Source organism: Chionomys nivalis, chromosome 10, assembly GCF_950005125.1.
Source record: "Chionomys nivalis chromosome 10, mChiNiv1.1, whole genome shotgun sequence".
NCBI lineage: Eukaryota > Metazoa > Chordata > Mammalia > Rodentia > Cricetidae > Chionomys > Chionomys nivalis.
In genome coordinates this window covers 57,108,165-57,180,253 of record NC_080095.1, presented here as the reverse complement: position 1 = coordinate 57,180,253, position 72,089 = coordinate 57,108,165, and positions in this window count along the sequence as shown.

The following is a 72,089-nucleotide window of genomic DNA, read 5'->3' as shown; positions in this document are numbered from 1 at the left end:
ATGCCCTTACATAAAAGTTTTGTCCAACTGTTTTGTGGGTATTTCAGTTCCTATCTTCTGGGTATTAGCTAATCAGAAATCCACAATCTCTCCCCCAAACAGCTGCATGATACAGAGAACTATTAGTAATGCCTTGTGGTGTCTGCTTTTCCAGTGCCAATCAACCTTGAATAATGGCCATTTTCCAGTCTTTTTCATAGCTTATGACATTTCATTGTGACCTTAGATTGTATTTCCCTAATTGGTAGTGGTCTAATGATCAGACACAGATTTTTTTTTTTAGTTGGTGGGCAATTTGCTTATTTTTATTATTGATTGACCTTTGCATATTTTCCTTTATCAGACCAAACCTTTTTCATTTATATCAGATTGTTTCTCTTTACTTGTTGATTGATAACATTTATCTTTTATCATGTACATCAAGCAAATATGTTCTCCCAAATCCTGGATTTTAATATTTTAACTATTCTATTCATGAAAACAAATTTTATCATTATTCATAATTTCTAGATGATTTTATTTTATATTTGTGTGGCTATTGTTATTACCTTGTGTACATGTTAATGCACATCAAGATGCACACGTGGAAGGCAGTAGACATATTCCAGGAGTTGTTTCTCTCCTTCCAACTCGGTTTATCAGGCTTACACAGTAAATGCTCTTATGTATTGAACTATCTCACTGACAAACAGTGACTTTTCTGTCAGTGGATGGGATAATTCAATTCTAATTCAATTTTATACAAACCAGAAATTGCAGACTATATAATTTAATTCTCTTAAAATGATTAGAAATTATATCATGGCATTACCTTTCCCCAAGCCATTCAACTTCTTTGAACGACTGTCTGCATTGTACGTCCTTTTAAAATTATTATTATTTATTATGTATACAATATTCTGTCTGTGTGTATGTCTGTAGGCCAGAAGAGGACACCAGATCTCATTACAGATGGTTGTGAGCCACCATTTGGATGCTGGGAATTGAACTCAGGACCTTTGGAAGAGCAGGCAATGCTCTTAACTGCTGAGCCATCTCTCCAGCCCCTGCATTGTACGTATTTTACAGACTTTTTGTCTAGCTCTTTCTCCTAATGCAGTCTCAAAATCTCTTCTGTCTATAGTTGAAATATTTAACTATAAATCTTCTGAGTCTCCACTTCTCAAGTACTGAGATTATAGGTTAGCATCGATATCCCCAATCGAAAGATCAAGCCCAAACTTATGCTTTCAATACAGATGCTGTTATCCTTGGATTGTTTCTAGTATTTATACATTTGCTTCATTTTAATTTTATATTTGTATTTGAGTGTCTCTGCAAGTGTTAGGTGCCCATGAGTGAAGCCAGAAGAGGGTGTGGATGCTATAAGTAATTGTAAGCCATCTTACCAAGTGCTGGGGTTCCTTGGCAAGAGCACCAGGGGCTCTTCACTGCGGAGACATCTCCCCAGTCCCAATGTACTTATTTTCCATCTTCCTCTGGTTTTGCAGTCCTATTTCATTTATTTCCCCATGCTTTGAATAAATAAAATATCTCTTTAGAATTTTATTTGATTTTTATTTACATTTGAAAGCCCTTACAGAGCTGTACCCTGTAGTGCAGTAACCTCGAGCCCACATATACCTGTTTAAATCTGAATAAGCAATTTAATTCCATATAAAATCAGTGCTTAGTCTTTTATAGCTGTCAACAAGGCAATTGAATTTTAAATTTAGGGGAAACCATAAAACTGTGATGAAGATGGATTCAAAGGCAATGGAACATAGAAGAAGAAAAAACTAGAAGCAAGATTATCTAATACAGGTTTTTAACATTATCATTAAGCAGGGTAACGTGGTGAGAATCTGAACCATAGACATCAATGAGTAGAGATTTCCAAGACATTTGAGGAACAGGAATAATAGAATTCACTAAAAAGTGTGAGGGGAGAACTTATGAAAGAAAATGAAAAGGTTAAAGACTGTATTTGGCTCAAATTGAGTGTTCTAATATTACCGTTTAACAAGTCTCTGAGATGTCGGGAAATGAGACAAAGGCAAATTGGGAAGTAAGAAAATGAAATTAATTTTGAACATCTGTCTGGTCACGGTTTTGGGGTACCCCCAATAAGGAAGCAAAAAATAGTGATTTCTTTTCATTTTCTACAGATATTAGCACAATACAAAAACCTCACCAAAATTCTAAAGAGCTTAGTTTAGAAATATCTGGCATCTTCATCATAGTGGAAAAGAGCATATGTGAGGGGAAACACAGTTCTTGGATGGAGGTAGTGGTTTGGAGAATGCCTGTGACATAAAAGCAGAGTGAGTGGATGGTGGTAAGGTGAGGGGAGGCTTAGCAGAGGATGGGGTAATATAGGGGGACAAAAGAAAGACAAAAAGTGGGGCAGGTGGGTCAGCAAAGACGAATGACTGAAAAATGCTACAAGGAAACTTACTGTTCTCTATGCTAATTTTAAGCTAATAAAATAAAATACCCATAGCAGAAACAAATTAACTGCCCAGGCATAATGACATGGCACCTCACAGACATAGCCTTTTTACTTGCAGATGTGTTTCCACACTGTCTAGTGATGAGTCCACTGCGTTTTTCACTTGTGATTAGTTTTTCTATCTTGGGCAGTCTTTTGCTTGCCCTAACTCCCTAACGCATTCAGGAAAAGGACACTCATGTTAACCTGTCAAATTCAATTAGCTGTTGCAAGCTGTCCGTGCTGGCATTTGCTGTGATCAATTGAGAAAACCAGCATAACATCATTCTTTAAAATGCTTTGTATATAGTGCAAAGTCTAATGAGGTCTGCCCAATCCCAACTACATAGAGGTCTGAGATGAGATGTGAGATGGGCCATAGAAGCCATTGATAAACAAACTATATGCTGTCCAAAATCTCACTACCAAGTTTTCCCTAAAGAATCCTGGGTGGGAAACATTGATAGTAGTATGTGCAAGCAGGTAATTGGTAGTCTTTTTTTGCTAACTTCCCTCAATACGTGTTTCTGATTTTGTCTGTTACCTTCTTCCCACCTATTTTTCTTTTGTTTTGTTTTTGTATTTTCAAGACAGGGTTTCTCTGTAGCTTTGAAACCTGTCCTGAAACTAGCTCTTGTAGATGAGACTGCCTTCAACCTCAGTGAGATCCACCTATTTCTGCCTCCTGAGTGCTGGGATTAAAGGAGTGTGCCACCACTGCCCAGCTTTATTCCCACGTATTTTTAACGACTATTATTCAACCTTCTGTCATACAGTTACTTGAACAGTTTTATGCCATATAACAATCCAATAAAGTAATAAAAATAATACATTCTTTCACAAATGAGAAACAATATTGTTAATTTTTCTTGCTCACAATTTAAAAGTGTGGAAACAGACTATAGCATCATTTATTAGAGCCTAATGCTTTTCCCACTCAAGTATTCATCTGTACAAATTTTGCTGCTGTTGCAGGATTCCTTAGCCTTCTTTCCTTGGGACTATAAATGATCCTTGTTAACAGTCTAAAATTTAAACTAATCACCACTAGATGGTAGCCTTGCCAGGCATCATTGATTCACATAACCCGTTCCCAGGGCTGTAGTGATGAGACATACAGATGAGACTCACAACAATATCAAGCACAGAGAAGTGAGTAATACCAGCAATTTGTGTGGAAATTAATAAATATTAATAACTTACTGCATACCTGTTATGATAGCACTCTAAAATTTAGTTTAGTAGTCAGCAATATAAAAAGCTTTTCAGTTTTTGCATTTTTAATGAACTTTAATATTTTTGGTGCTTAGTTGATTACACAGCAACATGTGCAATTTTATATATCATAAAATTGCTTTAGACTGATTTATAATTTCATATAAATCAGTTTATCAGATGTAAACTGTTAACCTAACTCAACTTCATGCTCAAATCTTAATTTTTTACTTCAACATTTTCATATCAATTTGTTTTAAGATCTTGTTTTTAATTTTTATTTTTTAATTGTGTGTGTTTGCAAGAGGGTGTTGTGTTTATGAGTAGAAGCCAGGAATTTGGATCTCTGAAGCTGAAGATATAGTGTAGGTGGTTGTAAATCAACTGATATGAGTGCTGGGAACTTAACTGGGGTATTTTTCAAGACTACTACACACTCTTTTGCATTTTTCCTTTATAAAAAACAGATATTTTTTACACAATATTTTCTGATTACAGTTTCCCTTTGAAATCCTCGAAATCATCCCTACCTCATCTCCCAACTGAATTCATACCCTTTCTCTTTCTCCTTAAACAACAAACAGGAGAACAACACTGTAGCAGGACTGAGCCAGCAACCTACACCAGAGAAGGCCTGAGGCAATGAACTCCACAGGAGCAAGACTAGACTAGAAAACTAGGCCAGAGCAGGCCTGAGGCAGCAAACTCTGTAGGAGCAGGACTGAGACAGTGACCTAGGCCAGAACAGGCCTGCAGCAATGAACTCCACAGGAAAAAGACTGGGCCAGAGACCCAGGCCAGAATGAACCTGAGGCAGCAAACTTCACAGGGGCAGGACTGAGACAGTGGCCTAAGCCAGAGCAGGCCTGAGATAGTGAACTCCACAAAAGCAGGACTATCCAGCAACTTAAGCAGGAGTGGGCCTGGAATAGTAAGTCTTACAGGAAGGACACCATTGTACAGCAAGAGTTTTGTAGCTGTAATGGTGTTTATAGGTCTCTTTTGGTAGTGTGTAAGGTAGTTTCCTGTATGAAAGATGATAGTGCACAGCAGTAAAGTCTTTAGATAGGCGCCAGCTCAACTTCTCCTTGCTTGAAGACTTTTGTAGCTGCTGTTTTAAATAATAGGACCTAGCTATCAGTTTGTGTAGAACAGCCTATAGGCAAAAATATCAGTTGTTTGGGAATCTCCATGGGATCACACTGGCTAACAATTCACTTAGCTCTAACCCAATCCTTATAATGAAAGTTTCATTTGGTGACAAGAGATGGCTAGTTGGTATTTTGGCTCTCCCGTTACTTGACCATCTCATTTAGACTGCTTTCATAAATGTTTATATTATCAAAGCTTCTACTGAATTAGGTTCTCATACTACACTTCAACTGGCTATTAGTTTTAGGTGTCTGTCCCCATATTTCCTACCTCATTACCCTCTTCCCTTTACCTTTACATTTGATCCTTTCATGCAGTAGCTACCCCCTGTCTATCCATAAATATCTATTTTATTTCCCTTTCCTAGAAAGACATATATTTCCTCTCCAAGTTTCTTATTCTACACTTAACATCTGTGGTTCTATGAATTGTAGCTTGGGTATCATTAATAGCTAATATCCACAATAATGGAATACATACTATACTTGTCTTCCTGGATTTGGTTTATCTCATTCAGAATGAGTTTTTTCCTAGTTCCACCCATATACCTTGGAATTTCATAGTTAAATTTTTTAACAGATGACAATCCCATTGTCTAAATGTATCACTTTTTTCATTATGTATTCTTCTGCTTAGGAATATATAGATTGTCCTATTTCTTACTATTATGAATAAAGCAGCAATAAATATGGTTGAGCAAGTGTCTCTGTGATAACAATGAAAAAACCTTTGGGAATATGTCCAAGAGTGGTATAGCTAGATCTTGAGGTAGATAGATTCCACTCTCTGTGAGAAAATACCATATAGGTTTTCATAGTGACTATATAATTTTGCAGTTCCACCAGCAATGGATGAGTATTCACTTCCCTGCATCCTCACCAGCATGAGCTGTCACATGTTTTCTTGATGGGTGTAAGATGACATATCAAAGTAGTTTTGAATTTTATTTCCATAATGACTAAGGATGTTAAACATTTTAAGTGTAAAGTGTTTTTGACCATTTGAGTTTCATCTTTGCAGAATTTTGTTTACATCTGTTCTTTATTTCTTAATTTGGTTGTATTTTTTTAACACACACACATACACACACACAAACAATGGATATTAGTACTCTTTTGAATGTGTAGTTGATAAAAATCCTTCATCATTCAGAAAGCTGCTTCGTTGTCAGAATGACTTTCTTTGCCATGAAGAATGTCTTAGTTTCATGAGGTCCTATTTATTAATTAGTAATCTTAGTGCCTCCACTAATGATGTTTTGTTCAAAAAATTTTCTCCTGTGTTGATATGTTCAGGGCTATTTTCCACTTTCTCTTCTATCAGATTTCATGTGTCTGATGTTGAGGTTCATTTGGTGTTGAGTTTTGTACAGGATGATAAGTAGGCATCTATTTAGATTATTATACATATAGACATTCAGTTTGACCAACACCATTTATTGAAGATGTTTCTTTTATTGAGCATTTCTGACTTCTTTATAAAAAAATACAGTGTCCACATGTATTTAGATTTATGTCTAAGGTAACATGTTTGTTTTTTGCCAACATAATATATAACTATATCTCTGTTGCACATTTGAGATTGGAGAGGATGATACCTCCAGTACTGCTTTTGAAAATATAGGAGTGCCCTAGCCATCCTGATGTTTGTTTTGTTTGTTTTGTTCATGTTACCATATGAAGCTGAAAACTGGCCTTCTCAGTTCTGTGAAGAATTTTGTTGGAATATATATGCTGACTACACTGCATCTGTAGTTTGTATTTGGTAGGATGGTCATTTGTACTATATTACTCATACTGAACTATGAATATGGGAAATATTTCCATCTTCAAGTTCCTAAATCTTTCACTTGCTTGATTAGAGATACTCCATGATATTTTATATTTCCTGAGGCGATTCTGAAAGGTGGTGTTTCCCTGATTTTTTTCTTAGACTGTTTGCCATTTGTATATGGAAGGACTACTGATTTTGTGTGTTAATTTTGTATCCCGCTAATTGCTGAAATGTTTGTAAGCTGTAGGGATTTCTTTGTGGAATTGCCAAGTATACTTATGCTTATTATCATATCATCTGCTTTGACTTCTTCCTTTCTATTTGTATCTCCATCATCTGTTTCAGCTGTCTTATTGCTGAAATAGACAACAATCACTATATTAAATATGTATGGAGAGAGTGAATAGCCTTGTCTTGTTCCTGACTTTAGTGCAATTGCTTTTCATTTTTGTCCATTTAATTTGATGTTAGCTATTGGCTTTCTGTAAACTGCCATTTTTTTTTTCATTGAAGTGTGTTCTTTACATTTTTCGTTACTCTGGAAATTTCATCAGGAAGGGCGTTTAATTTTGTCAAAGACTTTTTCTGTAGCTAATGAAATAATGATGTCCTTTTAGCTTTCAGGTAGTTTATATGGTAGATTATATTTATTGATTTACAGATGTTGAACCATTCTTGCATTTGGGGGATGAAGCCTACTTTATTATGGTGGATGATCTTTTTGATGTATTCTTGGACTAATTTTGTAAGTATTTTTTCGAGAAATTTTGCATCTATGTTCATAGTTGAAGCTGGTCTGTAATTCTCTTTGTTTGTTGTGTGTTTATTTGATTTGGGTTTAAGGGTTACTGTGGCCTCATAAAATGAATTGGGCAATGTTCTTGTTTTCATTTTGTGGAGTAATTTGAAGAATGTTGGCATTAACTTCTTTGAAAGTCTGGTAGAATTCTGCACTAAGACCATCTGGCCCTGAGTAGTTTTTACTTCAGACACTTAATTATTGCTTCCATTTCACGAGGGATTGTAGATCTGTTTTAATTGCTTGCCTGATCTTGATTTAACTTTTGTAGGTTGAATGTATAGTGAAAATTATGCCTTTCTTTTAGATTTATCAATTTAATTAAATATAAGGTTTAAAAGTATATCTCTATGAATCTCAGGATTTCTTGGTGTCTTTTGTTGTTATATCCTACTTTTCCTGTCTAAATTTGTTAATTTCTTTGCAATGTTGAGTTTTAATCCATGGTGATCAGATAGGATGCAGGGTATTATTTTAATTTTCTTTTATCTGTTGAGACTTGCTTTGTGTCTGAGTGTTTGACCAATTTTGGAGACCGTACCATTGTTCTGAAAAGAATGTATATTCTTTTGTGTTTGAAAGAAATGTGCTTTAAATCTGATAGGTCCATTCGTCTACAATTTCTGTTAGCTCTGGCATTTCTCTGTTTATTTTTTGTTTGGGTGACCTATCTATTGACCAGAGTTGGGTATTGAAGTCTCCCACTACCAGTATATGTGAGGACCAATATGTGTGATTTAAACTATAGTAGTGTTTCTTTTATTTACTTGGGTGCACCTATATTTGATGCATAGATGTTAATAATTGCAATGTCTTCTTGGTGGACTTTTTACTTTTATAAGTATGAATTGTCCTTGCCTATCTCTTTTGATTAGTTTACTTTGAAATTTATTTTGTCAGATATTAAAATGGTTCACCAGTTTGCATGTTAGCTTCATTTTTTTGGAATATTTGATGCATAGATGTTAATAATTGCAATGTTGTCTTGGCGGATTTTTTACTTTTATGAGTATGAATTGTCCTTGGCTATCACTTCTGATTAGTTTACTTTGAAATCTATTTTGTCAGATATTAAAATGGCTTCACCAGTTTTCATGTTAGGTCCATTTTCTTGGAATATTGTTTTCTACCCTTTCATCCTTAGGTGATGTCTATTTTTTGATGTTAAAGTATGTTTCTTGGATGCAGAAGAAAGATGGATTTTGGTTTTCGTCCCTTCTCTTATTCTGTGTTTTTTATATGGGAAATTGATACCATTTATGTTTCCAGTTATTAATGATAGTGTTTATTACTGTTATTTTATTCTAATATAGGCTCTGTTGTGTGTGTGTGCTTCCTCTGTTGATTTGTAGATCTAGAATCATTTATTCCTTGTGTTTTCTTAGATGTAGTTAACCATTTTAGGTTGAGGTTTTTCTAGTGCCTTCTATAGGACTGGATTGGTAGATAGTTGTTGCTTAAGTATTTTTTTTAAATCATAGAACACCATTCTTTCTCCATCTATTGTGATAGAAAATTTTTGGGAGTATAATAATTGAAGCTGGCATCTTTGGTTGCTTAAAGTCTGTGCAGCATCTGTCTAGGTCTTTCTGTCTTTTAGATTCATGATTGAAAAGTCATTAATAAATCTGTCTTCATACGTTAATTGATCTTTTTTCCTTGCAGCTTTTAATATTCTGTGTTCCGTACATTTGTGTTGTGGTTATTATGTGCCAATGGAAATTTCTTTTCTCATACAGTATTTTTGGTGTTCTGTATGCTTCTTATTCCTTGGTAGGCATCATCTCTAGGCTAAGGAAATTTTCTTCTATGACTTTGTTGAAAATATTTTCTGTCCTTTTGACCTGTGTTTCTTTCCTTCCACTATTCCTCTCCTTCTTAGATTTTTATCTTCTCAGGATGTCCATAATTTTTTTGATATTTTGTGTCTGAATTTTTTAGGTATAACATGCTCTTTGACTGAAGTATTGATTTCTTCTATCGTGTTTTCAATGCCACCCCTTGTATTGTGTTGGAGAGACTTGCCTCAACTTTCTCATTTGCATTCCTAAATTTTTATTTCCAGAATTACCTTGTTTTGGGTTTTCTTTATTGATTTATTTCCACTTTCAAATTTTGAATTGTGTTATTTATTTGCTTTCACTGTTTTTTTAACTTATTCACATATTCTTTAAATACCACTATTATATTCATGATGCAATTTAAAGTTCCTGTCTTTTGCTTCAAATGTGTTACAATTCTCAGAATCTACTGTAGTAGGGTGCAGGGTTCTCGTGGAGATATAGTGTTTTGAAAGTTACTGATTATACTTTTGCTCTGGTGTCTAGACATGATTATTATTCCAGGTGTTGAGATATGGTCTTGTTTTGTTGGCTAGGGAATTTTTCCTTGATTTCTGTTGCCCTATCTGGTCCTTAGAATGATGTGGTGGCTGTGTGTTGCCCGGTAGAAAATTGCTGATAGGTGTGGCCAATTGGACTTCCAGGTAAAATGTCTTTCTAGGTATTAGGAGTTGGCCTTAGGAATTGGGATGCCCTGTGGAAGGGCACTTATTGGGTCCACATGAGGGAGAAAAGCAGGGTATTCACAAGTATCTGATTAGTCTACGTGGAACTGAAGAAGAGAGTGAGGAGAGACCACAACAAATGGTCTGTCAAAGTGCCATCCCCAGTCTGCACTCTATGCGCTAGAACCCAGTTCGCGAGCTTCGGGCAAGGGGCTGGAGGTTGAGAATACACACGCAGAGACAGACCAACACACAGACCTTCCAACACTGGTACCAAAAAGCCCTTCTTTACTGGCACCATGGAGGTCAAAAGGTGAAAATCCCATCCTCTGATCCTCTAGGCTAGGTACAGCTTCTAGTAACTTCAATTAAAAGGCTCTAGACAGGGAAGAGCAGCTGAAGGCCAGGACTCAATTAGCCCCAACATCAAAGAGCTGGGAATGAGACTGGAGGACTGGATTTGGAGGAATGGAAGGAGATGTGAAGATCTGGAGTTAATCTACCTGTTTTTCTGGTCATAAAGATTTGTTGATTTCCAGGGACTGTCTGGTGTGTTTCAGACTGGGAAAAAGCAGTAATTGAGGGTAAGGGAAATTTGGGACAGAAGATCTTTCTTATCTCCTGGAGATGAGGGAAGACAGGAAGGGGCCAGAGTAGGTGGTTTGCTATAGAGAAAGGGGTGCAAATTGGAAAAATGGATTTAGAGGAGTAGAGAGAAGTCTTTTGCTAACCTATCTGTTTCCTTGAAGAGTGTCTTTTGAAAACTAAAATTTTTTTAGGTCATTTTTCTTAGTCTTATTGAGAGTCATTTGGTTTACTAATTGTTATAAACATATATTTATATAATTGTTTTTATTGTTTTATAGCAGGAAAATGTTATTTTAGTTAGAAAAAGTTTTTACTCCATTATTCCTTTCTTCCATAAATTGTTATAATTTAAAATTATAAAATATTACAAGTTTTACTATATTATACACACATATATGTATAGCCCTTCAATATTTTTATTTATTTTTTGCAATTTTCTTACATATGTAATGGAGAGTTTTAATTCTATCAACCTTCTACTATCTCCTTCTGGCTTCTCCAGAATCCCAAAATTTCCCTCTTTACAGCATGTCTATTTCTATTTTTTTAGGCTTCAATAAGATTATTAAAAAATGAGAAAACTTCACAAATTTAAATTTAATAAAAAAATGAAAGCATTTGTTTTCCTAATATGCTTGTGCTTTCCTTTATGTAACTCTAGAGTCTATAAGGTTCTTGATATGAAAAATTTCATTAGATATTTAGCTTTCATGGTTTCCCCCCAAACATATAATCAGATATCTAAACTCCAATCAATAAAGAGCACATTTTCTCTGGTAAATTTAAAAGTCACATTTACTGAATACTAAGTTCACTTTGATTCTTTTCCATGTCTTGCTGATCCTATAGATTTATGCTAGCAAATTTAAATACATAGCTCTGCAATTTTTAAAATTTGGAAAATAATAAAACTTCTGAAATACAGAAAGTACATCAGGAAAATTTATGACTTTGTGTTTTTAGCTATTTAAATAATTTTTAAATTAAGTTAAAATTGTAAACATTGTTTAGTGTCTACTAACCTTTGTATTTCCTAGTGAGACAAGCTGAAACATTTTTATATATTTACAAGAGTTGACAGATCCCAGACAATAATTTGAAACTTAATTTCACTTAAAAATAAATATAAATAACTCCAAAGAAAACAAAGCCTTATGGGATACAGAATTATAAAACTTATTAAGCTACTACTTTTAAATTGTACTGATTGTTATTCTAAATAAGAAAATGTCATTCTGTGATGAATTGAACAAGTGGCAATGAAGTAAAATTAAAGAGTACTATAGGTTAAAATAAATGGAAAATTCAAAAGAAATAAAAATTGATTTAAACAAGAACCTCATTCACTGTCAAATATTAATTTATAGATACCATATGTAGAAGAATAATATGGCAATTAATAACATTCATCAAGCAAAGTACCTTTCATAGGCTTTAGAAAGAATAATGACTATACAGACTATACTCAGGAACTCTGGATTTGGAAGCTTTATTTATTTTTTGTTTGTTTGATATCTTGGGGGAGGGTTTGGTTATTTGTTTTGGTTTTTTGTTTTTAACCTGAATATAAAATACTTATCAAATTGTGTAAAATGCTTTAAATTTGAACATTTTCAGAAATAAAATGAGCTACGGGAGAGTTTGAAGTGAAGAATTCAAGGGACATAAAATTTAAACTTTAGGATGAGAAGTTGTTGCTTGATCACACTTCAAGATATAATTCAATGCATTATTTCTAGGAAAGTATTTTATAATCTTGTGATAAAATCTAAATATTCAATTTAGTCTCCATTGTAAATATATCTAACTGTAAATACTGTGTGGCTTGAGGTTCATGGAATCCCTTCATTTTTGGTGATAAACACCAAGAAATCCCTAAGCGGCGGTTTATTGGTTGCAGAAGTGGTCTTTTTTACTTTTAATTTTCTATGATTCATGAGTCTATTTAATCAATTTTTTTCTAGGTAGTAAGTCAGAGAGGAAAAACAGCTAGTTAGGTGGCAAAACAGATATCTCAAGCGTGTATAGAAATAAGGCCATATATGAATAAAAACTTCATCTTTCAACAAACAAAAGAGAAATTTAATAGTAAAATACATAGTATTGGGATTTCCATGATTCTTATATGTCTTTCTAATGGTTGGTTTTGACTTGGTGCAGGGCTTCATGGGAGTACTGTAGTTGAATGTGTTTTCTTACAGGTAGGGAGCAATATAAAGTCAGTAAGTCAGACACTGCAGGGGCATCAATCGTTCTTGATATTTCAGTCAACACCTGCCCCCAATTATGATCAAGCTCACCATGAGATACCTTATCAGTTTTAACATTCCATTCATTTATCTCAAATACACATAATCCATCCAATTTTAATATAGCTTGTCTTACCTTGTTGTCAGGTATTTTGCTAGAGAGTGGAGAATGATGAAAAGTCTATGGGCTTCACATCTGAGCTAAAATTGAGACCACAGTTTTAGAGTGCAAACACAATTAGCTTGCTGGTATATGTATACAGAAATTTTAATTAGTTACCTTAATGTTTCAATGTCAAAGAAAATGAGATTGGAGATTTGAGCCACGAGAATTCTATCTGCCTGTTCTAAATCCGGTGATTTCTTTATTTTCAATTAATAATTCTATCAAAAGTGACCTCAGATGACTTATAATTTATTTTCCATAATCATTCTTTAGATGATCATTATTTTCATGTCAAAACAAAAATTATAATTAGCGATTAGCTAGTGTGATAATTTTCTTAAATATACATCAGATGTTACAAGGCTTTTAGGAAATATGACTGTTTCTATGAAGAACAAGATAAGTTTGCTGGCTTAGTCACAATTAATATGTCAGTCAAAGCATATAGGTTAATCATGGCTAATATCTTAACTAGTAATGGAGAGAAAATACATTTATATATACATCTCATATCAAACACACAAACACAACAATAAGCAGTCGTAAGTGTTTTCTAATTCAACTTCCAGATTCATGCCCAATTCTTAGGTTTTCAAATGATTTGGGATTTTAGAGAACAATCGTATAATAAATATCATTTATAAGTTCTTTATTTCTTCACAGCATTCACTGAAAACATTTTTAAAAGAATAAGCTTAGGATAGGGACTTATGGGCTGTAGAAAGCCATTTCATCTTGCTGATCCTGTAGAATACAGGCTGAACAGAATCACTGCTTACAGCCCATTTTTCTTTGTGTATGCTTTTACCAGTTAAAAATTTTATAGAAAAACAGGACCACTCTTGACAAGGTCAGTTGTAGTTGCATTTTAGAAAATTAGGAACATTTTTTTTAAATGAGACTAGATCAATATAAAAATGCTGTGGTGAGGATATAAAGTAGGAGAAGAAAGTAAATTTTGGAATCAGTCTGTCTTACAATGCATTAACAATACATACTTATGAAGCCAGAATGATAGTAATTACTTTGAGGGGGAAATAACCTCTATTTCTGGAGGTGAAACTCATTATGGATTTACATATTAGTATAGTCTAAGCTCCAAAAATCTGCATTTTCACAGCTCAGTATTTAAATGCACTTGAGTTTATGAATCCTTCACTTATTGTATGGTCATAATTATACTTAAATGGGAGGTAATTAGAGCACCAGGGTCAGTTCTGGGTCAGCTGAGAACTGTGCAAATGAAGGTAACTGTTGAGGGTTAGGTGTTAGTCTGCTTACTTTCTCCCACTCGGGAGGGAGTGTTGTTGGTTTACAGTCAGCAGAATTGTGTAATCATAATCCGCTCCTCATATCTTTCTAATGTCTGAAATATGACTTAAAAGTATCCAGGCTATTTTCTTAGAAAGCAATTTCTACCAGCAAGAAAATAGTATGAAACCAAACATTAGCTTTTTGGTTGTTTGCCTCATCATTAGCGAAAAGTCCCCCTAGAGACTGTGAGTCTGCTCCAGTAGAGACATAGCAGATTGCGTTGTCTATTACTGATTAATTAACTATAATTCTTGGATTACATAATCAAAGTAGCAAAATAATATGCAAGCAAAAGAGGAAAAATAATGCTCTCCAATGATATTCAAGTTTTCTTTGTTTGACGACTTACAGTTTACAAAGCAGAAAGTTTCTATATGATCTTTTCATGCCACCTTAGTTTTGAGTCATCCCACTTGATCCCCTTTCCCCAGTTCCCTGTTTCCCATCCCTGCTTACACGTTTCTGCCCCAGCATTCCCTCCCTCTGCTGTTATGTCATACATCTTGTGCAGCAGGCGTTTTGGGACTGCCACACAAAGTTGGGTGGTTAGAGAAGGAAAGTAGATTTTTCAGGGGTTGGGTAAGCAGAATGAACATGATCAAAATGCTTTGTATATGATTCTCAATAAATATGAGAATAAAAGATGACATTAACAAAAATGTTTTAAATGGGATTTTAAATAATAACTTTTATGGATGCCAGCAATAATAAGATACGATAAAAGAAGATCCAGCATAATCCCTATATAAGATATAAAATACCAGAAAAGTATATAAGGCTGGAATATAGATAATAAGATTTCATTGATATAAGAGTCTCGAGTCAATGAAGAGACCAATTGTGTTTGTGAAGGAGAATGCCTAAATGGCTGAAGATTTTGTCCGGCCAATATTTACTTTACTGATATTGTTATAATCTCAAATGTCATTTTTTCTTATTCAAAATCTCAGGTAATCCTAAAAATTGTTGACAATATATAGTCTATAATATAAATGGAAAAATGAAATTGCTTTACTACATCTTTTTTAACTTTTATTGATTCTTTGCAGATTTCACATTAAGCAACCCAATCCTGTTCATCTCTCCACTCCTTCCCTGCATCCACCGTCTGCCCTTGCAATCTCCCCTCAAAATACGACAAAATTTAAAAGAAAAACCAAAAAAGCAGAGTAAGCAAATAAAACAAAACAAACGACAGAAAAAAAAATTAAAAACTGAAAACAAAAAACCAAACCAAACCAAAACAAACAAATGAACAAACAAAACAAAACAGCAAAACAAAACAAACAAAACAAGAAAAAGAGAACGTGGTCCTGGAAGCTGTTGTATGGCCTGCTGAGTCACACAGTAATGTCCTTCGGTCCTTTCATGTTCACTCGCAAGTGATCATTGCCATGAGTCATTGGTGCTGGCCACTCACTCAACTCAGCATGGCCCAACCCTTAGACACCAAAATGGTCAGAGGTTGCAGTCCAAACCTGGGGCATCTATGTGGCCCCTGGTTGCATCATGGGCCACCAGACAACAGCATAGAACCCGGTTATGGTAGGACCATAGACCCAGACATAGTCCTTGGCATCTGCCTGCCCTGGATGTCACCATGACCCCAGGTGGCAGTGCAGATGACTCAGATCAGCCTGTCCTCAGGGCAGCATGGCCCTCTGACACCAACCTGGCTCCAAGTGGCAGCCCAAACCACAGACTTCTGCATGGCCCTCAGTGGTGACAGGAGCCACAGATATCACCTCATGTCCCCTCAGCTGCTTCAGGGCCTTGGACCAAGACTGGTCCTTGTCAATAGCCCAGGCCCGGCAATGACCTTGGACTCAGGTGTGGCTAGCATATCATTCAAATTAGCCTGTTTCTCATCACCCTCACCTCAACGGATCGGCCTCTTTCCCCAGCCCATATTCTACTCCACCTCTCTCTTCCATCTACCAACCCTGCACCTGTTCACCATAATAGTGTCTGACTGCCTGGCACCGAGTCCTTGAGATGTGCCCCTGAACCCCCACTCCCAGCCATGCCACGATTGCCACGTTGCAGCCTGGGGTTAGAGTCCCCAGGAGGCTCCTGGTAGAGTCCTGCACCCTCCTCTCCAAGCCACATGGCATGGTGTGGAGCTGTTGCAGTTGCTGCTGGGACTCTAGTCCCAGACCAGCTCCTAACTGAGTCCTGCTCCCACCAGTCACAGGCATGGCTGGAGCTGTGGTGTCACAGGTCCCGGATTAGAGTTCGCTTTACTATATATTGAAATGTGTGTTTATTCGTTATCACGGTCAAAAGAGATCCGAACAAGTAGAAGAATAAGCAGGCAGAATAAACCAGTCAAGAGGGACAAATGCAGATACTATTATCTTTTCATTGTAGGCAGAGAGTCAGAGCTGACTTTCTCAAGTCTGAATGGGGAAGTCAGCACAAAATTGTGCATAGAAATTGCCTGTCTCAAAAAAAAAAAAAAAAAAAAGAAATGGAATAATGGGTACACTGTAAAGTTTCAGAAGAGTAAGAGTAAAATGTCAGTTGATCTCCCAAGCAGCTCAGCTTCCAGGAGGAGTTGTGGTAGTCACTCTAGGTTACCTGGTAGTCTACCTTATAGGTAAGGACTATGCCGATCCTGGAGATGCAGTTTATGATCCTCAAGGCTGCTTCCATTTGTATTTAAAGTAAACTCACTGTCATTACGCTTACTATACCAGTCATGAGAGATTCTGCTCTGACCCTAACATTCCTAAGAACAACCTACCTGATCACAGATCAGGGTTTAGACAATGGCCGGAGGAAAGACGAACCTTGGAGGACAACACACTCCAGCCCTTCTGGAAATTAGTGTTCTGAAAGGCAGTGCATCGGCCTTCGACTAGTGAGGTCTGACTTAGCCACTGGAAAGATGTGAATCTGCATTTTATACTTGATAGTCTATAAATGTCATTATTCAATGGTGAAATTATAGTACAGTAAGAAAATGGATTATTTCATAAGAAATCAAACTGATTGGTTTTCTCATGCCTTTTATATAAATTGCTTCATCTCTGAATAAGAATTGCTCTTCTGGGAACATGAAGTTATGAACATCGATCCAATTACTGCTCGTTTAATGTTCCTTCTAACCAAAATATTTAGTGCAATTTAAATTGTTGTAAGACTCAGTCTTTTAAAATCAACCATAGAATCACAAAAGTAATATAATTTTATTTGTGTAATTTTGTGGCTTAGTTTTTGATTATTACATTAAAAGTCATACATATTTTTATATAATGTGACAATATTCATGAAATGATCAAAATGAATTTTGGGGTAGCAAACTTGAAGTTTGGGTAGCCTCATTTCCTATCAGATACAATCATCTTTAAAGTATGTAACCATATTTGTTTGATTATATCTCAGTTTACTAGGCTTTGCCATGGTTAATATCTGCAAAGGACACATAAATTTCTCTAAAGTTGTGAAAATAAATCCATGTTCACCAGCAAGTCTAACCTGCCCAAGCAATAGTATTGCCTCATGGCATAAGACTCCTCTTCAAGCTCATGTGTTTGCTCAGTATAACTGAGTAGAACTTTTGACAGGCAATATTACATGAGCTGAATACAAATTAGAAATGGAGATACTAGACTTATCAAACTTGTTAGTCAATATTGTAAGGCATAAATCTGGGTTTTCTATAATAAAGGGCAGGGCTACGTGGTGTGAAGCATAGGTCAAGCGTCAACCCTTTCTATGAAGCATTCCAAGACAGCATCCAAATGTGGCCCTTATTTCTGTAGACACATATGTGCCTGTTTAATACACAGATGCTTAAGTTATAATCATTTGTCATTTCAATAAGATTGACTATTTTTGTGAAAAAAGTGATCATATTTCCCTTTGCATCCTCCTCATCTAAATGCTCAAAAAGAAAAACAGAACACAGGACACAACGGAGATTACAAGCGATAAAACTTACATATATTTTCTGCAAGTTGTGGGATAAAAGTTAGAGTACAAAGAGCCACATCATACAGAAATGTGTGTGTCAGAGTACTGCTGGTGTCTCCTGCACTGTTCCATGTAAATGAAAATCACATAATCAGCCAGCTTGCATCAAGCATCCAAAAAAAAAATACTACCTAATTCATGGGAAAGACAGTAGTGTGGTATTTGTAGCTTGTGGGAAGAAAAGGAATATGCTAATTAATTGTAGCTTTGACTAGATGAATGACATACTCTAATCTTTGTAAGTGATTGTTCCAAAATAATCATTAGGCTATAGAGTCCTAAAGTATCTGTCCAATACTAATTGTGAACACATCTGCACTCAGTGAGCTGCCTATGAATTATTAAAAGGCGAGGCCAGGGGAAATGGTTTAGTTAGCAAATTAATCTATAATGCATAAAATATGAAGCATCTGAAAACACAACCTTTCGGCTAAAGCTTTAGGTCACCAAATTCCATATTTTGATCTTTGTGACATTCAAATAACTGTTAAAAATTCAGTCAATGCTGAAGCTGTTTATACTTATCTCGTGCCAGACATCTAGTTTGACATTTTGGACTGAATTGCCAGAATTGATCCTTTGTCTTAACATCAAGAAGATACACTGATATAATTCACACACGCACACACACACACACACACACACATTTAAATCATAGCATTCTTTTCTGTTGTGTAACTTTGAAGCAAATTCAAGTAACTCAGAATATAACTGTCTTCAAGCAAAAGATGATTTCCTTAGGTTCCAGGCCAAAGGGACTTTTTGAACTTTTTGTTAACGTCACTTTAAGAACAGATTTCATGCTTGAAATGTGAATTTTAGTAATTAAAAACTCTGTAGGTTCCTATTAGTTGTAGGAAGAGTTTCATTTCAGTCATTAAACCCCACGCAGTTACTGACAATTCCAAATCTCTGACTTTCTTAAGGAGCCCCTCAGCCTGAATAATGTAGGGAAAGCCTGGACCGTGCTCAGCATTAGTGTGCCACTGGGAGTGCCCAGCATTAGTGTGCTACTGGGCAGTGGGCAGCAGGTCATAAGACCTAAGAAGGCCAGCTACCATTGTCCCTCTGATTTTTCTTTGCTAAGTTACCTCTGTTTCTGACAGGAAGAGACTTAGTTTAGAACAAATGTTAAAAAACATTAAAAAGTAACAAATTAATTGTGTCAGTTTCCATTTGAGATCTGTTTCTATGTGTGAAATGAACAGTTCCCAACTCCTTTTTCTACTTGACGGGCTGCACTGATGTGTCTGATGTGGGCCAACTTTAGGGTAGTGCAGCTCATTCCTGTTTCCTTTAGCTGGGCTCCATGCATTATTTTTCCTTTAATACCTAGAAATCCTTGTGGCCGATATTTCTTACAAGGTGACTTGAGACCCTTTTAATGAGGTTCACATTTGGACCTTGGGGAAAATGGGCTGCTGCCTGGCTACTCACATCTACAGCTGCACTTTGCTTTTCTTCCTTGTTAGACTCATGGCAGACACATATCACATGCATAACCTTGCTTCCTGACCTCTGCAATGGGAGCCTGATCACAGTCCCTGAATTCTCATATCTTAGGATCACTTTTCAGAATCCTTAAAGAAGTGAAGTGAAGCTCCTCTCTTGAGGAAACAAAAACCTGGCTTGATGTGCAGAGTTAGAGTAGTTCCAATTCCCTAGTAGGCTAGATCACATAGAACTCCATTTACACTCCACCCATTGCAAGCACAGCTCCTAAGAGGTGCAAGATGTATAATCAGTCATTGTTCTTGATACCTCTACTAGACTTTTAAAATAATATGTAAAGAGTATCCCTCAGTTTTAATCCTAGATTTGATAAAGAATAATATCAGCAAAATGTTGCTAATTGCTGTTACTTTATTCCCTTGAAAACAAACAACAAAAAAGAGATTGAGTATTTTAGTTAAATCTGTAAAAGTCAGTCATCTGTTTCTCAGAAACCAACACAATAAGGCTTTAAAATACTTTAAATCTATTTTGAGTGGGTTTTTAATGACATGAAACAATATTTCTCCTTACATACTACCAACAATGTTCAGTATGGTATGAGCAGCTTGCTCCACACACCTTTTGGATTCTCCTCACTGTCTCCATTCATTCCACAATATGTGCTTAGCTGCAGTGTGTTCAGGACTGTAGGATCTCTCTCAACTTGGAGTCCACAGTATTTCCCAGTCTTGACCTGGATCTGCATTTCAGCTGATTGCATTTCAGTGTAAGAAAGATGTTTCCATGGTCCTGAGATTTGGGGTCATTTCAAATCTGTTTCTATTTCTAGATAATTATAGTCATGTCTTATTTTTTTGATAATTTTTAATTACTTCTTCTGTTTTTGGAGTGATACTATATTTCCCCTTTGCTTGTTTTCTCTAAAATCTCTGCTATACCTCTTCTTGCTCTCTTTCAAATTCACAGCCTCTGTCTCTCTTAAGCAATTCCAGCCTGACAAGTTGGCTTGTGCCTATAATCACAGCACACAGGAGGTTGAAGCAGATGACAGCATGTAGGAGGCTGAAGCGATAAGATTTCAACAAATTCAAGGGCAGCTTGATCTATAGATGAGTTCCAGGCTAGCACATGCTGCAGAGTAAAGACCTGTCAGAAAAAAATCCAAACTTAAACAATATTAAAACAGAACAAAGAGCAATCCCATGTATTCCTACTTCTCAGTCACTGCTATTTCTTACAAGTCTTACAAGCAAGGATAAATTGGTATCGTGAACTATCAGTCTTTATGGTTAAGAGCATTAGTAACAATGTGATAAAAACTAATTGATTAAGGTAAAAATTGAATGTAGCATTGTCTTGTTTGCTTTTTAGAAAAAATAATAAACTTAGAGCCCTGAGACAGAAAAAATCTTGCTTTGTGGTAGAGGACTTGCCTCTTATAAATATGGACCAGTAGCCGGGCAATGGTGGCACACGCCTTTAATCCCAGCACTTGGGAGGCAGAGGCAGGTGGATCTCTGGGAGTTTGAGGCCAGCCTGGTCTACAAGAGCTAGTTCCGGGACAGGCACCAAAGCTACAGAGAAACCCTGCCTTGAAAAAACCAAAAAAAAAAAATAAATAAATAAATAAATAATAATATGGACCAGTGATGTGGGATTCCCCTCTGTATGCTGTGATTACCACTAATGAATATAGAAAACTGACTTGGCCTCACAGGATAGAACAGATCTAGGCAGGGAAAACTAATTTGAATGCTGGGAGAAGGAAAACGAAGTTTAGAGAGAAGCCGTGTAGCCCCACCAGAGCCAGATGGAACTTTACCTGGTAAGCCACTGTCACATGGCAATACACAGATTAATGGAGATGGGTTAAAATAATATGTAAGAGTCGGTCAATAAGAAGCTACAGCTAATGGGCCAAGCAGTGATTTAAATAATATAGTTTCTGTGTGATTATTTTGGGAGTCTAGGTGGTCAAGAAACAAACAGGTAGTCCTTCTTACAACAAATTTACATACCAATGGGGCCAACTAAAATCCACTTAAAAGCTGAGAAAGCTTGAAAAGGAATTCTAGACACTGAAAAACAAAGTTTAGCTGCATTTATTTTCCTGAATGGGCTTTGTTTGCTGGCAGCAGGCTGTGCCTCCTTTAAGAGAGGTGGTTTTTTGTTGTTGTTGTTGTGTTTTTTTGTTTTGTTTTGTTTTTGTTTTTTGATTTAGTGGTAGCAGAAAAAAAATCCACTGTTTTGAAATACTGCTAGTGTGAACTCTGACTCATTCTGGAGATCTAGCTAGGGGGCATTTAATGGGGTTTGTGAACAGAGTGCTATAATTTGCTTAATGGCAACATAGACAGGCTATGTACCCCAAAATGAGGCTGTGAGCATTGCTCTCAGAGGCAGCAAACAGCTCCACCATGCTGGACTGGGCAGGGCAAGCAGGTAGCACTGTATTTTCACTAGCAATGGTACCGCTTAAGTTCATAAGAAGGACTTAGTATTTTAAGAAGCACTTCTGTTCAGAAAATAATTACACATACAAACAAAGACAGATTCAGAGAGAAAAGGCCTCTAAATAAGACACAATGTGTTTTTAAAAAGTAAGTAGGCTTGGGAGAGAGAAGGAAAAGAGTATGGAGAGTTATAGAAAGGTGTCAATGGTTTATAAAAAATGAAACAAAGTCTTTAAAGAGACAGAGTACAAACAGTCATAGATTAAAATACTAAAGATAATAAAATAAATATTAAAAAGTAATATATTTAAAACAAGCCCTGTAAAGATGGGGAATACACAGAGAGTCTAGATTATGTATATTATTGTGTTTTCTTTGAATTTTTTGACTGTCAAGGAGCAAAGTAATCAAAATATATACTTTAAAGATATTTTGTCTTCAAATTTTGAGTCTAAGAATATGTTGCTTTGGAGATGGGTTCTGTGTTTGTTTTCACAGAGGATGAGAACCTGTGGATTCATTCCAGGCTAATGTGGTTTAATGCACCAGAACCCCTGAAAGGTCACCATGAACATCCCCATAAATTACTTCACTGAACAAAAAAACAGGAAGCAGTGTGAAGAGAACTACCCCATTTTCCCAAATATTGACTATAAATATGCTATAGAGATTTGCATTGGTATGGATCTTGGTTTATTGATACAAATTTAAAGTCAATTTTATTGTATGTGTATTTCTGCTCTTGATTAAGGTGTTGTGCTTGTACAACTCATTTAAAAATGTAATGTATAATTAAGAAATATAGCTTAATAGAGAGTCATTTATAATAGTCAAGCTTGTAGCCATGTTAGTTAGATTTTCTAGATATACAGAGATGTATTTCAAATGTACAGGGATTTTTCAAATCTTTCAAAGACCTTCAGAATATAGCATTTCAAATATTTTAAGGACTTAGGACTTTTCATGACAGTGAGACACATCTGCTCCTGGAAGAACCAATCTGCTCCAAGAAAAAGTTGGGAATCAAAGAGTCTCCTTATGGATTTGCTTAGGCATTTGGACAAGAAACTGCTCTTGCTTGGACTGCTTGATAAACTGGACATGCAGGACCCATAGAGAAATGACTGCTGAACTTGCTTAAATGTAATACGATTCTTTGGGGTTCCTGCTACATGAAAGAGTCTGCCAGACATTCTGCAGGACACAGAAAAAAGTGACTTAAGTTTGGTAAATACTATGAGCTTGTAGGCTGAAGATGGATGCCCCGATGATACAAAAGAACTTTGTGTGACTATCCAGGCAGTGAGATGTCTCTGTCATTTCTAGAGTTTTGGAAGTTGCTTACAATGCACTTCTTGTTTACTTGGGTAATATTATACTGGGAGAAGGAAGGCAGAATTTAGAGAGAAGTCATATAGCCCCACCAGAGCCTGACGGAACTTTACCCGGTAAGCCACTGTTATGAGGCAATACACAGATTAATGGAGATGAGTTAAACTGATATGTAAGAGTTAGACAATAAAAGCTAGAGTTAATGGGTCAAGCAGTGATTTAAATAGTATAGTTTATGTGTAATTATTATGGGAGTCTGGGTGGCCGGGAAATGAACAAGCAGCCCTTCTTACAACAGACCAGCATCTAGTTCTTCACAAAACAAAAATAAATGGAATGAAATTGTCCAGATTATTAAATGTGACCTTTCCATAGCTATTGGAAGACTGGAAGAACTGAAAATCTCTTATGGGTGGGGATTGAAAGTTAATAGATAAACTCAGTGTGAAGAGAATTATATATACTTAAGAATCAGTAATTGGCCGGGCAGTGGTGGCACACGCCTTTAATCCCAGCACTTGGGAGGCAGAGGCAGGTGGATCTCTGTGAGTTCAAGACCAGCCTGGTCTACAAGAGCTAATTCCAGGACAGGCTCCAAAGCCACAGAGAAACCCTGTCTCGAAAAAACCAAAAAAAGAAAAAAGAAAAAAAAAAAGAATCAGTAATTGTAGGGCACTCAGTGGGTAAAAGAATGTGCTATCAAGCTTCATAAGCTGAGTTTCACCCCTGGTACCTAAGAGACAGAAGAAAAGAACTCACTTGCTCAAGTAATTCTCTGACTTTTGCATGAGTGCCATTGCACACGTGTGTGTGTGCATGCAAACACTCAAAGATTTTGTTTTATTTTTTAAGAAAAGAGGAAAGAGAAATGGAAAGTTTGAAAGCATAGGTAACTAACAGCCATAAAAGGGAGTGGTAGAGGGGGGAGTAGGTAGGCACTGAAAACAGCATTAGACATGAAAGCAAAAGCAGAAATAAGTGAATTGCCATAATTGGGCTGTAGATCCTGCTATGGGGTAAGGCTGTGATTACTAGGTAGCTGCAACTGAATGCAACCTGAGCAAAGGAATTATACAACTTCATTATACAGGAAATTGTGCAGCCACTGAGATGCTGTCATTCTTTAGAACTTCACGGTGGGGGACTCTGTTCCAATCCTCCATATAGTGAAGTCCTATGAACATACCTTCTTTACTCAAAGATCAACTAATTCTCACAAAAGTGACCAAAGTGCTTTGGAGTCCTCGTATTTCACTTCCAGAGAAAGCTTTTCTATTATGTTCTTTTATTCTTTATTACAAAGTCAGAACACTATTTGGGATCATGTTTTTCTTATTATCCTATAAATTTTGGTTTAGAAACAAGATAATAAAAGTATAAAGGGGTAGAAATCCTCCCAAAATTTTCATGGCAAGTAGGTTTACAGAACAGGACCTTGAATTTTCTTTAGGCCGCCATAAGTTTATCAGCGCCCCCAACCAGCAGGAAGAAGCCTGGAATACTATGCCCACATTTCCCCCCCAAAAAATGGACTATGGATATTTTCCTTTGTTAAAAAAAAAAAAGAGGAGAAAATGGTGTGAGAATTCTATATTCTGTCAATTATGTTTTAAATAAATGCTGATTGGCCAGTAGCCAGGTAGGAAGTATAGGTGGGACAACCATACAAGAAGCAGAGGCAGAACAATGAGAACAGGAGAATTCTAGGAAGGAGGAAGCCCATTCCTCCTCAGTCCTGTCCAGACACTGGAGAAGCAGGATGTGACCTGCCCCACTGAAAAAGCTACTGAGCCATGAGGCTAACATATACTAGAAAAATGGGCTAATATAAGTTATAAGAACTAATAAGAAGCCTATGGACCAATCAGTTTTATAACTTATGTAGACCTTCTGTGTGATTCTTTGGGACTTTGCTAGCTGTGGAAACTGGGTAGGACAGAAACCCCAATAAGCAGGACCTCATGTTACAATTGATGTTCTGGTTTTTCACTTCTAGAAATAAAGAGACATCTAGGTAGACATTTCTCAGTACCTGACACAGATCTGAAAATGAAGAGGCAGGTCGCACTGCACAGAAAACATTACAAACTGGGAGTCATTTGTCATCTTAAAGTCATTTAGTGGTGTTCCAGTTATGTAAGAGGAGGGAGGGTAATATTGTCACTATAAGCTTCATCGTGCGTAACAGTGGGAAATTATTCTCTCATTTCCAGGATGCATGGGGAATAAACTCAAAAGAACAAATGACTGAATTTAAATTTTTCAATGTTCTGGTCCTCAAGCCTCTTCTTTCCAGCATTTTTCCCTTATAAACTATAGCAGCAGGAAGAGTTCTCCTGCATACACAGCTGTATACAGTTTACAGATATATTAGCCTGCATAACACAACTGCATGCCGTTTACAATGCTGAATTTAATGGAAGACAATGGCAATTTAAAGTAAATCAAGGACAAGAAAGGACCCCTCCCCTCATATAAAGACTAAAATAAGTAAATAAATGTCCAATAGGATAGCAATTTTTTTTATGTCCTTCATCAGTTTTGGTACACCCCTTTGCTCCATTATCAGAAGAGAAAAATATATAGGCTTAAAGCAAAAGATCATGGCCCTTAAAAGAGATCCTGTCTCTCTCACCATAGCAGTCTTCAGGGCATAGATGATCTAAATCTGGCCTGGGGACATTGTCATTCACACTTACCATCCCAAAGTTAATAACTCTAACCTCTGGGTATGAACAAACAAACAAACATGGAGCTGCAGAAATGGCTCAGCAAACAAGAGCTATTCCAGAGGACTGCAGTTCAGGTTCCAGTACACACATTGGATTGCTCACAATTACTTATCCTCCAGGGGGCTCTAACACCTCTGGGCTGCATGGACACCTACACTTATAAACATGAACACACACTCATACACCATATAATTAAAAATAAAATATTTTTTAAGTACCTAAAATGGAGGTTAAAGAGATACTTGTTCTTGGAGAGGGGTAGGGTTTGATTCCCAGCACCCACATGACAGTTCACAACTGTCTGTAACTCCAGTTCCAGGGTATCTGACACCCTCTTTTTTTTTTTCTCCAGACACCAGACATACACTTGCTGCACAGACATGCAAAAGACCTATGTGTGCTATTTTTGGTGTCTTTCATATCTGTTTTGATGTTCCTAGTTTTCATTGACACTGAAAGAGGGCTATAGGTATGGGTAGACAATTCCTCTTCTACCATATTTTATTCTTACTGTTTGACTCACAGTTTCGGGCCCAGGTCTTATATTTACCATTAAGGCTTTACCAGTAAACTGCGCTATTGATGGACTCTTTACAAGGTCTGTCTTTCGAGGCTGCCCGATCTGACACAGCATTCACAAAGAAAACTGCTTCGTTAGCACAAGAATCACAGCACTGTGTTTCATTGCCCTTTTCTTGATCATAATCCCAAGTTCAGAATTTTTTACTTTTTTTTATTGATTCTATTGAGCTATACATTTTTCTCTGCTTTCCTTCTGACTTTCCCCTCCCCTTCAACCCTCTCCCATGGTCCCTATGCTCCCAATTTATCTCAGAGATCTTGTCCTTTACTACTTCCCGTGTAGATTAGATTCACGTACGCAAGTTCAGAATTTTGCTTCAATTTTGAACATATCCTCAAGTGCATTTCATATTTGTGAATATTAATTTTCTATACTGATCTTAATCAACCTTACATTTGATATAGTTTCTGGCTCTATATCTAATCCAAATCTCTAATAAGTTTTCTCAGTATTTCACTCCCAAGCACGGGATATTTGTGTACTATTTTTCTTATGTCGAGGCTGTTGAGGGTATGTGCCTATGTCACTATTTCCCTCTGTTGTGGATATGTTACAAAGCTTGCCCGCTTAGCACTCCCTTGTCCCCACATTGCCTGCTTCTTGTTTATGTAATCTTGGTATAATATACACCTCTACATACACCTGTTATGCGCTGTCCCTACCAATTAGCACACAGTAACCCTGAGTCAGTTATGGAAAAGGGTAGAAAGAGCAGCATGCGCTCACAGCAGCCAGACTCAGGAGTACTCAGCCAAGGTTCCCAGGGTGGTGGTTCAGGGTTACAGTCAAATACCATTTGCAGTTTAGATTGTTGCCATTTAACTCATATTTTGAAAAAGGAATATTTAAAATTGCTTCACAGAATCCTTTTCATTAGCCCATAATTTTTTTCACTACCAATCTTGTAGTGTATGGTATACAATTATTAACTGAATCATCGCTATTATCATATTTTCTGGCATCTAGATCAGGGGGTAGATATCAGTCTTTTCTGCAGTTGGAGCACTATCTGACTGCAGGACTTTTAGTATATGTAGGTATCTAGGATAAAATATCTTTTCCTAAGTGGTGGTAAAAAAACAATTGGTCCTCACAGTTCTAGAAGCTGGTAATTCATTACTTTGTGAGAGCTCACTCTGTGGCTCACAGACAATGATTCCAGCTTTAACCTTAAGTCAACAGAATGGGGCTAATTAGCCCTTATAAAATCCCCTTCGTGACTATGCCACCTTTACTTTCCAGGAGTCCTATCTCCTTCCTAATGCCATCACATTGTAAAGTGGGGTTCATTGCATGATTTTTGAGGGGCACATGCTACCCTACAGTTTATTAGTGGCTTATACAGTTGCTTCATGTATGCTCTCCAAGGCTGAATCTCAGCATTATGGAAAATAGGGGAAGTAAGAGTCCAAGGACTTAGGATTACTCTGGTGGGACTGTTATACTCCCTCTATTTTCTTACTAATGTAAACTCTATTTGATTCCAAATAATGACCCTCATAAAATCTCAGTCCATTTGAAGGGTGATATGCCACTTAGCTCTTTATGTTTTAAATGAGAAGTCTTAATTCAGTATGCTAGTTTACAAATGAACATTAGGAAGGCACAGCATATGTACTGTGGAAAATACGTAGTTTTGAGCTATTTATAGTAGAATCAGTAACAGCTATCCTAATGCAGCTATAAAATTTACAATTTCACCCAGTACTGACATTGTAAAATATTGTACAATCATGCAATTTAAGCATTTAAACAATTCAATTCAGTAAGCTCTAGCATATTCAGAAAGGTGCATCCATTATAACAATAAATTTTAGAAATAAATAAATAAATCTTGTACCCATCAGCTGTCATTCTCCATTTCACGCTAACACCTCAGAACTAGGCAATCACTAATCTATATTGGGCTCCTATGCCAGTTTATAATGGTTATGTAAGACAAACAGACCTATAAAAATGCATTGTCTGTGCAATGTTGTTCTTCTGATTTGTACAATATTTTCATGGTTTGTCTATGGTGCAGTCAAGTCAACATTTTATATTTATTAAAAAGCACCACTCTAATGCATGTGCACCTTGTGCTTTATTGATTCTTACACATTATCTGTATTTTCATTTATCCTGTAATTTATTATTGTTTAAATATTCGTTTACTATATGTATTTTCTCTTTGATTCATGAATTATTTCAGAATATGCTATTTAAATTATCCATACATATTATTCTCCAAATTTCAAATTGAATTCTCATTTTTTAAATCTTTTTCTCCCAAATATACATAAAGCATAGCTTTTTGTGTGCTCAAAGCCAGTTAAATTTTTCCTGCATTGCCATAGTAATCTTTGAGTTCATTTATTAGGATTCCCTGGTGAGCACAAGGATAAATCTTAGTAATTTTACCCCATGGTAAGTGTTCCATCTGGGACAGCAGTGGTCACTTAGCTCAGTGCTGTCACAGAGTCACCAGCATCCTTTCCTTGATTTCTACACAGTTCCCATTGTATCTGAGAATGCCCTAAGCCTAGAAATTCCCCACATTATGTTTCTATTAAAACTAACTTGAGCATCTTTGCCATTATCACATCTTTTCCTATAGCCAACATGTCAAATCCTGGGATTCAGAGCTACAGCTCGATGGTGGCCATCTTCTTTCTGAGGGGCTTCTTTGCTTTATGTATAGAATGCTGAGCAGGAACAGTGTCCTAAACACACACATTCCGATAAAGTTGTGCCAAGGGATATTAAGACATTGAGGTCCTAGAATTCTTGGTCTTTGATGCCTGGCTAGAGCCTCCATGTCACAAGTAGATAGCAGATATGCAAATGAGCTTGAGCATGTTAGTCCAACTGACCTGAAATCTATCCTTTGCCCTGCATAGCTTAAGGAAGCAGCAAATATTGACACCTTGCTGATATCAGAGATGCAATGTTCACTGGCAAAGATCTGATAGTAAAAGGAGCCCTGCCCTGTTGTCCCTGCCTGCCTGTGGTGGAGATCTCCAGTCTATGTTCAGGAAGCAAATTTACACCTGGACTCAAGTGTGACAGGTCAGCCATTCTTACAGGGTCAGTACACTTCCATGATTAGTTTGGGCTTTTAATCATTTGTTTAATTTTATTTGAACAATTTTCAAAGTCTCAGAATAATTTTGTTTGAGTTCTAAGTAATTTTCTTCAGTTAACAATATTTTACTTAGAAACAGGTCCATAGACTTATTCATAGTATCTATTCTGAAAATTTTCCCTTTAGTAATATTTTCAGTTAAAAACGAGAAAACACACACACAAGTGATTTGCCCTGCTCCTAATAACTAAAACACTATCTTGATTTACAGTTTGCTGTGGCTGCACGGAAACATAGTAAATTTCATGCCCAAACATAAAAGAAATACTCCTTGTTCTCATGCTGTACTTAATTTGGTAAAATTATTGCCTCCTAATTTATAATTGTTTTCTATTTCTAGTCTACTAGTGTTATTAAAAGCCTTTACAAAGACACCTAACAAATCTGATGTCTCGCTTTCTGTGGAGGGCCATTGTGTATGAAAGAGCTTTGTTTCTATAACAAGTAGCAAATGCACATCTTTCTGTGATTTTGGTTTTATTTCTCAGTTTAGATACTTGGTTTATGTGAATGGCTTTGCAAAATACATTATCACTCAGGCTGGCACAATGGCTTAGTGGCTAGAGGTACTTCCTTCCAAGCCTGACAATCAAACTTCAACCTCTAGAGTCCATATTGTTTTAGGAGGAAGCCAATATTTCCAAGTTGCCCTCTGTCCTACAGATGAACTAGGGTACCAACATGGATGCTCGTGGGCACACATTACATAAAATATTATTTAAAATTATAAGGCATATCATGCCATTCTAATGATGAAGAGAAGCCACATTTTACTCAGCTCAAAGACTCTGAACATACATGTTCATTGGTCCATCTCTTTTTCTGTTAAATTCTACAATGTTTTCAAAGACTAAATTAGCAAATGTAAAATATTTTTAAAAGAATCTGTGGCTCACATTGCTCACTCAGTAAATATTGATAGTGGCTGCTGAATTTTAGTTTTGCTGTTATATTTGTGGTGGTGATTCGTGTGAATTCGGGTATCTTGGCATTGAAGACAAGTTTAGCGACAGAAGAGTTCTGTCTACATGAATTTTGATTTTAGAATATAAGAAGAGTTTCATTTTCTTTTCACTCTAGTCATTATATGTTTCCTGGGAGAGCAAAGATATAAAATTAGCATTGGCTCATATTCAGTCCTTCACAAAGGACTGCTTTTGATACCCTCACCCTCTGATTTAAAGGCTCACTTAAATTCAAAGGAATGAAGTCATGTCTTTGATTCCAGCTCCCATCACGAAGCCATCTTTTTAGAGATGTCATTTCTTAGCTTTGGAGCTGAATGGAGTCTCTGTCTGAAAGCACTCCGTCCACGTTTCTAATCTGTTTTCTATACTGATCTCTTTGAGATTAAACAATCTCAAATCAAAAGCATTATTTGTTTGAGGTTATAGAATGGACTGCAATTATTTTAGCATCACAGACATCTTCTGTATTCAGCATCTGGAACAAGTTTCCTATAAAGGAATCTATGAGTACAAAGGAATAGCAGAAGTATTAAATATCATAATAAATTTGGCTTCTATTCAACTTTGATGTTGATTTTTCCAATAGTTTGCTTCCATAAGGTATGATGATGGTGTTTTGTTTCTGCAAGCTTTACTAGATATAAGATCAAGACAGCTGGCTCAAATTGTGAGAATCATAACATTTTAATTATTATTTACAGGTATTAAAATAAGTATAATCTTTTTTTAAGTAACAGAATGATATTTGGGAAAGAAACTTCCCACTCTACTAAGGTCTGGAACTAATATGTCTAAATTATTGCTATTTATTCAGAAGTTGTGTTGGGAATTATCTTCATCAAATATTTAAAATTGTTTATTTAGTTTTTGTTCTTCTTTCCAAGCAATTAGCTATTCTATTCTTTCCTATTGCTGACATCTTCAAGCTTCCCCAACCCAGTGTTACTCACAGATTTGTCCAACTGCAGATAACTCTTACAATTTTTTCTTCGACTTTATTTTCTTTATCTTGTGTTTCATGTCCAGTAGAATTAGTTTCCATTAGACTTTTCAGAAGTTGTCATTGTTTTAACCCTTGTTCAAATTCTTACTCTTTACACCATCATTTTTCTTTATTGTGGAGCAAGGAATATGATTGTTCTTAGAGACTCATGGTCACTCCTCAGGATTACTAGGATTTGTAAGCAAGCATTTGCTTATTTTCAGGTGGTATGTATTTCATAAATAATTGTGGTCTTTCTTTCCCCAAAATAAAAATGCACATTGACCCCAAAGATATTTTTCTATGGAAAACCAGTCTAACTTCAGACATTACTGGGAGACCACCTTCAGAAGCTGTAAATACGAGCTGAACAAGCACAGTTGTCAAGTTTCAAAGTGGACAAGGAAAATGCCCTGGAGTCTCAACATCTACAACTCTAGCCAACTAAGGAGTGCTGATAGTTGAAAATATAGTCTTCCTCGGGGGAAAGCACACCAATCGGTTATCCAATAACAAACGCTCAGCCTTGAAAACATTCATACAAGTAACTGTCTGAACAAGTTGTGTGTGTGTGTGTGTGTGTACAAATACACAAGTAATAAGAATCCACAGGAAAAGGGGGAACAAATTTGAAAGACAGCAAGGATGCACATATGGGAGAGTTGGGAGGGAAGAAAGGCAAGGGGTATATGGTACTCTTTGTATTCGTAAGAATTACTCTAAATTTTTTCTGTAATTCTTTTTTCTATGGTAGGCCTATTTATTATTTCATAACATATTATTAATAGTCTTATAATAATGAGCTTATGACATATGCAAATAATTATTTGTTTAAACGAATTGTCTCTGAAGGGAGGTATTGTGCATTCATTTTCATCTAGAAAAAAATTTCTTTCTCTTTTCCACACCCCTCTCTCTCACTCCTCCGCCTCCTTCTTCAAAGACGGCAAAATGTCTGTAGCCTGACCCTGGTCAGTTCCCAGACTTCATTTTGACTAGCGTTACTATAAGGAGTTTCAGGTTTAATTGCATTTGAATCCACATCACTGAGAAAATGTGTTAGATGGTTATCCCCAACAAAGAGAAAATAGACTTAATCACTTTCGCCTAAGAGAAAAGAATGCTTATACTGCTGGGAAGATCAAGCTGCGACATTTTGTTTGTATGCTGACAAAACCTCTTCTTCTGTGGGCATTTTGGCATCTTGAACTTACAAAAGATGTTGATTTTCTCAGCTAAAAATGTTGTGGATGCAAACACTGTGTTTTTCTCTCCTAGAAGTAAACATGTCATTATGTTTTAGAAATTTTATCAATCAAGGTACAGGTAAGAAACAGAAATAAGCACCGTATTTCCAACAAGATGAAATCTAAACAATCACTACACAGCATTAGGAAGCTGGGTGTAGCAAAGGCACCTGCAGAACAGCAGAGGGAGGTGTACCTGACAGTCTTCCAATAATACAGGAATAATGTTCATGAGCTCGCATCTCCTGCTAGGCTACCGGAGGTTAGCACTGCAAGACTCCAAACTGCTAGAGAATTGCTATGGACAGCAGGACTGAGAACAAGCAGTGAAATTCAGACTCTGACAGGAGCCAGACAATTCTCAGTCACCTTGTTTCATCTCGACCCTAGCAGTAGAAGCAATTGCCAACAGCAAGCAACAACAGCCACTATAGTCAACGCTAAAAGCATCTCTGTTCTTCAAGCCTTCAAATTACCTGCTGAGGATCTACATTAGCTGAACACATATTTCACAAAGCAAGCTAGGATGGAAATCTGGAAAATGTAGCTGGCAGATTTCTATCTATAACTTCAGAGTAGAGAACGCAGTTGGTAAAGAAATATACATAACACAATTATCCCCCATTTGGCTACGTGAAACATTACAGGTTTTACTGAGATATTTTTTTTTTCTACTTAAGATAAGCAGTATGACTCACAGCAGATAACGCAGTTCCTAGAAAATAACAGAACTCAGGAACTCAAGGATCAAAATGATGGTTTTGGTTAAAACAACATCAACTAGGCAGGGATGGCTATCTAGTACCCAAAGACAGAAGTCATGATACGTCCCACAGAAAGATCATAATTTTCATGTATAAAATCTTAAAAAGATTGGCAAATTATTTCAGATTAACATAGAATATAGCTTTACTTTTACTTAGGAAGACATTCCTTCCAGGGACTTATGCCTTTTCTACAATATACTGATATTGAATTAACATGTCTCTAAAGTCAGTATAGAACCTCAATGTGTTCATGGAATATGTGTGTAATCTAAGATCTTGAGTTGAACTTTGTACTAAAATATGAGCCACACGTATACATTCTCCCACTAAGTTATTTTAATCTAAGAAACACCCACTATCTGCATGGGCTCAGGTATTGCAACACTTTGCCCCCAGTCAGTGGCACTGTTTGGAGAGGTTATGGAACCAATAGAGAGCTACACTTTGCTGAAGGAAGTATGTGTCTTCAGACAGGCTTTGGGATCTTAGAGCTTTGTCCCATTTCCTGTTCTCTCTTTCTGGTTCCTGTGCATGGATAAAATATGATTCTTCTGCTTCCTTGCTGCCAGACCAGGCTCATACTTCTGCAGCCATGTCTTTTCTGCCATGACTAACAGTACCCAGTATCCTCTCAGGAACCGTAACCTAGCATAGCCCCCTTTCTCCTCTAAGCTGCATTTGATCATGGCATCACATTGCAATGGCAGGAAGGCAACCAACAATTCCTTCTACTGAACTTTTGAAAATACATTAACTTTTGAAAGGAAATTCTTTTTTTCTTTATTTTTTCATCTTATTTTTTCTGTAGTCTTTACAGATAATCTTTAAATATCAGTCAGCTTTTCTGCCTTGAAGAATACCCATCAGCATTGTGTTCTTGCCTTTTGATCAGCATCTATATAAGTCCATAATACTATTTATATCAAGAGAATATTCCTATAATGCCCTCTTAGATTTCCTTGTAAGTGACCTTCTATTTTTTATTTTCTTTATCTTCAATACAATTTCTTTCAAATATATTGAACAGCTTTTCCAGAAAATGGGGTTTATTTTTTATTTGTAACTTTGCTGTCTTACTTTTGTTTTATATTAGATTAGTGCCTGTTACAAACTCTGTTAGATAGAGTAGCAGCTACAGAGCAATGCCTTGAGGTGATTTCTTGACAATTCGATTTTTTTTATTATCTCTAAAAGTTGAAAAGACCTAGTTTTCAAATACACCTGTATTTGATACCTATGGTGGATAGACAATATAGAATTGCTATAGACAGCATTTAATTGTGAGGTTTTGCCTAGAGAGGTGGCGCCCACTCACTAGCAAACAGCATTGGCATCTATAACCCATAAATATATTATATTTGAGGATCCCAGACTCAATCTAAAACAAAGAGCTTCACAAGTGAAGTACACTATGCCTTCCCAGATGATATCCAGTAAATTATTTCATAACCAATTAATTAGTTGAGTTCCTCATAGAAAAAGAAAAACAAACAGCAGATTACAAAGTTCTGACAAAAGGTTCCTTGACCTTACAGTTCAGAAATGACCCGCTTCTATATGGTGGCATCTGTGTTTGAAAATTACAACTAAATGTCTATGTTTGAATGAAAAATCCTGGTGCTCTTTTCTGCATTGTATCCAGGATAAGAACAAAGAATTGAATACTGTGTTGTGTGCACAGGGTTGTGTACACGTAAATGGCAATGTAGGGTAAAACAGGACTCCAGGTGTCTTCATTTGTTCTCCATGTTACTATGTTGAAAAAGCGTCTCTCACTGAGCTGAAAGGTAATCATGTTGGAATGGGCTGTTTGGTCAGTGAACTCTTCAGATCCACCTTTGTCTTTCCACTAATGTATACCAGGCCCAACCTAAAAATATATTTATTTTATTTTAAATTATGTATATGTGGGTGGTAATATGGTATTGGGTGCTAGTGCCCATGGAGACAGAAGAGACTATCAAACGCCCTGAAGCTGGAGCTACAGGTGGTTGTAAGCTATCCAACAAGTATGCTAAGAACCAAACTTAGAACAGCAAGTGCTCCTAACTGCTGAGGCATCTCTTCATGCGCCATGCCCAGCTTTTCATGTAAGTGTTGAAGATTTGAACCTAGGTCTTCATGCTTACAGAACAAGCACCCTTACTCACTGTACCATTTGCACAGTCCCTGAGGTTATGTATCTTCTAATTAATGCATATTACTTGGAACTGGGTATTGCCAAAGGAAACCTAAAACCCAGTCTATAGTAAGTCTTAGTAAGTGTTAATAGAATTTCTTTATAAGGGACAAATATCAATCTTTATCATTTTAGTATCTCAACTGGATCTGTTACCTAGATGGGTATGTGACAGAATGCCTGGATAAAGCATGCAAATCCCTTCATATGTGTTTTGTAGAAAAATTACCTTCAGAATGCAGAAGGCTCCAAATCAAAACATTATATACAACTTATTATATACTACTTTAGACAAAGAGTTGTAAGTTGTGATTATGTGAGGAGGTACACATGGGCATGGACTGGGCTCTTTGTTTACAAAAAGAAGTAAATAACAAGATGAGTGTTGATGCAACAGTGCTTGTTTTCCCCTCTTTGTTACAAGAGCACATCTTTCTTCCTAATGCATGGGAGGCACTGGATGTTTGGGACATTCATTTTGTCATTCAAGACATAACACGAAGCTGAGAGTGACCTTGTATCCCTGCTGCTTGACAAATGCTTTCAACTTAACCAACTAACCTGTCAGAAGAGAATAGCTCAGATGGAATAATCTTCAAATCCTTAATAAAATACATTAGGAATATGCCCTCTTTGGTGAAGACTCTTGTTTCACTAATGCACACAGGATGATTCTTGTTCCAATAGTAGCTGCTAAAAAGAACATTTTGCTTCTGAATGTTAGTCTGTATTTATATTCATAATTATATCTATGTCAATAGATATAAAAGCTATGATTCAATTTCAAAGTATTTGAAACTGGTATTTATAAAGAGATGAGAACTGAACTGGAATTCAGATATTTCAAATCTCGGCTCTGCTAAGACAAGGTGTATTAATTTGGATAAATCACTTCATTTTGTTGTGCTCAGTTTTAGGCCCAGTAAAATGAGTGATTTGAACAAAAAAAATCTAATAAGATATCTTAGCAAATTCTCTACTTCATATTGACTTTTAAGAAATAACAGCATATAATATGTAAAGCATATTAAGAAAGAAAAGTGTAAAAAAATGCAAAGAATTCTATAGTGGATAAATGGAATTAAATTGTAAGATTTTAGTAATTTCAAGGGATGATGAAAAACTATAGAAAATGAAGCATGTGTAGTTATAGTCTGTAAGATAACTATTGATGAATGATATTCTACATCGCTAAGGTTGTAATGGAGGAGATAGAATAATTTAAAAAGTGATAAGAAAGACGAAACAATGGACAACAAATCACCAAGGTGTTATACCGATGTATAATACATGTATGAACACACACACACACACACGCACAAATCACCAAGGTGTTATACCGATGTATAATACATGTATGGACACACACACACACACAAATCACCAAGGTGTTATACCGATGTATAATACATGTATGGACACACACACACAAATCACCAAGGTGTTATACCAATGTATAATAAATGTATGAACACACACACACAAATCACCAAGGTGTTATACTGATGTACAATACATGTATGGACACACACACACACACACACCATTATGATTAACACAGCTTTTATAGTCTGGAGAAGAAAAATAATAAATGTAATATTGTTTAATTACAGAAAACATACTTTAACTAGTTAGAAAAAAAGAAATTGAAAATAGCAGCTTGAAAACATGGCTGAGTAATTGATAGCACTTGCCACTCTTGCAGAGTACTTGATTTCAGTTCCCGGAACCCACAGTTTACAAACACCTGTAACTCCAGCTCCAGGGTCTCTAACACCCACTTCCAGAATCCACAGGCACCCACATTTATGTTTCATACATAATTACAAATATAAATCGTTAACAAATCTTTAAAAAGAGACTGGAAATAAAAACACAAAAGAGAAAAGTACATTAATCATGCAAGAAAGAGAAATAAATTTTAAGAAAAGAAATCTAAGCAAAATTGGGGCTTTCCATAAACATGAGAATATTTATTTCAATGGAAAATTCAACAATAATTCTCTGTTTGTATACACCTACAATCTCAGGACCAAAATATGAAAGAATCAGAGACAGGAGGAAGCAATCTCCGGTTGCGGTGGTGGTTTTCACACGGCCTCACTATCTCTGGCAGGATGGGCGGATCAAGGGAACAAGGTCTACATGCTGTGTTTCCTACAGATGTAATTGTCATGTGCAGTACAGGATCAGAAGTCAGCGGAGCTACTGAACATTTAAACTGTCGGAAAGATTTATTAAGATCTACCATGTGCTAAAATACAATAAAGCCTAAAACTCTTTTCTCATTGAAATTAAATTAGAAATCAATCTTTGAAATGATAGTTGGACAAACCTAAAGAATTAGAACTGAAAGAATATTGTCCTGGGGTCAAACAGAAAAGTATAATGGAATTGGTAGCGTGCACTGGCCTGGATGATAAAGGGCATAGACCTTCGGAAGTAATTTCTGTTAAGTAGGGTGTATTGGTAAAAAAGATTCAAAAGATGATAAAGGACAATGCATGGAGATCTATCTTGTATTTTTAGGAGAAGAGTTAAAAATAACCACTAAGTAAGAATAACCATGGCAACAGAAGGTCTAGAGAGGCTTGGCCTTGTCTTCTAGTTGTTCTCCCTGAATGAGGAGCACATTGGAACCATAAACACATTGGAACCCAGAACACATTGGAACCAGAAAGCCCCAGATACACTCTGGATCATGGCTTCTTGTAACTTCTGGTCCTGTAGGTATTTTCATACCACACGATGATCCTCTGAGACAGTTCAAAAGGAAATTTAGTGCTAGAGATGTATCTTTTAATCGCCCCACTTTTAAATCCTTTAGAGGTACTTTTGAAGAAAGGGCAGCAAGAGTGTAAAGACCAGAAGCAGTGGAAGGCTATAAGAAAACAGTTTCTTGAGGACACAGCAGGGAAGTTGTATGTGTGAAGTCACAGCAGTTATGATAAGGTGCATAAGACATGTGCAAGCTCAGAACAGAACAAATCCCAGAAGGAGTTGACAGTGTGGTGAAGTCTCACCCTAGATAAGGAGCAATTGGCAATGGTAGCTGCTAGGAGGGGAAAGGGTAGGTTCTGTAAGAGTGAATCCCTAACATATCCAGTAAACAGACAGAAATCCAGGAGTATTTAGAGAGCATAAATTGTCCTTGATGGGGGGGGGGGAGACATTAAACTGAGTGGGTATGGAAAAGAGAGCAAATCTGTCAAAAGTTGTGGAAGAGGAAGGTGAACCTTACCAAAACATGTTCAAAATTGTGGTTGTGTGAATAAGAATGGTCCCTATAGTCTCATACATTGGAAAGCTTAGTGACTAGTTAGGGAAACTCTTTTAAAGTATTAGAAGGGTTGGGGGTATAGCCTCGTTGGAGAAAGTGTGTAACTAGAGTAGGGCTTAGACATTTTAAAAATCCATGCCTGGCCCAGTCTCTTTCTCTCAGTCTGTGGATCAAGATGTAGCTCTCAAATACTGCTCCAGTGCCAGGTATTTCTGCCACTAAATTCCCCACCATGATGATAATGGACTAAACTTCTGAAACTGTAAGCAAACCCTAAGTAAATGTTTTCTAAGACTTACTTGGTCATAGTTTTTCTTCATAACAATAGAACAAAAATTCTAAGGCAAAAATTCTAAAGGAACTAATAAATATACAGGGATATATTTGCAAAATTAAACAACAATTGATTGCAGGATGAAAATTGAATTAAAATTTATTAAATTTAATTTCCAATGCAAGGTAGAGCAAAAATTTGCTGAAGACACTTCACGTTTTACATGTATGATAATGAGAAATGAGCCTCAAACCAACCTAGAACTCTACTCCTACTGGCTTGATTTTTTATTGCCAGAACATGCTATCCAGGTTGCTAATGGAGAATATACATCAGTGGTCTTACTGAACTCTGAGCCATGAATGCTATAGTATAGACCCGGCAGACAAGATATGCCTTCTGGTGCAACACAGAATACTAAACACATTCTGAATGGAGGGAATTTCATTCCTGGTACTATAATACAGGTAAAAAATCTCATGGCCCAGGTGGGCATAGGTTCAAGAGTAGATCCTTTATTGTTATTTTGCTAAATGATCATGCTGCAAAATTTCCTTCAGAGTATTTATATTTATACCCATAATCTTAGACTGATTCAAACCTTGGAGTAGCTTCTTTTTGGAGTAGACAACAGTCAATAAAGAAATATCTAATCTACATGAGAAGTAGGAAAAGACAGGGTCTCCTGAGTAAATTTGCAGCATGTAGATATTAGGGGAGGGTTGAAGTGAGGAGGGAAGAGGCAGGGAAGGGAGCAGAAAAAAATGTAGAGCTCATTAAAAATCAACAAAAAATAATAAAAAAAAGAAATGCATCGCTGGTCAAAGTGCTAGGAATGAGATTCTGAGTGCTTGGCCGAAATGGGTACCTATCTTAATCCCCTCTCCCTATCATCAAGGTTTAGGTACTGTCCTAGATGAGGAGGCAAAATGAATGTAAGAGCTAAAGATGAGAAGAGCTGTTATGAAATTCTGTCTTCTGGACAAGAAATTCACGCCTCTTGCACTCAAGAACTCATGATAGCTGTGTTTACCTGCACAAGATCAAGCCAGCCAAAATCCCCAAATCCCAGGCCAAACACTGATTGAGGAGTTATTGGCAATTGACAGCTCCTGGGGAAGGAGAAATCATTCTGTTTGGAGGAGGTAGCAGCTACCCATAGGCTTCCCGTGCTTGAATGAATGGTTTCACACACGTGCAAATGGGCACCACTAACCAGACTGATTGGTGAGTTAAGGATATCTCTCGATTGTTAAGTAATATTTATTCCCTTCTCAGATCTTTGACGGAGTTGAAGATTATATAATTGTAGTTACTCTCTATGTTATTTAGACTCCTTGAGACAGAATGTTTAGCAAAAGTTTTGTTCTCAATATTGTTTGTTATATTTATTATTTGTTATTATTGTATATAGTTGTATTTGGTTTGGTTCTATCTTATTTAGACAAAAGGGGGAGATGTAGGGACATAGCCCCACCCATTGGTGGCGTGTTCGCCTCGGGCTAATGTTTACGGATAAATCTGCCGGGTGTGAGCCCAGCAGCCCTTTTTCTTTTGCTCCGCTTTTCCAGTGCTCCGCGGGAACCTATGGTCCTGTAAGTCTATTTCCTTATTAAAGCTGTATATATCTATATAATCTGTCTGCATTCATTTGCGCCACCACATTTGGCGCACGAGGGATGCACCCACCCACTGTGACAGTGGAACTGATTTATTGGGAGCCCACCAAGGCCAGCTGGTCTGGGACTGAATAAGCATGGGTTGATTCTGGACTCTCTGAGCATGGCGGACAATGAAGGCAGATGAGAAGCCAAGGACAATGGCACTAGGTTTCGATCCTAATACATGAACTGGCTTTGTGGGAGCTTAGCCTGTTTAGACGCTCACCTTCCTGGACGTAGATAGAAGACCTTCGTCTTCCCACAGGGCAGAGAATTTGGACTGCTCTTCAGTATCGAGAGGGAGGGGGAATGGTGTGGGGGGAGGAGAAGAGGAGTGGGGATGGGGGAGGGGACTGGGGGGAGGGGGCAATATTTGGGAGGAGGGGAGGGAAATGGGAAACGGGGAGCAGGTGGAAATTTTAATTAAAAAAGAATAAAAAATAAATAAAAAGGAAAAAAAATAAAAAAAAAATAAAAAAGACATGAAGTTGGGTGAGAGGTATACTGTAAACAAATGGAGAGATTTTTGAGGGGAGAAATATGTGGCTATCGATGTAATCTCATTTTGTTGTATACATGTATGATATTCTTAAAAATAAATCTTTTAAAAGAAAATAAGACTGACAGAATAAAAAATGTAGAAAATCAGTTGTAGAACTTTAAGTCAAAGTTAAATACATGTCCAAAATAATGAGCAAACATGAAATAGTTTGTTTGAAATATTTTCAAAGTAGCCAGAAGAATAAAAACATAAATCATCAAGATGGCTATCACTATAAAATCATATCTAAAAATAGTTTTTTCCAAAAATATTATAGTTAAAAATGGAACATTATTATTAATGTTCTTCTAGCATATGCATGTCAGAAGAAGGAACCAAATCTCAATATAGATGGTTATGAGCTACCATGTGACTGCTGGGAATTGAACTTAGCCCCTATTGAAGAGCAGCCAGTGCTCTTAGCCTCTGAGCCATAGGATTGATATGTAAAATGAGAAAATAGTTTTTGAAAAATAAATAAATAAAGAGATCTCAAAAAATTAATAAATAAGAAAATAAAATGAAAGAAAGAAAATGAAACACTTATTATTAATTATAAATATAAACACTTATTATTAATAAATAATAAGTTCCATAACTAATACAAGAAAAAAACTCACTCAAATGGTCTCTTGTTAAGGAAGTATAGAGGGTATAGCTCAGAAAATTATATTAGACTGTAATAAAAAAAATGGGAAAGTTCAAGCTTAGATAACTGTATTTGTGAAGAAGTACAAATAAAAGGGAAGTGATACAAATCTTCAAATCCTTTTTCATTGACTCTGTTCCCAAAGAGGAAACATTATTAACATTTTTATAAGACTACATTTTTCACTGACACCTAATAAGGACATTGATAACTAAGGAAAATTACTGGTTACTATTCAGTAGTACAGACCCTGGGTCTGAGAGGTACTCTGTAGCAAAACACAGTCTCTGGCACCCATGGAAGGTTCCTGAAGGTTTTACAGCAGGCAGGTAAATGATCTCAGAGGAAATAAGATGGGACTCAGTGTAGCCTGATTTTAATACTGGACTTCTAGTCTGACATCAGCTTGTATATTCTTGCCATTTTTTATCCATAGCAGAATTTTGGAAAAAAAAAATTTAGATAGCAATTAGTTCAATCCCATGAATTCAACAAAGCTTCAGACATGTTTACACTGAAGCTCTTTACAAAGTCCATATGGCTTCACCTGTAAGATCGATGCTTGTAAACTTAGAAACAATGCTCAAGATAAGGGTTTAGGGAGAATGACTGAGGTAAACGCAATTTATGTCCATAGATAACATCAAAGTCACTTAGGCAGTATAAAGTACAGATGACATCTCTCAAAAGAATGAGTATTAAGGTCTAGAAGTCATGCTCAAGATTTTAGAGGGGAAGGGTCTGGAATAAGTAAAACAGAAATTCTGGAAGCTATGGGTGGAACTGGGCTCATCAGACCTTAAGGATTCACCAGATTGTAAACTACATCCATTCCCAGCATTCCAGGAGGAGGACAAGTTAAACACCTTCCTTTGAAAGATACCTGCAAGTTTAACTTTCCTGACTTCTCCAGTGTTTGTCTGAACACAAGCACATTTTGCGCTCTACAAGGAGCTACATAAAGATGAAAGAATTGACTCCACAAAGTTGTTCAATGTCTTCAACACGTGCAGCTTGGTGCACTTTCACCCATACACACATCATACACAGGCATAATAATAATAACTAACATGAACAGCTCAAAGACATAGGATAGAAAAAAGCCAATAAAATGATTTCTAATGTTATTCTGTTATACACATAGATTGATGCCTAGCCCCGTTGTCATCAGAGAGGCTTTCTCTAGCAGCTGATGGGAGCACATGCTGAGACTCACAGCCAAACATTAGGTAGAGAAAACCCAAATTGGAGAACTCCATTGGATTCCTCCCCTCAGAGTTCAGGGAACTCTGGGAGGGTGGATTACAGAGTAAAAACTGTAGGAGTCAAAGGGGTTGAGAATACCAGAGCATAGCTCATAGAACCAACTAAGTAGGACTCATAGGGGCTCACAGAGACTTTAGTGGCATTTACAGAGCCTGCACGGGTCTGAGTTAGCCCTCTACATATATGTTATGGTTGTACAGCTTGGTGTTCTTGTGGTGCTCCTAAGTAGGTGTGGGAGTGTCTCTGATTCTTTTGCCTGCTCTCGGGACCCATTTCCTCCTATTAGGTTGCCTGACCCAGCCATGATTTGAGGGTTTGTGCCTAGTCTCACTGTAACTTGTTATGCCATGTTTGGTTGCTATCACTGAGAGGCCTGCTCCTCTTGGAAACAGAAGATGAGCGGATCTGAGAGAGAGTAGGTGTGGAGAGAGGCTGGAAGGAATGGAGAGAGGGGAACCTGCCGATGAGATGTAGTGTATGAGAAATGGACTTCCCACAGGGCAGGGAACCCTGACTGCTCTTCGGACTGGAGAGGGAGGGAGAGAGGAGTGGGAGGAGGGGGAGGAAAATGGAAGGCAGGGAGGAGGCTGAAATTTTTAATAAATAAATAAAATAAAATAAAAATTTAAAAGAACACAGGCTCTTGTCAACAAGTGAGGTAGGTTCATTCTAGGAATTATTATAAATTATAGGTCATTATTAAAGAGTCACTGTTCATCACATTAATAGATAGATGCAATAAAGCCAAAGTATGATCTCAATAGATTCAGAAAAGCATTTATAAAAATCAACAACCATTCCTGATGAAAACTTTTATCAAACTGAAACAATATGGTAAATTCTACATTCTGAAGGATGACACTGTACACAGTATGATTCAGCTGGAAAAGCAAACTAAGGGAGACATATACTGATATATGTGAGAGGTTTTTACAAGAAGTTCACTTAAATAATTGTGGGACTAGCTTAGAAATTCAAACTCTCACTGGGAAACTTAAAAATCTCCTTAGCAAGTACAGTCTATAATTCAAGGACGAGAGCTGAAATTCCAGTTCTCACACACACACATAAATATTGTATCCATAATGCGTACTGAACTACTTCAAATAATTAAGGAAAGTTAATAAAATCTACTGTAGATATTACACAGAAGTAAATATACAAATAACCAATAAACATGCTCAACTCTACTAGTCATCAGAGAAATGAATATTAAAACTGCAATATTGTACAAAGCCTCAAGAGTACTAAGATTAAAAAGGGGAAAAATGCCCAGCATGGGGGAGAATGTGAAGACAGAAAAGTCACCCTGCTCGTGTGAGGATCCTGATCCATGCGCTAAGAAAATGATAGAATCCGAGGCAGCCAAATGGCTCAGGACATCAAAGTCATTGCCACAAAGCCTGGTGACCTGAGTTTGATCCCTAGGACCAACATGGTGGAAGGGGAGAACTGACCCCTGCAAGTTTTCCTCTGACCTTCACACAAATGCTTAGGCACAAACACATGAATGGTCACACACACAAAAAAATAAACAAATAAACTAATAAATAAATGAATGTAACTTTTAAAAGGAAGACAATGACAAAGCTTACTAATGGATTAAGTCATTGGCCCTGTGATTTCTTATAGTTAAGCACTTCTACTCCTAGGCCAACATACAATGGAAATGCATTTGAATGGCCAAGGCATTCATATAAATGTTCCAACAATATCATTGTTCAGGAGCATGAAACTATATCAGTTCAAACACTGATCAACAGGATAGTCTTTTCAATATACATGGTGATATAATTTTAATAAAATGCTTCACATGGATGTGGCAGAATGACTCTTTATGCAGAAGCTGGTGACTTCTACAACTGACATTATGAAACAAAGTATACTTGGTATGCTTCTGTAATGTTCAAGGACCAGTAAATATAGTACAGTACAATACATTGGGGAGGGGGAGTGGGAATAAGCAGGGGCTGGTACAGGCAGAATTCAACAATGTTCACTCTTACACTAGATTCTGAGTAGATAGATAGCCAAGTATCCTTCGGTTTGATATGTTTACAAAAGACATTGCATGGTTCATTTTTCTTTGTCTCCCACGTTCCATGCACTGATTTTTAAAATATTATCCTTATGATGAGAACAGGAGATAGACACTGACCAAGCAGGTTAGGGTAGGGACCTGGAAAGTACCCAGAAATGTACTTGTTTTGGTCCAGGCCAGAGGCTAGGACAGCTGAAATGGAGCAGTGGTGCCTGTGTTCAGGCTTCTTATCTTTCTTCTCCACTCAGACCACCTGGATGAGCATCACTTCCCAAAATCTGTTCAAGTGAACCTGACTGAAACTGGACACCTGGTGGGTGGGCCACCTGGACTGGCCGACTCTCATACAGATGCTGCATCTCAGTTTCTGGCATGAATCCTATAAAAGGCCCCTGACTTTGTAGCTCGTTCCCTTTTCCTGAAAAGCACTCAGTACACAGGAGTCCTGTGTGCTGTCTTTTAAGCTCTCACCTATGAACTTACAATAAATTCTTTTCTAAAATTCATCTTTCTGTAGTCTATGAGTTTCATTCTTCAAATCCAGCAGGCAAAGCTCCCAGAAGCCTTTGACTTGGAACGGTTCTGGAGGGTGTGGAGTTGTCCGGTACTCAGTTTCCATACTATGCACATCTGAGTTGAGAAGCCTCACTTGCTCCTAAGAGCCTCCTTTTACCAGTGATCATTTATTTAATGATTTGGAAAAATGTTTCTTCCTGGTGATGAGATTCTGTTGCTAAAGACAAAATGCACCTGACTCACAGAGCATAGAGAAACCGAGCAGGCCCTAACCTGAAAGCTTCTTCACCATTATCTAGATCTCATGTTGCTGGAAGATCTTAAGCAATCAGGGGAGACCCAGCTGTGAATACTAGGAGCTATAATAACTACTGCTCTGGTGAGTTACACTACTTCCTGCAATGTTAGCATGAATGCTATCAGAGTAACTAACCACATCCTGATTAAATTTAAAGTCAACAGTACAAGATGAAACCTATGGTTGGTACCATGAACTGGATCAAAACATTCTTGGCTGACTAGGTCATAGGACCTCAAAATCTAGTACTATCATTCTGCTAATAGGACATATGTCTTTATAACCATAGGTGTGTATATCTCACAACCCTAAATCAAAAGTTTCTTTTTCAAAAACATGATGATGAATATAGAGATGCACAAAAACATGGTGATGAATATAGAGATGCACAACGGGCCATAGTGCAAAGTATAAAGACTATGGAGTCCTCAACTCTAAATGAGACATCTATATATCAGGCTCAGATCATCACAGAGTAGAAGGAAGGAAGGTTTTACAAGCTATAGAGAGTAGATGCCTCTAACACAACAGTATTTCCTTGGTACAACTTTGTAGCTGAACAGAGGATCTTACAGTGACTGGTACTACATAAACAAGATCAAGTAAGTCAGAATCCCAACATGATCTGGGGAGGAGCTGATGAAGTTTCAACCCCTATCTGAGGAGCTATTTGATGGCTGTTGGGAAAAAGAATCAGAATCAGTTTTTATTAAATGATAAAAGAGCAAATGAAAAATGGTGAAGATGCAGAAAAGGAATTGGAGGAGAGAGAATGGATTGCACATTTGAGTCAAATATATTAAATGCATGTCTGAATATGAGGTTAAATTTTTTTTGAAGAACAAAGCTTCTAGGAGTCAAATGGATTCTTAATTTTAGCTCTAAAATATGTGATATTTGGCAAGACACCTCTCTTCTTTTAATTATTCATACTAAGATTGTGAAAAATCCTACCACTTATACACAGCAATGGAGGGATACACACATATAAAACATTAAAAATGAGTGAACATGTACATTTACATGTTGTTTCTATATAATTATACACATCATATACTATGAGCATATTTATGTTTTAGATGGACATGTGCACATATGCACAGCATTTCCTCCTTTTTCTTCGTCCTAATAACTCAAAATCTTATATTCTATTACCTTATTTCACTCTTGGAGTTATGTACATAAAAATATGGTACTAAAATGTAGTTTATGGCAGTGCTCTGAGGAACAGACAGCAATAGTGCCCTTTATTTCCTTTTTCAAGAAGAACACTAAATTCTGTGTAACAGCCTAAAGGATAATGTTGTATCATTTTTAATTCATATAACTGGAGGATTAAGCTATATCATCATTGCAAAATCCATCTTTACTGCTTCTAAACAATTGACTGACTTGTTGTCCTAAGGCAAAACCAGGTTCTGTTACCATATTAAGTATTATTTATGTCTATTGCAGAAGTTGTTTCATTGAAATGATGTTAGAAGAAAATAAAACTCCAACATCAAGCTTCTGAAGAATGAATTGTTCCTTGAAACTTGGAAACACAACAGGAAAAAGCAAGACCATTCCATCAGAATCCTCCCTCTATTCTTGGAGAATAAATAACGAGCAGAAGCACAATACAATTTGTATATTGACCACATCAGAACATTCTTTAAGGTGAAATGAAAAGCTGTTGATAATTATTAAGGACTAGTCCTGATGCTGTGGTACAGGATGCAGGTGAGGCATTTGTGAGAGCAGAGGGGCTAATGTTGTCCCTTTTGTCTGCCATTCAGTAGCACAGATGAGGGAAAGACGTCCTCCCCACTCTGTCCCTTGCCACCTGCAGCAGAGAAGAGAGTTGGCCCTGGGATTAGGAGAGTGAGAGAACTAGCCCTGCCCCTCATTGACTACAGCACACAGGAGAGCAGGCCCTACACCCTGATTGGGCAGCAAACCAGAGCTGGCTCTGTTGTCAGGGACACAAGAGAGCTGGATCTGAAAGCAGGAAAACAGGGAAGCTGATCCTGCCACCCTGTTTGTGTGTACCTGACAGCGATCAGAAGAAAGAGCCCTGTACCTCCCTGGGTCAAACAGTACAGCTGGTACTGGTGTTGTGAGTGTGAATGAGCCCCATATAAAGAACTGAGAGCAAAATTGGTCAGGCTCCTTGCTGCACGTAGCACTGGTTAAGTAACTGAGGCAGTGCTGGAGAAATCACCTGAGTAGTGACAAGCAAGGGAGAGCTGGTGGGCTGACCAAGCCAGCTACCGCCCAGTCCAAGAACCAAGGCTGAGCTGGCCCATCACAACATCCACCTTATCTATGAACTGCTGGAGCATGAGAAGGGGAACAACCTACAGTTACAAAACAACAGCATCTCCAAGACACAGAACAACAGGACATCCAAGAGCGGTCACAGTGAGAGCCCATTATCAGTGGTGCAGCAGAAGCCACAGGCTTTGAGCCAGAACAATGACCCCAGTGACTCGTGGCAATGAACACTAGCAAGTAAAGCTGAGTGGACTAATGGGTAAACTGTGACTCAATGGGCCACACTAAAGATTCATGGTGAGATTCTTCTACTTCTTTTTCTTTTTTTTAATGTTTGATTTTTGGTTTTTCTTTTAAACTTTGCTTTGTTTTCTGGGGAGGTTGCTTGAGCAGAGGGAGGATACAAGGGTCCAGGGAGACATGTGGGATCAGAATGCATGATGTAAGATCCACAAAGAATCAATTAAACAAAATAATTTCTAAAAATATTTTCAATAAAAGATAAATAGAAAAAATAACCCAAGCTAATGAATAGCTGTAGCCTTATTATGCAATTGCCCCTGACCCACCAGTAATGTAGGTGCGTTGTATAGGTTTTATGGAAACCATTTGCTGGAAACAGAAAATAGGCTGGAAGTGGCCTTATAAGATGAATATCCACCATGAATATTGAATGCAGCATTTGCGTATTGCTTGATAAAAAATGATATTTGCAATACTGTTTGTTATTTGAGTCTGCTGGGGTCAGTTGTAGTCAGTGACTATCACTTATAAAACTCTTAACGATTTCTGTAAAGTATCCCTCTTCATCCCCCATGTGATGATTTCTGTGCAGTTCAGTAAAAGAAAGAGCAAAGCCTTTGTTAGGGACAGACATGCAGGGGTATGATCACCTAGGCTCAGAGTCAGGGACAGACAGGTTTACATAACAACGTTCAGGCAAACACAGATTCAGACTCATGTAGTGGATGAAGGATGAAAGACAAGGGGAGAAAGAAGTAGACAATTCACATATGGGCTATCTCTTGGTAAAATATCAAGGGGAAGTGCTTCATTAATTTCTTAATGTGACACTGACATATTTGGGTGCTCTTAGCTTGTTAGTAAGGCATTCAAAATGACACATTTTGGAACCCAGCATGAGGAATATCCAAGGCACTCAACTATATACATACCAACTGTCATGATCTTTGGGGAAACACCAAATTGTCTCACTGTTGAGTCTGACCAGTGTGGCTGTTCAGGAAAAAAACCCCAGATGCTTAGTGACTGAGGAAGAAAGACTGCAAGTCTGAGGTCTACTTGTGTTGCAGATAGGACCAGTCAGGGGAACTGTCTGACACTGACTCTGTCTGAAAATAAAAATGAAAAATAAATGAGTAAGCAGCACATGGCTAGTGAGACACTGCTTGCTTACTGTGATCCCAGATTTAATCAAAACAGCAACAGTATTTTTGCATTATAACAAATACCTTAACAATCACCTACTTTTATATAAAAAGATTATCAGAATGAACATTCAGTAAATATTTCCATTGATACTTTGGTCATCTATTAAAAAATGATTCAAAAGCTGTGTTGAGCTTCAATGTCACCACCCCACCACCACTAACCCTATCTAGAATAAAAGTTTGATGGGTTGGTTTATTATCTTGAATAATGTTTGCTTAGAAGATCTAGAGAAAAACAGCTTCCCCAGTGGAATAGTAACCAACCAACAGTAACTAGTAAACTATTCAAATTCCAAGAACTTTACAAAATAACCTTAAGTGAACACTGACTCTGTCTGCTACCTGTTGACCCTGGTATGTTGTACACTATTTCCCAGCTCATTGCTTCCAATTTCATTGCTGGCCATTGATAAACACATCCATCATTGTGGGAGACCGTGCAAGAACTTCAATTTATTGTCTTATTGCCTTCAGAATATTACTTCCTCTGTGTATCCTCATTGAGAGAGATCTTTGAAAATTTCATATATATTATTACATATAGAGTTCCAATTAACCAATTCAATGATGATTAGATATAGATATTTTTACTAGCTTACCCTAAGATTTTTAGTTGTTTCAAAATCTTCATTTTATAGTTAATTTTTAATATCTATATATAGTATATATTTATATATTATACATACAAATACATATTTTGGATTTATTTATTGTGTGTGCTCAGTTACATGCATATGTTTGTGACTGCACATATGTATGGCAAGTGTGAAGAGTTTAGGAAGTTTGCTGTCTCCTTCTACCCTATGGGTTCTTATAAATAAAACACATATCATCAGACTGAGCCAGCTCTTTGACTCTATATTTTTATGTTACGGAAAATGTCTTAAGTACTTTAACATGTAAGTGCCCTATTCACACTGTGTTTACAGTTATCTTCCACGTTCACTATATTATGCTCTTGAGATTAATTATATATGTTTCTGTTCTAGTCAGAATAAATGTTGGTGTTTGTGGTAGATAATAATTAAACATGAATACATTCTACTTACCTTGTGACTAACTGTATTCTGTTTTTACTATGATTAAAATTCATGATTGACAGCAACATTGTTGAAATAATGTAGGTCGAAGAATACAAGGCTAACTCCAAGATAAACCAACTATATTTTTCTTTATTATTAGAGGCAAACTCACAAAATAGGAACAAATGTTCTAGCTCAGCTGTGTAGTGCAGAACCACAGAGAGAGAGAGAACAACCTTAGGCTGCCATGGGTTTTTCTCCAGGTGCCTAAAAGGTCATGCCCTAACCTGGTCCCACCTGTTAAAGTTCATTGGCTGACAGAGATTCCCCATCACCTCCCATTTTGTCTAAATAAGAGAGTTCCAAGGCCAATACAAAACTGTATACAATAGAAATAGATATCAAGTATAAAATTACAACCAACATAAACCATATTAAGCAAGGAACACATAATAAATGTTTTAATATTTTATTTTAAAGAGTCTAAGTTTTGATTGGAAATGGCTGGGCTAAATCATAAAAGGAAGGTAATTATGTTTATCTAATCTTTAACCCCTTCGAAGGCCTGAGAAGGGAGATAATATTACTTGAGTAGGCAGGAAGTGCAATCAAGTAGCTTCCAAAACATACAGTATATGACAGAGACTACTGGCTTCTTGAGTAATTGATGACTCAAAGTCTAATTTGCAATGTTGAAGCAACCAACTTTGGCTAAGGTCTAGCATAACTGACAATATTTTTAGAGGCAGGAACAATTTTAGAACTGTCTTACCTTGTCTTGGCAAGGTTTGGCATTCTTTCTTTGTGTGTGTGTCTTGTTTATTCAGTCCAGACACCATATACTATGTCAATGGTAGAAACATGGGCAATTGTTTGCTCAAAGGCCAATTGTACCAAGAAGAAAACAAACTCAAGTGTAGTGTCTTCCATGCTCAACATTCTCTTGGGAACAGATTGGTGCTGTTAAGAACAATCATGTCTCATGTCAGCAGAACCCTAAGTTATTTAAATGCCATACTTTACAGATCCTTAAAGTGGCTGAAGATTACCTATCTAGGCAGAATACAATCTCTATGTATCTAAAGAATCTAATTAATTTGACCATATGTATAACAAACATGAATAACTATTGACCTATAATACTTAATACCTGTACAACTTAAAGACTAAGACTTCATATCAGACTATTAAATAATCTGTAAACAACTGTGAAGTAAATGAGGAAAATGACCTCAAAATGTAAACACTGTTTAAGTATCTTGATCGTAGGACTATATAATGCAATATGAAAATATATCCTAAAAATTGTATCAGTATACAAAATGTTTTAAACAGAGGTAGAAACATGCAAGCATACAATCTGACAAAATAACTTTGCATAGGTGTACAAATATTGTAAACAAAAATAACAAACATAATTTGAATTTGTATCAGTATATAAACAACTATACCAATGTATATTGTCCATAAAACATAGCTGACAAGTATTCACTCTAATTCCCACCATTATTATTATTATTAGTGTGAATAAGTTCACCCTGAATTATCTCTTATCCCAGTTAAATAGATTCCCCATCACAACATTATATCTATAAAGGTGATTAATATAAAAAAATACAATCCAGGTCCACTTTTTTAAATTAATGCTTGAAATCTAAACCATGAATGTATGACTTTTCCAAATATTGAAAATAATCTTTAAATATCTATTGGTTTTGGTAATAAAATTATAGAGGAGATCAAAATTAATGCATGAAATACCCTTTAATGTGAGCTTTGGTTTGTGTGCTTCAATTACCACAATTTTATATCAATGAATACGAGTACCACTAGCTTTCTTAGTCTTCCTGTTACAATCATCTCTCTGGGGGATCTTTCTGGGGAGGAAGAAGACTAATGGGAAGTAGTCTGGGTAGGGAAATGAAGGATAGATATGAGTAGGGTACATGATATATAGATGACAATATCATAATGAACCTTATTTTTTTATATAATGAATGCATGTTAATAAAACATTGAAAAAATAACTGAAAACAAATGTTTACAATCTTTCCAGTATTTTATCATATATAATTATGCAGAATACTCTTGGAACCTGTTCTTTGTCACTTTTATACCTAGTTTTCATGTTGCTGTTGTTGTTTAGTTTTTTGTTTGTTTGTTTATGTTCCATGTTAAAAACTTAGCTTCAGGAAAAATGTTTCTTAATGTTGATGTGTACCTTATGCAATTATGTGAGAAGAACTTAGCTGCATAATGTATACATTTTTAAAAACCTTCATTTGATTGGATTTTTATTTTAATGTTCATATAATTAAATTGCAATTGGATATAATTTAATTTTCATAGCTCATTAACTTTCCCTGTGATGTATCATTTTCACCTTATTTAAAAGAAACTATAAGTAATGCAGAATAGAATTAAAGATAATTTCAAACAAGGTCTGGATACAGTTCAGTGGTACATCTTTTGCCTCGCATGCAAGAAGTTCTAGACTTGATTCCCAACACTGTCCCTGGAAAAATATATAATATTAGAAAGAAGTTGTGCTATTTTATTATCCCCTATCTTCATGAGAAATCATTCTAGTTACAATGGAGAGAGCTTTTATTAAAGCGATGGTGCTTGTGTATGTTCCCCTTTTCTACCTTCCAAAGATCCAGCAAAATTGAGAGTGATTCAAAACAGTCTCTGTCCAGACTACCCATGACTCAAGTTTTGGTTGGGCTATTCATTTCATTACAACATAAAAAGAACTGCTATAGCATCAAAGTTATATTTTTCTCCTTTAGTATCATTAATATATCCTAACATACAATATAAGGTGGATAACAATTTAGTGTGTAGTGAAATATTGATATATCCAGATTGAACACAGCTCAGAACTTAGACATGTTTAACAAAACTTCTCTCTGTAAATATAGTTAAGCAATTTCCCAAAGAAGGATAGCACATTAAACTAATTATTAAGCTAATTAACATTAATTCATGGTTCAATAATTCCTAGTTGAAGAAGACCTCAGCATTTTTAAGATTTTAGTGAGATAATTGCTTATTTGTGTTGGTGGGGGAAATTACTTCATATTATAGGATGTTTGAGGTCTCTGAGTTCTGCATACAAAATGCCTTCAAATGCCCCTATGGTAGTTTGAATGTAAATGACCCCCATAAGCTCTATTTAGGGCATTAATAAGGAGTGACACTATCAGAAGGTGTGGCTCTGTTGGAGTAAGTACGGCCTTGTTAAAGAAAGTATGCTGATTGTTTGTCATAGCCAGAACCTGGAAACAACCTAAATGCCCCTCAACTGAAGAATGAATAAGGAAAATGTGTTACATTTACACAATGGAGTGCTACACAGCAGAAAAAATAATGACATTTTGAAATTTACAGGCAAATGGATGGAGCTAGAAAACATCATATTGACTGAGGTAACCCAGACCCAGAAAGACAATTATCATATATACTCACTCATAAGTGGTTTTTAAACACAAAGCAAAGAAAACCAGCCTACAAATCACAATCCCAGAGAATCCAGATAACAGTGAGGACCCTAAGAGATACATACATGGATCTAATCTACATGGGAAGCAGAAAAAGACAAGATTTCCTGAGTAACTTGGGAGCATGGGGACCATGGGAGAGGGTTTAAGGAGAGGAGAGAGGCAGGGAGAGGAGCAGAGAAAGATGTAGATCTCAATAAAATCAATTTTTTAAAAAAAGAAAGTATGCCACTGTGAAGGCAGGCTTTGAGGTTGAACATACATTTAAGTCATATGCAGTGTCTCAGTTCACTTCCTATTGCCTGCTGATCAAGATGTAAAACTCTCAGCTTCTTCTCCACCACCAAGTCTACCTGCATGCCAACACATTCCTACTGTGATGATAACTGAATCTCTGAAAGTGTAAGCCACCCCTTAAATATTTTCCTTTATAAGAGTTTCTAAGGCCATGGTGTCTCTTCACAGCCATTTAACCCCTAACTAAGACAGTCCCTACCCAGTTATGACAACTATAATACAAGTGAGGGCTAGCTTTCTCCCAGTGCAACAACACCGGGCTAACACTAAAACTACTCAGACAAACACCAAAACACACAATGCAGTGACTATAAGTGGAGATAGTGCCCCCTAGAGTATTCCTGGGCAGGAAAAAAGATTTTTGAGTCTTCATCTCTCCTTCACAGTTTTCAGATAACTGGACTGAAGGAGACTTGGTGATAGTTTGTAAAGACTTTTAATTTCACCCTTCATATTCCAGCTAAGCCATGGAAAGGATAAAATACTATAGAAGAGGAGTTCACTTCCTCCAAAGCTTGCTTCTGAAATAACATATACAACTTCACCATACTTGATATTGGTAAGAATAAACTGAATAGCCAAATCTGAACAGGAAGAGTGCTAGAAGAATATTACAGTTCTAAGAAACAAATTTTAGTCACTAGTTATGATATATGGTTTTGGTTCCTCAGATAAAAATGATTCAGTGGAGTTTATGAATATCTGTGAGGTGGGTGATATATTTGCTGAATCAAGTTACCATTTTTCCCCCATATTTCATATCTGAATCTTAGCTCACTTTTAAGATATTTTTTCCTGTAACCCTTTAGAAAAGCTCATGAGAAGAAATCAAAACTACAGTGTAACTGGTGTTATAATTCAGACATTTTGTTAGTGTTTATGTGTAGAATATCTCCTGACTTATTTTGGGTGGTGATGTACTAGGAACAGACTGCCTTCAGCTTCAGTGGCATTTAAACACACAGAAGTAATCTGGCTGTCAGGCATCGTAGTTACCAAGACAAATCAGCTCTTATCTTGGTGATCTCATATAACTCCTTTCTGAGAATGTGCAAGGTTCCAAAGATTGATCTCATGACTGCTATTTGTTAAGACATTTTGTTGCTCCCAGGTTAAGCATTTTGTTATTTTTTAAATTGAGTTCTTACATTGAAGGCTATGGCAGCATTTCACAATGGATTGGCAGGCTTCACAAATAGGAAATAAGATGTCAGTTGTCTGTGCAGCTCTTTTCTTCCATCTTTACCATTCATGTCTATTTTCAGCATGACAGTTATCCCTATCTGAGAGCAATCCCCATGCCTTCCTGCTTACCAACTGCCCATTTTCATCTTCACCAAGCACACAATGCACTCACATCGTTGTCAAGGAAAACAGTGTAAATCCATCTCCATCTATTTCAGAACGAAATCCCATGATCCCAAGGTCAAATAAATTTTTCTTGCAATGACATGTGTCTTGACATTCACCAATGATTTAGGCACTAAAACAAAAATTATCAGCCTTTAATACACCTATAAACTTCCAATATATAAGTTATTCCCAAATATGAAAGGTTTTTGGCAACAAGGACATATTCCAGCTGTAAAGGCTGGTCACAAACCACATCAAACTACAATTCAGCCTAAACCAAGAACAAGAAGGGATTTGGTTTTGATGAAGAGGTAGCCAAGCTATAATCTTCTATAATAATCTAATCTAAGGAATGATATGTCACGGTGGAAAATCAAAGTCCCAGATAATATTGAATATCAAGTGTGATTACAAAATTTCTAAAATGACCAGTATGTCTGCAAGAGTTTCTTTCCCATGATGGGAAGCAGACAAATCAGAGACTTCATCTGCAGGCTGGCTATCATCTCCAGCACTCACACACACACAAACATGAAATAAAAACTAGAACAAATACAAAGTGAACGAAATGTCCCTTGTTTAAAAGGAATTTAGTAGATTTGAAAAGTAAATCTTCAGATTTTAGGGTTTCTGAGTGGATATTCTGTTTTGTGTTCACACTGCAGTTAGAATAATTCTAAATCGGCATTTAGCACCCACCAGGTGAGGAGAAACAGTATATTAATCTGTGAAGACCAATCTGATAAAATTAAGTGACCTCAAGGTACACTAAAGAGCTGGGAGTACTAGATAGCCAGCATTTGCTGCTCTTTATATTTCAATTTTCTGTTATATTTTTGTTCCTCTTCTGAGTATATAGATCTTTATTTCCATGTGTATGTGTGTATGCATGTATATATGCGTGCTTGCATCTATGTGGCTTCACAAGTGTGTGTAGGTATGCATGCATGTGTATATGTGTGTATCTTGTATTTGCAAATTCCTGCTTGGCACTATTGGGATATAACTCTAATAAAATTTTTTGACAGTTTTAGAGTCCAGTAATATGTTTTTCAAGGATGTATGAACCATTCCTTTGAGATCCACTCATTATGTAGTCATTATAGGGGATATAACCCTATTCTCTAGTCTCTGCAGAAAATCAGAAGGTGCCCTAATAACACTGACCACCCACCATTCACATTCTTCTATAGTTTCATGCTATCTCCTGTTTAAACCGAGCTGCATTAACCTCTTTTCTATTGTAGCAGTCTTGAACAAAGTCTTCCTTAGTATATACCTTAATCAGTGTGATGTTTCTTTAACAATACCTTTGAAAAGAACACCATCCAATGCTCAATCGTGGCCACAAGGACATGTGATCAGCTATGTTCATAGCAGCTTTGTTTGTCATAGCCAGAACCTGGAAACAACCTAAATGCCGCTTGACCAAAGAATAGATAAGGAAAATGTGGTACATTTACACAAGGGAGTACTACACAGCAGAAAAAATAATGAAATCTTAAATTTTGCAGGGAAATGACTGGAGCTAGAAAACATTATTTTGAGTGAGGTAACTCAGACACAGAAAGACAATTACCACATGTACTCACTCATAGGTGGTTTTTAAACATAAAGCAAAGAAAACCAGCCTACAAACCACAATCCCAGAGAACTGAGACAACAATGAGGACACTAAGAGAGACTTACATAGATCTAATCTATATGGGAAGTAGAAAGTAAAAAAAGATAAGATCTTCTGAGTAAATTTGGAGCAAGGGGACCTTGGGAGAGGTTTAAAGTGGGGAGGGGAGAGGAAAGGAGGGGAGCAGAGAAAAATGTAGAGCTCAATAAAAATCAATTTAAAAAAAGAAGTAAGAACAGTGAAGAAGGAAGAAAGAAAGTAAATTGATCAAGGTTAAAATTCACTTGAGACAGGAGATGAGAATTTCACCCTGTGATCTTAGCTATTTTATACTGCCTTTGGCTGTTAGACAAAATAAAAAAGAATAAAGCTACAGAAAAAGAATACCATCCAAAAGAATGCCATACAATAAAGGAGACACCTCTAGAACCTACTCATGAGAAGCAGAACCTAACTCTTCTATTGCACTTTTCGTGCATGGTATAGGCAGTTGGCAGCATGTTTTCAGGCACACATGTTTCAGGATTATGCAGTTTGAAGTCTATTAACTACCTGAAAAGGCATATAAACAAATCTATTTAAATGTCACAAATACATCCCTTGATTAAAATGACAAAGATAAGAAATATTCTTTGGTTCTACAGTTTGTCTCTATGTGGTTTTTTTCATACTTATTTCTTTGAATTCTTTTGATTTTATGTAGTTTTAGTTTTGTTACCCATTACTGTGATAAAATACCCTGGTGAATACAAATGAGAAAGAGTTTATTTGGGCTTATAGTCCCTTAGGGCTACAGTCCATTATGCCTGGGAAGGCATAGTGGTGAGAAGGAAGTTAGGCACATTTCATCTACATTCAAGAAGTGGAAATTAACAGGACTTGAGGTCAGAATATAAAGCCTCAAGGCTCACCCCCAGTGACACACTCCCTCAAGTGAGGCACCACTAACTAGCATTTAGGTTTCATGTTTGTCTCAACATGTTTTCTGAGTTTCATCTGGTTTTCTCCATTTTAATTCTTCTATGTTCCTCTAGCTTGTTGTGTTATTTCTTAATTGTCAATTCCTCCGTCATCTCTTAAAGGGTAGGTCAAGACTTTTTATTTTTGGCCAGAACGGAATGATTCATTTTCTTAAAGCAAGGTTACAAGGTATTTTTCATCTTGTTTTATTATTCCAAGGTCAAACCCTTTGGTTTCTGGATGCAGAAGTATGTGTGTCATATTTCTCCTTTATCTCATAAGGGGTCTTAATCCACAGTTCTTTGTAAGATAATTGACTTCATATATGATTATTTCGTAACATTTATATCTCTCATGAGTACTTTGAAAGACTCATTCCATTCTTTAGCAATACTAGTGTCCTTGACTTTGTTCAGTGCCCTTGGTAGTCCTCAATGGACCCATTTCTTTCCTTTTAGAAGTAGGTAATAATATTCTATTGAAATAATGACCTTTGTTTTAATTTCTTTGAAAATTGAAGTACATTTTAATCATGAAATTCTTTTAGTGAATACTAGACTAAAGAATTTTTTAAGGGGCATTTCTTATTTTCCAAAAATATATATAAGTAATAATGGAACATTTCAAAACTTTTTAATGACTGTTTAATTTGGTTCTTTTTTAATTCTGGTGAATCAAAATGGTAAACTTATAATTCATGATGCCTAAAATTCATAAAACAAATTAAGTATGAAATAGAAAATTAGCCATGCTTTGATCCTTTTACAATATTAGAATTATTTGAATATTTGTACACAGTGAATTCTAATAATTTTTAGAAAAAAGTCCCTGTCCTTAATTATATGAAAAATGTTCTTTAACTTTTTTTCTTATAAATTGCAAGATTTCACCAGGGACATAATAATTAGTTATAAGGCTATTAAATTAGAGACTAAAGATATAGTTTGTTTTAAGCATGGAGGACACACGTTGTTGAATTGTAATAAGTTAAAAAATTGTTTCAAAATAGTCTGCAGGTTTATACTTTCTAATGAAATAGTGATATCAAGAAGTTACACTGCTAGGACACCGTCATATGAATTTGTATTTTACACACATGAGTATTTTAACAGTTAGGTAATGTAAAATCATAACAAGAACTATGTTAGGGGAGTCAGGAGCCAACAGGAAAGAGTAGAGTGTAAGAGGAGGAGTGAATATAAGCTAAGCGTAATCAGAAAGGTGGAGTCCATGTTATGCCTCAAGTATGTCCTTTGACCCAGCTTAATAATCTCTGCTGCTGCCTGCCGCCTGTCTTTCTCTCTCTCTTTCTTTCTTTGTGTATTTGTATGTATTTGTCTGTCTGTATCTCTGTGTTCATTTGTCTTATGGTTTTATACAGGTTGCAACTATGGGCCTTCCTTTTAAAAATTATTTTTATTTTCTTCTGTTTTATTTTATGTGCATATATGTGTGTCTATGTGAGTATTTGGCACATATGTGCAGGTGTCTACAAAGACAACAAAAAGGTATAAAATCCACTGGAGTTAGAGTTACAGGTGATTGTGAACTGCCTGAAGCAACTGAGGTTTTCTGAAAGAGTAGCAAGTTCTCTTAACAGTCAAGTGATCTCTCCAATCCCCGCCCCCAATTAGGCATTGTGGTTTATTAAATGATTGTTTTCTACGATGTGTAGATTGCATTTGAAATAAGTCTTGGTCATATGTGAATTCTTGGTAAGAACAGAATTTCAGCACAGCATCCCCAGGAAAAGAAAAAGCAGAATGAGGCTCTGGAACGAGGACCAACAAAAGCGTGCAGTTCTTCAATAACAATGCCCTCTGTGTTTCTGTATGTACACTTGGCTGAGGTTCTTACTCAGGTAGCCAGAAGTTCATTCATTTCTCTAATCAGAACTCAAATGGTTTATTGATTACTAAATGTAAGAAACCGTGTTAGATATTGAATATATAAGTGAAAAAAGCCTGACAGATCTGTAACTATGAATATTCTCTGTTCTACTAGTCTCCCTGGACCGGGTTCTTTCTGCATATCTGTTCCCAAAGTCACTTATGAAATAACCACTTTGAGGCTTAATATTAATTATATGCTATTTGGCCTATTAGTTCAAGTTTCTTATTAACTAACTCTTACATCTTAAATTAACCAATTTCTACTATTTTATATTTTACCATGAGGCTCTTGCTTCTTGGGCAGCTATATGGAGTATGCCTGACTCCACCTTCTTTCTTCTTTCATTCAGTTTAGTTCTCTTGCCTAACTATATTCTACTCTGCCATAGGCCAAAGCAGTTTCTTTATTAATTAATAGTAATAAAACATATTCACAGCATACAGAGGAAGATCCCACATCACAGATCTGTAGTGAGGAAGTCACTTGTTCGTTCCTGGCTGCCCAGACTCAAAATGATCACACAGAAACAGTTTTAATTAAATCACTGCTTGGCCTATTAGTTCTAGCTTCTTATTGGCTAGCTCTTACATCTTAATTTAACCCATTTCTATTAATTTGTGTATTGCCACGTGGCTGTGGCTTACCAGGAAGGTTCCAGCTCATCTGTCCCTGGTGGAGGCTACATGGCATCTCACTGACTCCACCTTCTTTCTCCCAGAAGTCAGTTTAGTTTTCCCTGTCTAGCTCTGTTCTGCCATGCTATAGACAAAGCAGTTTCTTTATCAATTAATGGTAATCACAGCATACAGAGAGAAAGCCCACATCACAGATCTTGAGTGGAAAATAGTTAAATTAAAAGTAATTATTAACACAAGCTTATATTTATTCAGCATTTACATGACAAAAGACTTCACACAAATCATTCCAAAACTCTGGCTGAAAAAATAATGTCTAATTACCATATAGTTGCTAGAGAAATATAAAGCAAAATAACAGAAAATTAGTGCTTAATTTTATATACATTATACTACTAATAAAGAGAACATTACTTGGATCAAAATATCATGAAAATTGATATCTAACAAGAAACATGACTGGAAGGTTTTTGAGAGCTTAATTTTAAAGATAGGGAAGCAGAAGCAGCATTAGCAAGTGGAAAAGATACATGTTTGAGAAAACAATGGGGGGAGGGGAAAGGCAAGGAGGGGAGCAGAGAAAAATGTAGAGCTCAATAAAAATCAATAAAAAACAATAGTATAAATATGTAAACTTGATAAAAAAACTTACATATTCAAAAATCTAAAAAAAATCAAGCAAACACAACAAATTGAAGAAAAATTCCTTTGAAGTCCTAATAAAACTACTAAAATTGGAATATAAGAAATATTAAAGCATTTCATTACAATTGTGAATATTTTAGGATCATCAATAGAGAAACAGACTAGTTAGACTACAATAAAACAAGAAAGAAAAGGAATGACTTCCTTAAAGAAACATTGCACAATTATTCAAATACAAATGGGGCTGGGGAAATGGACTGTTTCTTCAGCATCATCCCTCCTCTCAGACTGTAGAAATAAGAGGGGAGATTCCTCTGAAGAGCTGAAGCTCAGGCATGTCTCAGAACAGAACACTCCACTTAGGAAGCCTGTTGTGATTAGAACATATGTTTTGATTCACAGATTTGCAATAAAAGGAATGAATTGCTCAACACTACACATAAGCTATTTTAAAAATTATATAGAAGTGTATTTTTAAAATCCTTCCAATATCATATCATGGAATATTTCTCCACACATATACCACAGACTATACCAGGGGACCTATTGTTAACAGGTCCTATTGAACTAATGATATAACTGCAATGCTACATATTTTTTGATCTTTAACTTTTGTCTTAATTGTTTTTAATTACAAAATAAATCTTTTTCTGCAGTGTTGCAGTGGATGTGCCTAGATACATCATTCTTAGAGAGTATAATTAATGTATGCAGGGCAGCAATGTAATAAAAGCGTACCCATGAGCTACTGTTTTAAATATATTTATTTTATTCCACATGTATGTGTTTGCTGACACATATCTATGCTAACTGCATGCATTCCAGAGCCCCCAGAGGTAGAATATAGCACCATCTCCTCTGGAGTTGGAGTTGCGGGCAGTTATTAGCCACCACAGAGGTTTTGGAAACTGAAATGGGTGTTCTGCACGAGCAGAGATGTTCTTCCCTGCTGAGCCATCCCTGCGTTTTAAAAATAGCTTATCTGGAGTGTTGAGTCATTCCTTTTATTTCTATTCTGTGAGCCTAAAATAAACTATTTCATGTCCGTAGCTCTCTATGAGAAGAAAAACACCATAAGATGGTGTAAGAATACTGTGTTGTCCAATGAGGACCCTAAGAGAGACATACATGGATCAATCTACATGGGAAGTAGAAAAAGACAAGATCTCCTGAGTAAATTGGAAGCATGGGGACCATGGGAGAGGAGAGGAAGGGAGGAGGGGAAAGAAAAATGTAGAGCTCATTAAAAATCAATAATAAAAAAAGAATACTGCGTTGTCAAAGGGTGTGAGAGCTGATTTGTGTATGCATTTGTGCACTGATCAAATAGAGAACCAAGAGGACTTTTGGGAAGACAAAGTGAGGATAAGTGCAGCAAAGATGTGAAAGAAAACGTGAATTAGCCCATGTATGGGATTTTCTCCCAGGAGCAGAGCTCACTGAGTGACAGGCAGAATACTCCATAATTGTAGTGCCATTACTCAATTCCTTTTCAAGTGTAAGCAGAGTGGACAATTAAAGTGTCTTGGCATTTGTTTTATGTCAAAGTAAACTACACTTGAATATTCAGACTGTCAGAAAAAACAATTTATTTTTGTTGATTGAATAATAGAGTGACATTTATTTTTAGAATACCATAAATATATTTAAAAGATGTCTCTTCTATTTAAAAAAAAAAGCCTCATTTGTCTACTCTTGAAGTATTTTATAGGTATAATACATGCAAAATGATGAATTAGGGGCCCAAAGTAAAATTCTAAAACATGGCTGCTTGATTAAAAATTAAATGTAGTGTTGTTCTCTAGGCTTCCTCTTATCTATGTTAGTATGCCTATTGAGTTTTCTAATGTTCAGTTCATGTTATGAGTGCAGCTTCTGACATTTCTAAGAGACACGATCTCACAGCAAATTCCTCATTCCTCTGGTTTTTACAATCTTCCTACCTTCCCTTCTGCAAAGATCTCCAAGCCTTAGATGTGGGAGTTCTCTTACAGATGTTCCCTGTTGGAATTAGGAAGGCAATCAAAAAATCCTGAGAGCAGAGAAATAATATTCTCTAGGGAAAAGGACACCAGTTGGTAAAACAATAACAAATGGACAGTCTTGGTGGCGGGGAGGAGGCAGACATCTTTAATAAATAAATAAATTTAAAAAAAAGAAAACATACATACAACTTACATTATAGAGACTGAGCAGTACTAATCCATTTAGAAATACCCATATCCATATATAAACACAAGAGTAAATATAACAATTTAGGAAGAGCAAGAAAAGGAATATGGGAGAATTTGGAAGGAGGAAAGGGAAGGGTAAAAGGTTTATTATAATCTCAAAAGAATTAAATAATTTTTAAAAATAAACAAATAAATGAATACACATACACTACATTCACAATCATGTACCCACTCAAGCATACACACTCAAACTCACACACACACACACACACACACACATCCTCTCTTGCCTTCATTTTCATAACCAACAAACCACCACACAAGCAGCTCCTTTCCCTCAGTTTCCGTGCAACCAAAATCTTCATCTTTGCTTATATCATGTCTCTTAACAAATGTGTTTGATACTTTTTTGTCCTTTTTTTAATAGTTTGATATTGTTCATCCTTCTTGCTTTTATGTTTTTCTTTGTTTTCTTAGAAATTCACAATTTTTATGTTTATTTTCCCCTGTATTTTCTTAATTTCCCCACTTTCCACTATGGCTCTGTCTTCCCTGACAGCCTGTGAGTATGGGTCCATTCTACCTTAACCAAAGGTCAGAGAGTTGGAATTTAGTTGCTACTTCAAGGTTATTGTCAACAGTTCAAATAACAGGTACAGGCTAAGATCCAGTATTGCAGGTATTAAGGAGTATATCTGTTTCTACCTCAGACAAAGGTCAAGGCTCCATTCCACCTTGACTTAGCTCAGAGAATTCTGTTCTTTCAAGGTTATTGTCAACAGCTGTGGCTAATAACCAGACCTGGTATTTCAGGTATTAAGAGGTAGACTTTCTACCTCAGACAAAAGTCTAAGGATCCATCTAGGTTCCTACTCCCATAGAGCAATAACTATGGATTCCACCCAGGGAGTTTGCCTACAGAATATTTTGGTCTAGGATGTGAGTGTTACTTATCTTGTTTTGGCAACAGAATGTTTAACTAAGAATGTGGCCCAAAGTCCTTCAATTGGTCTGTGCATTCTTTGTATCTCGTTAATGTAATGCAGTTTTGTTTTTTTTTTTTTTTTATCTTACTCCCACCTTTAGGGGTTGGGTATTTAAACAAATGGAAATTAGATGCAGGTGATTTCAGTATTCACTGGAACGTTCTCCTGGTACTATCCTATGTCTCTGTTTATTATCCTCATTTGTGTCTTCATTCCCTTATTTTTCTAACTCCCATGCTCCCATCCTGGTAAGTGGCATACTTGTTGAAGCTGGTCTCTGACATTTCCTAGCCCTGTTTTTAATTCAAAAGTCACTTCTAAAATTTACTCTCTGTTACAACTTATTGAACAATGACAGACAAATTTAATGAACTGGTATTTGATTGAATTAAACTGAAAATTCAGGTTATACTATGCAGTGGACTGAAGTTATGTCCCTACAGTGCTAAAAATCCATATGTTGAGACATAAGCTTCAATGTGATAGCAGTTGGAGAGGGGCCAGTGGAGTTTAATTACCAGTGAGAAACTCTCAAGTGAAGGGGACCTAACTCTATCATAAAAACAAGGTAGAAACTTCTGCAAACCAGACAGAAAGCTTTTAACAAGAAATGAACTTTGGCTTTAGAATTAGCAGATGCCAGAGTTATTAAATAAAAGTGTATTATTTGTGCATGATCTACCCAGTCACTGAGATTTTGTTGTCATCCTGAGCCAAATCAAGCTATCATCTTGTTTTCTGCATTGTGTATTAGCCCCCCCCTTTTTTTTTTTAAGATTCCAGCATATATCTTGGATTACTTTGAGTTTTCTCTTTGGGACCTGGACTTATTTTCAACTTTATTTATTAATATTAGCCTGTGTGTGTGTATGTGCGCGCACGCGCGCGTGTGTGTGTGTGTGTACATATCTGCAAACATAGAAGTCAGAGGACAATTTTCAGGAGGCTGTTCCTTCTTTCCATTTTCAAACTGCAGAAAGCATCTTTACCCAATGAGCCATCTCACTAGCAACAGAATATTGACTCTTCCTTTCTTCTTTAATCATCTGAGTTTTTGTTATTGACTTCTGTTTTCAAGTAGTAACATAGATCCATATTTTCAATGCATTATGCTTAATAATCACAACCTAAGAGTTGTGGGAATTTCTTCATTTCTATTGGTGTACTTACCTGGGCACAGTTTGAGGTATCCTGAATCGTGGAGGCTTGTGGTCCTGTGTGCTTTTACGGGACTTCTCAGGGTCTTATTATGCAAACTTTTGATTAGGGAAAACCGGATCATGCTGAAGTATTTATAGCTTGCTTGCATTCCTTTATTGATTGTGCACATCATTATTTCATGGATTTCCCATTGAAGGCTCCATGATCAACTTGATCGATCTCCATGTATTGACTAAAAGGCTTGTTTTGTACTAATGCTTGATTCATTATTTCCTTCCTAAAAATAAAATTGTGGACATTAAATGGCACTGGGACCTCATGTGTCTAGGTTCTTTCACAGCCTTGCGATGGATTCACAGGAGCTACTTCTTCCAAGACGAGCCAGAGTTATCCGTAGTTATCATTGCTCTATGCTGTAATTATTGAGAATGACTTTCTTCTTCTTCTGTGTTTAAGATTTTATTTAATATTTTCTGAAGTACTGGTTTGTTGGACATGAAATTCTTTAATTTGAGATTATCATGAAATGTCTTTAATTCTTTATTGATTTTTAAAATTAACTTTCCTGGCTAAGGAAATCTTGATTTTGAGATTTTAGTCATATTATATTTGCTTATTTTCTTGATTTCTAATGTTCTCAGTGTTTCTATGTTGTGATATAAGCATTTTTTGGACTGGACACATCTTTCAATCCTTTTTCTACCGTTCTTTTAAACTTTGATATGGGTCTTTAGAGTGGGTGGTCTTCATTGGATATATGGTCCCCACTACTGTTTACAGAGGAGAAACAAACAGCGGTAAAAGGAGCAATTATTTGCCAGAAAAAAATTACTAAAATGTAGTAAAATAAAATGGGTATTTTAATTAAATCCACAATAAGATTATAAGACAAAAAAGCTTAGATAATATTAAAATAAATGGAACTTAACTATTGCTAAAATTAAGGCATTAAATAAGTACAAAATGAAAAGATGGGGGAATGAGTAACCTTAAAGATAATTAACACAGATGAGTGGAAAAGTATATGGGGTTAAATGTAGGAGAAACAATAAGGGGGAAACCACATAATGGGTGAAGAAAAAGAAGAAAAATCATAGGATTTAATCAGGCAAGACAAAATTCACACAAAGCAATGCAAATGAATTATTATTATTATTATTATTTTTTTTTTTTGGTTTTTCGAGACAGGGTTTCTCTGTGGTTTTGGAGCTTGTCCTGGAACTAGCTCTTGTATACCAGGCTGGTCTCGAACTCACAGAGATCCACCTGCCTCTGCCTCCCTAGTGCTGGGATTAAAGGCGTGCACCACCACCGCCCGGCAATGCAAATGAATTTAAAAGAGAAAAAGTTAATATATGACAGCCAATATTTCTTTCTTACTGGGAGGATGGGATTTCCCACACCCTGAACTGTCTTGCAATCAACTCAGAAGGCAATAGAAGAGCTGATTGTTTAAAGTTCCAACAGACTAGACAAAGGAGAGCTGTGTGCAGTCTGTCTTCAGTGTTTTTGCTAAGTTTAATTCCTGCACAGACATCTACCTTTGGCTGTTCATTTAGCATGGAGTTCCCCCAGTACAGTGTCCACCACACGAGGTAGTATCAGTCTATGTGCAACACAGGCAGGCTTTCCTGGACTACAATGTCCAAGGCTCTGAAATAGGCTACAGCCTGCTCCTACTTACATTTGAGGTTGGATATTCTTGTCTTACTAAGACTTGATTCTTTTGTTTCTGCTGATGCTTTGCAGCCTTTGTAAAAATACATTTGTGTCTGTGAGTTTGTGTCCAAGTCAGAACCTATCTTGTGTTTGTGCATTGTTTTCAGGGCCATTTCTTAATAAGTCAACAGAGAGGGGCTCGAGTTTGGAGATATTATAGTGTTGAGTATTCTAATATCTGCTCCAGAACAGTTTCATTGCTGAGTTGCATTACATTTTGAACTTTTTCACTGAGTTAATATCTAATCTAATCAACTAACATACTTGGGGACATCTGAAGAATATGACATTCTATTATTTGGGAGATGACATACCTTAATATAAATCTTGATTTAGGAAGCTTTTATAATTTCTGCACAAGCAGACATTTGTGACAATAATTCATTATTTTGATTAAACATGTTTTCTACTTTGAAGTGTAATCTTTTATTTAGACTAACATGCTCTAATGAGTTTTATGCATTTGAATAAGGGCTGTTCCTTTTAAAAGTTATTTCTTTTATTTTTTGATGTTAAGGTATAATTACATTTGTCCCTTCCTGTTCTTCTCTCCAAACTCCTATTTACTCCAACTTTTTCTCTTTCAAATTCATAGCATTTTCTCATTATTTATTGTTACATACATATTTGTGAAAGTATATTCAAATATATTCCTAAATACATAAATAAAACTTGTTATAAAAATAACCAACTGCTTGTCCTGTACCCTGGGGAAGACTATTTATCCCGCGCTCAGCGTTTCCTAGTTGTCTGGAGTTCTTTGTAGGGTTGAAGCCTCATAGGCAATCTCCCAAGCACTTTGCATGCTCATTGGGATCATCTTCGTTTAGCTCATGTTTAGATAGCCATGTTGGTGAGACTTTAGGGATGTAGCTTTTAACATTACTAAGAGATGCTGTCTCACAATCTTTCTGCCCCCTTTTCCTCAATATTTTCTTAGCCTTAGGTGTGGGGGTCTTTAACATATGTTTATCTCTTGAGACCAGGGTCCATAACTCTGCATTTTTATTGGCTGTAGTTTGCTATAGTGTTCTCCATGGGTCGCAAAAGGAAGTTTCCTTGATGATGGATGAGGACTACAGTTGTCTGTCGATATGAGGACAAATATCAGGACTATAGTTAAGGATTATGCTGGTTTAGTAGCATTGTAGGTTCTTCTCCAAGATCTACAACTTCACGGGCACTGAGTACTTGCTTATGTTTTCATTACCAGACATGGTTTTCCTCTTGTTGAGCATGTTGGAAGTCCAATTAGAGAGTTGTTGACTACAACAAAGCTGTGTGTGCCACCACTGTACCCTTAAGGCTATGTACTATTCTGTCTGTTGAGTGGTTCATAGACATCATACTGTGTAGGCCTGTTGGTTGGTCCCTCCTCTGGAAACTTGCATGGCTGCTTCTGGTACCATGAAAGCTAGTCCTTAGAGAGAAGGCTTTTGGGTCAGTAAAGTTTAGAGGTCTATGTGTTCTATGTCTGAAAGTACTGGTGTCTTCAGCAACAAGAACTTACCTTCCATGCCTGGGGGAACATTGAAGAGCAAGAGCAATAAAACTATTCTTTTTATTTATCTCAAGACATATTTTCTTGCTTCATTCTAATAATATATTTTATAGTATAAATTCTGGTAGACAATATTACTGTATTTCTGATTTTTTGAATATTAAAACTTCTTCTATTCAACTGCTTATGAACAGTGATCTTCTTATCCTAATAAATGAATACTTCACCACATCTATACTGACGTGATGTAAAATCAAACTTACGCTATGTTTACGTTTGCATTTAATTAATCCTTACAATTATAGTGGCACTCATCTTATTGTTTTTATTAGTAGTTCTTCACTTAATAGGTTAGAATTAATACAGTAAAAATTGAGAGTATTGTCTCTTATACTTAAATATAATATCACTTATGTTTGATGCTTATCTTATAGTCCAACAACATGGAGAGCAAGTCTAACATTTATACCTTAAGAAAAAGAAGCTTATTTCTCCTCTAGAAGTTTGTTTCAATTGATGAATTTTTTTTCTTTCAAGGCAGGATTTCTCTGTGTTGCCTTGGGTGTAGTGGCACTCACTTTGTAGATCAGGCTGCCCTCAAACTCACAGAAATCCGTCTGCCTCTGCCTCCCAAATGCTGGGATTAAAGGCATATGCCACCATGCCCAGCTCGTTGATGAAAGTTTTATACTCCCCCAAAAGACTGGTAACTAGGGTATACTTGTCTGCATATTGCCTTGAAACAATTTCCTTTTTACTATATTCAGTCTTTCTAGAAACCAACACCTCACATTCATTCACTTCTTCATTTTTTGGTTAGGTTTTTAAAATTATGGTCTTTATTTATTGTAATAGCCTCATTTAAATCAGTCCCAGATCAACATTGCTCATCCACAGTAGATAAACTCCGTTTTATTCTTGCTTGGTGTCTGTGTTGTGTGTTGCTTATACAGAGGCAAAATAATGAGACCTAGGAATCAATGGCATTTATTTGAAGCCCATTTAATGAGCTTGTTATCTTAGTTCATTTCCGTCTCTTATGTTTATTTCATTCCTTTATATTGATGTCATCTGTATAGTTATATTTTAGTCTGTCTATTGATTTAATGTCACTGTTTCCTAAATCAAGAATGTCTAGATATTATTTTAATATTTATAGTTCTATAAACCTGTTGAAGCATATTTTCAATTTATAGCCGGAGATGCAATCCATTCTAAATTGACACGATCACTTCATCCCAGAATAAACGTGAAGCTTCACTTTTACTTTTCAGTATCTGAGTTTCCTCTCTTCTCTATTATCTCTGTCACCTGGGTTGAGATTCATATAAAGCTTGGTTGGTGCTTCGTTCCCCATGTGTAAGAGTCAATCATGTGATAAGGCAGTGACTCTGTCTTTAGTGTTCCTCCATATATACCTTTATTGTTAACTTAATTCCGCTTTCCCTCACAGAATGCAGCCATTATTTCTCAGTCAACTTCGATCCAGCATCTCCTTTGCTTCATTTCATCCCATGGGGACGACAACTCGTTTTCTCTTTGCAGCTCTAATTCTCAGTCAGCTTTGAGTCTGCTAATGGCTCTCCCCTGGTTCTTTGGATGGTATTAACATTTCTTTTCTTTTTTTTTTAACTTCAGAAGTTGGTTTTTTTTAATTTTTATTTTACTTAGTTAACATTTTTTATTTATTTTGCATACTGACTACAGTTTCCCCTCCCTTCTTTCCTCCTGTTCTCTCCCTCCCACTCCCATTTCCTCCTCTTCCCATCCACTCCTTCTCTGCCTCCATTCAGAAAGGGGCAGGTCTGTCATGAGCTTGAACAAAGCATGGCACATCAAGCTGGGGTAGGAACGAGCTCCTCACCTTGTAATCAGATTGGTGAGTATCCTAGTTATCATCAGTGAGCCTTCATCCAGTAACTGGTGGAAGCAGATGGTATTAACATTTCTAAGGGACTCCTGGGTCATCCTAAATAACCATTCAAGCTTTTTATAGTAGAAATACGTTCTGATTTTGAGTTGAATTTAACAAGACACTAGTACTCCTCACACGTGCAGTTGGAACAAACTAAACATGAAAATCTCTAGAACAGTCAGTACGGTTATAAATGACATATAGACATGACTCAAATACTTTTTCAAGTTGCTTGCAAATTCATTGAAGTTGTAGAAATCAATGACAGACAAAGATATTTGCAAAAGACATGAACTAATCATCTAATTACATTGTCTTTAAAGCCTCGCCTTCCTTTTTCCTTACTGGCATTCTTCCCATATGGAGGTTAAAGTCAAAGAAATGATATAATGCATGAAGTGCATGATAGCAGCAGAAATATTCCACAAGTGGGGCA